At 53.4% G+C, this 69,785-nt stretch overlaps 3 protein-coding genes across 3 annotated transcripts; 1 reads left to right on the forward strand and 2 right to left on the reverse strand.

The window, feature by feature from the left end:
• The first annotated feature begins 5,991 nt into the window (after positions 1 to 5,991).
• Positions 5,992 to 14,844, forward strand: STX4 (syntaxin 4). The gene is made up of 11 exons (XM_073346549.1): positions 5,992 to 6,113; positions 8,675 to 8,785; positions 8,983 to 9,082; positions 9,921 to 9,995; positions 10,136 to 10,206; positions 10,294 to 10,402; positions 11,845 to 11,921; positions 12,017 to 12,154; positions 12,562 to 12,672; positions 12,962 to 13,099; positions 13,228 to 14,844. Exons 1-10 carry the CDS (start codon positions 6,084 to 6,086, stop codon positions 13,043 to 13,045), a joined length of 906 nt encoding a protein of 301 aa, XP_073202650.1. The 5' UTR covers positions 5,992 to 6,083; the 3' UTR covers positions 13,046 to 13,099; positions 13,228 to 14,844.
• Positions 14,845 to 18,698: 3,854 nt separating this feature from the next.
• On the reverse strand, positions 18,699 to 20,513 carry LOC140912233 (perforin-1-like). The gene is made up of 2 exons (XM_073346363.1): positions 19,987 to 20,513; positions 18,699 to 19,767 (listed from the first exon to the last, which is right to left on the reverse strand). Exons 1-2 carry the CDS (start codon positions 20,511 to 20,513, stop codon positions 18,699 to 18,701), a joined length of 1,596 nt encoding a protein of 531 aa, XP_073202464.1.
• Positions 20,514 to 65,497: 44,984 nt separating this feature from the next.
• On the reverse strand, positions 65,498 to 67,296 carry LOC140913713 (perforin-1-like). The gene is made up of 2 exons (XM_073350515.1): positions 66,770 to 67,296; positions 65,498 to 66,542 (listed from the first exon to the last, which is right to left on the reverse strand). The coding sequence occupies exons 1-2, from the start codon at positions 67,294 to 67,296 to the stop codon at positions 65,498 to 65,500; spliced, it is 1,572 nt and encodes a 523-aa protein (XP_073206616.1).
• Positions 67,297 to 69,785: the final 2,489 nt, after the last annotated feature.

The following is a 69,785-nucleotide window of genomic DNA, read 5'->3' on the forward strand; positions in this document are numbered from 1 at the left end:
TAGCACGGATTCCTCTCCCCAAACAGCGATCAGATCCCGTACCTCCTGTTCGGTCCATGCTGGAGCTCTTTTGCGATTCTGGGACTCCATCATGGTCACCTGTGCTGATGAGCTCTGCATGGTCACCTGCAGCTTGCCACGCTGGCCAAACAGGAAATGAGATTCAAAAGTTCGCGGTTCTTTTCCTGTCTACCTGGCCAGTGCATCTGAGTTGAGAGTGCTGTCCAGAGCGGTCATAATGGAGCACTCTGGGATAGCTCCCGGAGGCCAATACCATCGAATTGTGTCCACAGTACCCCAAATTCGAGCCGGCAAGGCCGATTTAAGCGCTAATCCACTTGTCAGGGGTGGAGTAAGGAAATCGATTTTAAGAGCCCTTTAAGTCGAAATAAAGGGCTTCATCGTGTGGACGGGTGCAGGTTTACATCGATTTAACGCTGCTAAATTCGACCTAACGTCCTAGCGTAGACCAGGGCTGTGCGTGTTGCAGTGTGTCCGTATCTCAATGGGTGTGTGTGTGCCTCAGAGCATTAGTGTGTCAGTGTGTCAGTGTTTGTGTCAGTGAATGTCTCAGAGGGTGTGTAATGTGTGTGTGTCTGTGAGTGTTGCAGTGTGAGTGAGTGTGAGTGAGTGACTGCCTCAGAGCCTAGGCATGTTGTTCCAGCAGTGGGCACTGGGGGGGGGGGGGGCGGCGGCGTGTGCCTTGCTCTGAAGCCGCTAGTGTGTGTTGTGTGCATCAGGAGACGAGAGGCGTTTTAGAGCGCGTGCAGCTGTGTGTGTGGGTGTGTATCAGTAAATGTGGAGTGTTAGAGTGAAGTTGTGAGGGGGTGGGTGTTATCAGCAGAGGAGAGGGTTTTTAGAGTGTGTGTGCATATCCGCAGATAAGGGATACTGGAGTGTGATTGTGAGGTTGTGTGTTTGTGTGTGTTTTTTATCAGGAGAGGAGGGGTGCTAAAGTATGTGTGTATCTGTCAGCAGATGAGGGGGGTTGAAGTGTAGTTGTGAAAGTGTGTGTGCATCGTCTGAAGTGTGTTTGCTTGTGACAGTGTTGAGTGTGGATTGTGGGTCTCTGTGCTGGGGTTTGTCTTGGAGAGTGTGTGCATGAAAGACTGGGAGAGAATGTTTGTATGTGTTGTGGTTGTGTAGGGGACTCACAGTTATGGCATTGTGTGTGAGTGTGAAGTGGCTGTGTAGGACACTCACTGTTGTGATATTAGAGGGTTGCGGGTCTGTGTTGTGGTTGTGTAGCTCACTCCCTGTTGTGGTGTCAGGAAGCTGGGTGTGTTTTGGTTGTGTAGGGCACACAGTGTTGTGGTGTCAGGGGCTCAGTGTTTTTATGCTGTGGTTGTGGAAGAACTCATTGCTGTGGTGTGAGGGAACTGTGTATGTTGTGGTTGTGTAGGGCACCTGGGATAAAACTACTTATTCCAGTATAGCTAGTCCAATACAGGAAGGGGAATAGGTTCTACCAGTATACGACTCCTTTATCCCAGTATAGCTGCCCCCACAATTGATGCTGGACCAGTATAATTGTATGATGAACAAATCATTCCCCTTGGAAGGGAATTTACGGTTAAGCCCAAATAGCCATTGTGTGCTACACCACACCCGGTCCTGTCTGCAATGGGCGTGTTCAACGAGTGGCCCTAGACTCCTTCGGCCGCCGCAGCTGGGGAATTAGATGTAAGTGTTCGAGATGTGAGGGGGACATTCAAAAGTATTGTTACCGTTTAGAACCACGGCACTGATTTTAAGAGAGCTAGAGGTGAAAGACAGAGCTATATGAAGGGCTTGGATGCATGGATGGAAGGAAGGAAGAAAGGAAGAAGGAAGGGTACAGCATGGATGGCTGTAAGGAGGGAGGAAGGAAGGAAAGGTAGAGGATAGGTGGATGGATAGAAGAAGAGATAGGTAGAGTTAGAGAAGAGATAGGTGGATGGAGGGAAGGAGGGACAGAGATTAGATGGCTCAATGTCTAGACCTTGGATGGAAGGAAGGATGGCTATAGCCAGGATGGGTAGAAGGAGGGATGGCTATAGCCGGGATGGATGGAAGGAGGGATGGATATAGCTGGGATGGGTGGCAGGAGGGATGGATATAGGTGGGATGAGTGGAAGGAGGGATGGGTATAGCCGGGATGGGAAAAAAGACAGATGGGTATAGCAGGGATGGGTAGAAGGAGGGATGGATATCACTGGGATGGGCGGAAGGAGGGATGGGTAGAGCTGGGATGGGTAGAAGGAGAGATGGGTATAGATGGGATAGGTGGAAGGAGGGATGGGTATAGCCGGGATGGGTGGAAGGAGGGATGGGTATAGCTGTAGTGGGTGGAAGAAAGGATGGCTATAGCAGGGATGGGTGGAAGGAGGGATGGGTATAGCCGGGAGGTGTGGAAGGAGGGATGGGTGTAGCTGGGTTGGGTAGAAGGAAGGATGGGTTTTGCCGGGATGGGTGGAAGGGGGGATGGGTGTAGTTGGGATGGGTGGAAGGAGGGATGGGTATAGCCGGGATGATGGGAGGATGGATGTCTACAGCTTATCAAGATGGATGGATGGACAGAATGATGGGCTGATGGATGGATGGATGGATGACTAGGACTTGAAAGGATGGATTGGTGCCCTTGTGGAAAGATATGCATGCTGTTTGTGATAATATACGAAGCCATGCTACACTTACAAGCTTTCCGCAACATAGCTGTTCTGATACAGCTGCGCCGCTGTAAGATCTCTCATGTAGCCGCTTCATGCCGACCGGAGAGCACTCTCCTTTCGATGTAATAAAACCACCTCAACGAGGGGCGGTGGTTATGCTGGCAGGAGGGCGTGTCCCATCGACATACCGTTTTGTACACAAGTGCTTATGCCGGCCAAATATGCTACTCCGTGGGGGTGTTTTTTTCACAGCCCTGAGCGACAACAGTTTGGCTGATCTAAGTTCTCGTGTAGACATGGCCCAAGACGGGGAAGTCTTGAGGGCAGGCTCTTTCTTTCACTCTGTGTCTGTAGAGCACCTGGCACCACAAGGACCCTGATCTCCCACAAAGTCAGTGGTGCCACCTTAGTGCACCTAATAGATAAGAATGAATAAATGGATGACTTTATCTGGTGGTTTTTCTCTACAGTCCTTTTTTACTGGAAGCAGTAGCTATGGCATGTGAGTCATGCTGGAGTGTGTCAGGTAATCAAGGCAGCTAGTTTATGGCCATGAATGTAAGGGGTGAGTCAGCATGGAAGAGGGCTGGGGCTCAGAAGGGGAGGAGCCAAATTAGGGCTGACTCACTTGGCATTCATCCTTAGGAAGTGGGGTTAAACCGATGATTTTGCGGGGAGTCAGAAATGACCATGGTGGGTTTGCAGCCAGGTTTAGTTGGGGCCTGTGGTTTGGGGCTGAGGGGCTTTGACAGTGCTGTGTGTGTATAAGACCGCAGGGCTGGGAAAGAAGGGGTCTGTGGGTCAGGATTTAGGGGCACCAGCAGTGCTGAGGTGAAGGAACCCAGGGCTGGGATAGCAGGGGGCTGCAGGGCAGGATGGAAAGGCACCCGCTGAGTGTGGGGCAGGAGGAGCCCAGGGCTGGGATAGCAGGGGCTGCAGGTTGGGACTGAGGACTGTCCCTTGCTCTGTCCCCTTGGCTTTGCTGCTTGGCCTTGGTGGGATGAATTAATTCATTCTGGTTCCCACCAGGATGATTTCCAGCCCTGACTCATTGTGCAGAGAGACAGGCAGGGAAAGTGCCAAGCAAGCAGCATGGGCGTTCAGTCACAGAGAAGAGAAAAGCAGCAGCCAGTGTCTTGCTGCCGAAAGCAATACCCTGGGATTTACCTGCCAATGTCAAAGGGGAAGTTGGGCTTATGGATTTGGCACTTGGCATGGATTCAGGACGATCCTCCAGCCAGCTGCCGTAAGGGAGGCATCATAGATCCTGTAATTAATGCACTGGACTTTGAGTCAGGACTCCTGGGTTTTATCCCCAGCTCTGCCACTGACTCCCTGTGTGACCCTTGGCAAATCACTGAGTCTCTATTAAATGCTACCATAATACACCTAATAATGTGCATCAACTCATTAGGTATGTGCAATATTGATAGGTGGGTTTTCCCAGACCAGCCCCACATTGTCTCACTCTAGGAGATCAGTGTCTTTATCTCCACTTTACAGAAGGGGAAACTGAGGCACAGGGAGAGGAAGTGACTTGCCCAAGATAATGCAGAAGGCCAGTGGTAGAGCTGGGAAAAGAACCCAGGTTTCCTGAGTCTAAGTCTAGTGCGCTCCCCACTAGGCCACTTCACAATTAGTGTGTCATCCTTGGTCGGGGGCCATGCTAATTGTCTCTGTATTTGTCCACTTTCAGTGTATGGGCCACTTTGACGGATGAGGGGAAAACAATGGATGTGTTATTCCTTGACTTTAGCAAAGCTTTTGATACCATCTCCCTCAGTATTCTTGCCAACAAGTTCAAGAAGTATGGGCTGGATGAATAGACTATAAGGTGGATAGAAAGCTGGCTAGATCATCGGGCTCAACGGGTAGTGATCAATGACTCCATGTCTAGTTGATGGCCGGTATCAAGCGGCGTGCCCCAAGGGTTGGTCCTGGGGCTGGTTTTGTTCAATATCTTCATTAATGATCTGGAGGATGATGTGGATTGAACCCTCAGCAAGTTTGCAGATGTCACTAAACTGGGAGGAGTGGTAGATACACTGGAGGGCAGGGATAGGATACAGAGGGCCCTAGACAAATTGGAGGATTGGGCCAAAAGAAATCTGATGAGGTTCAACAAGGACAAGTGCAGAGTCCTGCACTTAGGACGGAAGAACCCAATGCACAGCTACAGACTAGGGACCGAATGGCTCGGCAGCAGTTCTGCGGAAAAGGACCTAGGGGTGACAGTGGACGAGAAGCTGGATATGAGTCAGCAGTGTGCCCTTGTTGCCAAGAAGGCTAACGGCATTTTGGGATGTATAAGTAGGGGCATAGCGAGCAGACTGAGGGACGTGATCATTCCTCTCTATTCAGCATTGGTGAGGCCTCCTCTGGAGTACTGTGTCCAGTTTCGGGCCCCACACTACAAGAAGGATGTGGAAAAATTGGACAACGTCCAGCGAAGGGCAACAGAAATGATTAGGGGTCTGGAACACATGAGTTATGAGGAGAAGCTGAGGGAGCTGGGATTGTTTAGTCTGCAGAAATGAAGAATGAGGGGGGATTTGATAGCAGCTTTCAACTCCCTGGAAGGGGGTTCCCAAGAGGATGGCTCTAGACTGTTCTCAGTGGTGGAAGAGGACAGGACGAGGAGCAACGGTCTCAAGTTGCGGTGGGGGAGGTCTAGGTTGGATATGAGGAAACACTTTTTCACTAGGAGGGCGGGGAAGCCCCGGAATGGGCTCCCTAGGGAGGCGGTGGAATCTCCTTCCTTGGAGGTTTTTGAGGCCCAGCTTGACCAAGCCCTGGCTGGGATGACCGAGTCGGGGTTTGGTCCTGCTTCGAGCAGGGGGTGGGGCTAGACACCCCCCGAGGCCCCTGCCAACCCTGATCTTCCATGATTCGATGGAAGGCCCCGTACCCCATTCTCCCCGCCCCCGCCCTGCAGTTGACAAGGTGACTCTCTGGTCTCTCTTGACTTGGCCGACTCTATGGTTGGTCTCTCCGGGGCTGCGCCTCTCCCGAGGCGGGGGGGTGGCCCGCTACCGTCCCTGGGGCCAGATCAGCAGCGGGCTAGGCGCGATCTGGCGGGGTGACGTGTTTCTGCGCCGGGAGGGCAACTTCCGGTCAGGGCAGAGCAACTTCCGGGACGGAGACTCCTGGGCATGGGGCGATAGCCTGTCGGGGCGACCCCACTTCCGGTCGCGGCCCTTGCCTCCTTGGGGTCATCGACTTCCGGCCCTCCCGCGGCTCCTGCATTGCCGGGGCCAGACACGCTTCGGGGCAACTTCCTCTCGGGGCGGAGTTACTTCCGGCGTGGGGTTCCTACTCTTCCGGTGGCGCTCGCTGGGGGCGCCCTGCGCATGGGCAGAGCGAGGCGGGAGAGTTCCATATCGGGCGGGCTGAAGGGGTGGGGGGGGGGAGCCCCTACGGCTGGGAGAGACCATGAGGGATCGAACGCAGGAACTCAGAGAGGTGAGAGTCCCCCCCACTCCCGTGGCTGTTCCCTACAGGGAATCCCCTCCCTCCGGGGCTGTTCCCCCCCAGGGAGCCCCCTCCCCCCTCTGCTCCTCCCACTCTCCCCCGGGCTGTTCCCCCCCCAGACGTCGCTCCCCCCTTTGCTCCCCCCATTCACCTTCGGGCTCTTCTCCCCTCCTCCCCCCCAGGCTGTTCCCCTCTCTGGCTCCCTCCCCCCCCCTTGGGCTGTTCCCCCTAGGGAACTCCCTCCCCCTCTGTCCCCTGGGCTGTTCCCCCCGCCCCCCGTGAGCCCCCTCCCCCCCTCTGCTCCTCCCCATTCACCCTCGGGCTCTTCCCCCCCTCCCCCAGGCTGTTCCCCTCTCTGGCTCCCTCCCCCCGGGATGTTCCCCCCCCCACTGCTCCCCCCCATTCCCCCCCCGGGCTCTTCCCCCCCCTCCCTCCAGGCTGTTCCCCTCTCCCGTCTCCTCCCCCATGGCTGTTCTCCCCCCTCTGATTCCCTCCCCCCTGGGCTGTTGTGCCCAGGGAGGTCCCTCCCACCTCCGCTCTTTCCCCAGCCTCATCTCCCTCTGTCCTTGCCCCTCACCCTGGTATCCGGCCTTCTGCGCTGCCTGTCTTTGGGAGAGATGTGACCCCCCTGACATGCAGCAGGCGAAGGGTTAATGTCTCTCCATGGGGTCAGTGTCCAGGTGGAGCTCCCTCCCCAGGCCCCACAAAGCCTTGGAGATGCCCTGTGGCGCCGGGCGCTGCACAGACCCCCCCTCTCCTCCAACTGAACTCAGGGCCTCCGTCGCGCCAGGCGCTGCGTAGACATGGGGAGAATCATAGAATCATAGAAGATCAGGGTTGGAAGGGACCTCAGGAGGTCATCTAGCCCAACCCCCTGCTCAAAAGCAGGACCAATTCCCAGTTAAATCATCCCAGCCAGGGCTTTGTCAAGCCTGACCTTAAAAACTTCTAAGGAAGGAGATTCCACCACCTCCCTAGGGAGCCCATTCCAGGGCTTCACCACCCTCCTAGTGAAAAAGTTTTTCCTAATATCCAACCTAAACCTCCCCCACTGCAACTTGAGACCATTACTCCTCGTTCTGTCATCTGCTACCACTGAGAATAGTCTAGATCCATCCTCTCTGGAACCACCTCTCAGGTAGTTGAAAGCCGCTATCAAATCCCCCCTCATTCTTCTCTTCCGCAGACTAAACAATCCCAGCTCCCTCAGCCTCTCCTCATAAGTCATGTGTTCCAGTCCCCGAATCATTTTTGTTGCCCTTCGCTGGACTCTTTCCAATTTATCCGCATCCTTCTTGTAGTGTGGGACCCAAAACTGGACACATTACTCCAGATGAGGCCTCACCAATGTCAAATAGAGGGGGACGATCACGTCCCTCGATCTGCTCGCTATGCCCCCACTTATACATCCCAAAATGCCATTGGCCTTCTTGGTAACAAGGGCACACTGCTGACTCATATCCAGCTTCTCGTCCACTGTCACCCCTAGGTCCTTTTCCGCAGAACTGCTGCTGAGCCATTCAGTCCCTAGTCTCTAGCTGTGCATAGGATTCTTCCGTCCTAAGTGCAGGACTCTGCATTTGTCCTTGTTGAACCTCATCAGATTTCTTTTGGCCCAATCCTCCAATTTGTCTAGGGCCCTCTGTATCCTATCCCTGCCCTCCAGCGTATCTACCACTCCTCCCAGTTTAGTGTCATCTGCAAACTTGCTGAGGGTGCAATCCACACCATCCTCCAGATCATTAATGAAGATATTGAACAAAACCGGCCCCAGGACCGACCCCTGGGGCACTCCACTTGACACCGGCTGCCAACTAGACATGGAGCCATTGATCACTACCCGTTGAGCCCGACAATCTAGCCAACTTTCTACCCACCGGGTAGTCCCCACCCTGACAAACTCATGGTCTGAGCAGACAAAGGCAGGATCATTCTCCCCATTTTACACATGGGGAAACTGAGGCCCAGAGATGCAGTCCCTTGTGCAATCGCACAGAGCATCTGCGGCAGAGCTGGGGAGCCAGCGCCGATTGCAATGGGAGAGCACCCCTTACTGAGCTCCCCAGCTGCTGCGTTAATGGATTTAGCGTAGCTGGGGTTAGATGGGGTGGGGTGGGGGATGGTGACAGGCTGGGCTCAGTGGGGCCAGGACAAGGACCTGGAGCCAATGAATTGATGGCATGAGGATTGGTGTGGGGGCGAGGGAATGGGGGGACCAGAAAGAAGGTTGGGGAAAGGGCACAGATATGGGGCCGGGAGATCAGGGCCGAAGCATGCCCAGGGAAGCGGGGCAGAGTGGGTGGCGGGGACTGGAGTGGGGTGCGTATAGTGGGGGAGGGTGGAAAGTGTTAGGCATCGGGTTGCGGGGGTGGGTGGAAGGGCAGGGGTCGGGGTGGGGCGTGGATGGGGCTGGGGCAGGAAGAAGGAGATAGGGGGCGGGGGAGCAGCCTGGGCGGGGAGGGGGAGCAGAGGGGGATGGGTGAGGTGTGAAGGGTGGAGCTGGCTGCAGAGCGGGGCTCCATGTCCGGTGCCTGACCTCCCCCTCCCCGCAGGATGACGGGAGCTCAGACGATGAGGGGGCTGAGCGGATGGTCCTGGTCGTGAAGCCAGGATCGGCCAAGTTCCAGGAGGAAGAGGAGCCACTGGACGAGTTTTTCCAGACGGTAACACAGCCTCTGCCCTCCAGAGGGCGCCAACTCCAGTCCCAGAGTGGGGGCGTGGCTGGCCCAGAGTGGTGGGGAACGGGACACGGGGTCTTTCCCCTCTAGGGGGCGCTGGCTCTGATCCAGCCCCAGGGCTGGGGACTGCCTGCTCCGGGTTGCAGGGTGGTCTCATCTCTGTCTGTTTTCCGCTTCCACAGGCCCAGGGGATCCGCGAGGCGCTGAAGACCCTGGAGGGGAAGGTGAAGGATCTGGAAAAGCATCAGACTACGATTCTGGCCACCCCGCTGCCGGAGGACAGTAAGCTGGGGGGGGGGGTGCAGGGCTGGGGGGCAGGAATCCTTCCAGCACTGGCACAATGCGCCCCCCTGTCCCCATGTGGCTTGTAACGTGGCATCATGTATGGCCTGTGCCAAATTCTGGGTCCCCGTGGCAGGGTTGGGTTGTGGGGGGGAGGGGCATGGTTTGTGGGTCCCCTGCAGGGTGTGGGTGGTCTGGGTTGGGGCAGGGGGTTTATGTGTATGGAGGCTGGAGGGTTGCCAGGGAGGAGTATGGGGTAGTGTTGGGAAGGGAGGGCTTTCAGGAGGAAGTGTGGGGTAGGGTTAGGAAGCTGGAGGTGAGGTGGGGTATTGTGGGGGTCTGGGAGAGTGGAGGGGGAAGAGGCAGGGGGATGAGGGGAACTGGAAGGGTGGGTTGGGGAGGATGGGAAAGGGGGTTCGGGGAAATTTGTAAGAGGGGAACACAAAGGGAGATGTGGAGGGGCATGTGACCAGGCTTATGGGGCGATCTGCAGGCATGGGGAATCTGGGGTGGGAACATGAGGCAATGCAAGGGAAGGTCTGGAAAGGGTATAGTTGGCGTGTGGGGTGGTGTGCGGCGAGCAGTTTGGTGGGTGGAATATGTGGGGTGGTCGGGGGGGGAATATGTGGGGCAGGCGAAGAGGGGCTCTTTGGGTAGTATTGGGGAGTGGAGGGCTTTGCCTAGATCAGTCCTGGGGAGGGGGGCTCTTGAACTTCCCCACAGGAGTGGATGGATCTAGGCTTATCTTTGGGACCCCTTAAAGGTCTGGGGTTGGGATTGTCCCTGGAAGGGTGTGGGGCTCGGCTGACATCTGACACCACCCCCTAATCTGCCTCAGACATGAAGCGAGATCTGCAGAGACTGCGTGAGGAGATCAAGGACCTGGCCAAAGACATTCGGCGCCGCCTGAAAAGTGAGTCTGAAATTGGGGGGCTGGGAGCCCGGACTCCTGGGTTCTGTCCCCAACTCTGGGAGGGGGGTGGAGGTGGGGTGGGGGCAGGGCTGGAAACCCGGATTCCTGGGTTCTCTCCATCAACTCCAGTCTCTCTCCAGCCATTGAGCCCAAGAAGGGCGAGGAGGACGAGAACAGAAATGCCATCAACAACCGGATGAAGAGAACCCAGGTGAGGGGTCTGTGAAGAGGGTGCTGGTGGGGGGCGGGGTCTGGGCCTAGGAGCTGCGATTAACCCCCCTCTCCTCCCCGTTCCCAGCACGGCATCCTGTCCCAGCAGTTCCTGGAGCTGATCAACAAGTGCAACACCATCCAGTCGCAATACCGGGACCGCAACGTGGAGCGAATCCACCGCCAGCTGCAGATCAGTAAGTGCTGGCCTCTGGGCCTAGCCTGGGGCCTTTCCCTCCATCCCCCCCAGATCCTGCCCCTATGATTTCTAGAGCCGTGGATCATGCCTCACCGTCAGTCCAGAACATCAACCTGGACTCTGGGTTGGCTAAGGGGTCCTGCCCCTTTGATGGTCCTTGTCCTTGGCTGGGGTTCTGGATTGGTCAAGGGGTCCTGCCCTTCTGACAGTGCAGAGCCATGGGTCCTGCCCCTCTGATGGAGCAGATCCCCGACTGGGATTCTACACTGGCCAGACGGTCCTGCCCCCAGTCCCTAGGGAGGGCCCTGGGATGTAACTTGTCGAGTGAACGTGCCCCTTTAGTGGCTCATCGATATGGGCTAATTGCCTGTTGCTAAAGGAGCACCTCCTTTAGGTCTGCAGTGAGGATAACAACCAGCCACTGCTACTAGCCAATGGCATTCCCCCTTCAGCTGTGTACAGAGGCTGTAAAGCTGCTACCTGTTAAGGCAGGTGACCCCTGGAGCTAGAGCAGCAGGGGTCTGTGCTGCGGGGCTGGAATTCATGGGTCAAATCCATGCAGGGGAATCGGTGGATGATAAACCTGTTCCAATGACCTTGGGGAGGCCAGGGTTCGAGCAGGGGGGCTGGGAGCCAGGATTGCTGGGTTCTATCCCCGGATTCTAGAGGGCAGTGGGGTCTGGTGGGCGAGAGCAGGGGAAGTGGGGGAGGGAGGCTGGGAGTCGGGACTCCTGGGTTCTCTCCCCGGCCCTGGGAGGGGAGTGGGGTCTGTTGACAGAGGTCTCCCATCCAGCCATTGACCCGGCCAGGACCTTGCTCCGCGCGGATCTTTTCAAACAAGCGTCCTTTTCAAACCCCAACGACCCTACGCTGCGCCCTGCTCGGGGTGGGGTCGTGTTCGTCGGGCCCTGCCGTGTGGGAGTTCAACATGCTGAGAGCTGAGGATGGTGCCTCTTCTGGCTGGGTGTGTTTGGGGGAAATCTCGGAAGTGTCCGGGCTGATTTTTCAGCTCCGTTTGCCCTAAGATCGCCAGATACGCTCACGTTTCCACGTGTAATTTGTTTGGGGCTTAACTTCCAAGGATCTGAGCTTCCAAGGGCAGCTTAACAAGGAGAAGAACAAGGAGATCACAAGCCGTCGGTGTCTTTATCCATTCTGTCAATGGCACAAGAGCACTACAGTACTGTCCCAAGGTGAAAGGGCACCGATTTTGACCAAATATCTCGATATTGGGCTTACGGGTAGGGTTGTATCACTAGACCCGGGTCGGGACTCCTGGGTTCGATCCCTGGTTCTGGGAGGGCAGTGAAGTCTAGTGGGTTAGGATGGGTGTGGCAGGCTGGGAGTCAGGACTCCTGGGTTCTATCCATTGCTGTGAGGGGGGAGTGGGGTCCAGTGGGTAAGGAAGGGAGCAGACCCAGTCCCTTACTCTCCCGGCAGCCGGTGGCGGCGTGGTGTCGGACGAAGAGCTGGAGCAGATGCTGGAGAGCGGCCAGACGGAGGTGTTTGTCTCTAACGTGAGTGCCAGGGACGGGTGTGTGTGTGGGGGGGGAATGACGGGGGGGCAGGGTCTGGCCAGGCCAGGCTATTGACCCCCTCCCTCCCCTCCCAGATCATGAAGGACACGCGTGTGACCAAGCAGGCGCTGAACGAGATAGAGACCCGGCATGACGAGATCCTCAAGCTGGAGCGCAGCATCCAGGAGCTGCATGACATGTTCACCTACCTCGCCATCGAGGTGGAGCTGCAGGTATGGGGGGGCCCAGAACCCCCCCCCCCCCCCGGGGGCACAGCTTTGCTCTCCTGGGCAGCTGGCTCCTTCCCACGGGCCCGCCCTCTCCCGCCAGCCACCACTTTCACTTGCCCGCTCTAGCCAATATCCGCTTCCTGTTTTAGGCAGGGCCGCTTCCTGTTTTAGGCAGGGCCGCTTCCTGTGTGCCCTGCCCATTCCCGCCCCCCACTGCCAGTGGCCACTTCCTGTGTGCCCTGCCCGTGCCCATTCCCGCCCCTCACTGCCAATGGCCACTTCCTGTCCATCTCCCCTCCGTTTCAGCTCTCCCGCCTCATAGTCCCCCGTCTCTCACCCTTGTTCCCTGTTCCCCGAATCCTGGACCGGCTGAGGGTATCGCAACCACCTCCTTCTCCCTTGGGCTGTAGGGGGAGATGATCAACCGGATTGAGAAGAACATCCTGGACTCGGAGAACTACGTCCACAAGGGACACCTCCATCTCAACTCTGCCAGGGAGAGCCAGCAGAAAGCCCGCAAGGTGGGTCCCCTGATGTTCCCTTCCCACCCCACTGAGCAAACCAGTCTTACCCCCCCGGACCCCAGCTTAGCAATCGGATCAGAACCAACGCCGCTCGAGGAGAAAGGACCCGCATCCCGCTTTCTGTACACCTCACTGTTGATTGGGAGTCAGGACTTCTGGGTCCTATCCCCAGCTCTGGGAGGGGAGTGGGGTCTAGTGGGTTAAGTAGCAGAAGGTGGGGAGCCAGGAGTCCTGGGTTCAGTCCCGCGCCCGCTAACACTTTCCCCTTCTGTGCGGGGCTTGGTAGAAGAAGTTCATGATCATCATCTGCCTCTTGGTCACCGTGGTCATCGTTGTGGTTATCATTGGAGTGGCCATTGCCACCGGCTAGACCTGCGTCCGGTTTCCGCCCCCTCTCCCCTTGCTGTGGGGCTGGGGCTTGCTGGTAAGTACCATGGGGCGTAATCACCCCGCAGCACACACCACTGCTGTAGATGGGGGGGGGGGGGGGGTGCTGGGGCTGGGTGGGCCCATATTGAGTTTCTAACCCCAGCTATATTCTCTGCCTTTCAGGATTCGTGAGCGCGGCCCCGTCTTCCAGCGGAACCACTGCCCCCTGCTGGGAGGTTTATGCACTGATGGCCGGAGCGAACGCTGGGTTCAAATCCTGATCTTCAAGCACAAGCCAGCTCCCTCCCGTCCAGAATGGTTTCTATGGACTCCTCGTATCTCTTGCCTTCGGAGTAGGGGTGAGATCCACCCTGAAGAGCCTCTGATTTTCCGAGGTCTGTGAATTTGTGGCATTTTGGTCTGACGGTTCGTCCTCCTTGTCCCTTCCTGTGGCTCTGTCCCTCCCCTTTGAGCCTCTTCCTGTTTTGGGCAGTGCCACTTTGTGTGGCAAAGCCCCTCACACTAGCATTAACTTCATGCACTAAGCAAGTCAACTTCTTCTAAGCCCACCTCTACCCGGCCAAGCCCACTTCTTGTCTCTTCGCCCCTCCTGCCAGTACCTACTTCCTGTTTTGGGAAAATCGGCTTCCTGCGGGCCCTGCCTCTTGCTCTCAGTCTCTACTTCCTGTTATGGTAACGAGAACTTCTTTTTCGTGCTCCGGCCCCTCCGCTCTGGTGTCAGCGTCCTGTCTCGGGCGGGCCTGCTCTCTGTGGTATGGTCCACGCCCCGCCCCCCTCTCCAGGTGTGCCCACTTCCTGGGTACCTGCTGCTCTCCCCAACTCCCCTCCTTAGGGAGGGGGACTCCATGCCCCAGTGAGGGTATTGGGGCATCCTAGGCCCATAGGTTGCTGTTTGCCAGGGGGGTGGGGTGTGCCCCATCACTGCCTTAACGGGAGGTTCCCTCTATGGCGCAGGGTGGGGCCGGTATCTCTTCACACTGCCAGTGAGGTAAGTGCCAATGCAGCATGGTGGCTTTTCTGGGGTGGGCATCCTGTCCCCCCCAGCGAGTCAGGACTCCTGGGTTCTATCCCCAGCTCTGAGGGGAGGCCACCCTCCCCATGTCTCTTGTGCCTTAACCCACTGGGGCTCAGTATTTAATCATGATCCCATTCAAACCCGCTCCCGCCTCAGTTGACCCTCTCCATCCCCCAGCTGACTGGCAGGAGGGGGGCCATTCCACATGGCCCACTGCCTGGCACCTTTGCCCTGCACCCCCCTGCCCATGCTTTCCCCCCACTCCCATCAGTGCCTGCTCTATAGCTCTCCTTGGCTCCTCTCCTCCATCACAGTCTCCATCAGCCCCCAGCCTTAACACGGCCTTTGACACTGCCTGCGGCATACCAAGTGGGGGCCCTCACCCCCAGGCCTTGGCTGCCCCCTCTCTTCCCTGGCCCACCCCACCTCTTCATACACCACCCCCTGATCCCTGTAGATGGGGTGGGGGTGTCAACTGACCTAACCCCCCACGGCAAGCCGGAGAAGGTTCTCTGACCTCCTTGCCCCTCCACTTGCCCCCCTGCCAAGCTGGGTCTGACTGACTGAGGCATGAGCCAGATTTTAGCTCTCCCCATTAACCAGGCAGAGGATCAGGACGACCGGGTTCTTGCCCTAGGTCTTTGTTTTAATTCTTAACCTCTCAGCTGCAATATGGAGTGACCTTTCCCTGTTGCCTTGGTGACTGAATGTAACGTGGCCTGACTTGTATTTTGTAATAAAAATGATAAATCATGTTAAAAACGTCCCGTGGGTGGCAAAAAGTTTGATTCTCATGCGATCGGCGCAAGTGCCTGACGGTGTGCAGAGATTGTTCCCCTGCTGCCCTGCCCCAGAAGCGGCTGCATCTCAGGGCCCGGCGAGCCCTCCTGGCGCGACGTCACCCTGCGCCTGTTCCCCAGCTGCCCCTCCCCAGAGGTGGAAGCATCTCCGTGCCTGGTGAGTACTCCGGGGTCGCTGAAGTAACCTGAAACATCCACTCAACGTGCAGCAGCAGTCAAACAAGCGAAGAGAATGCTGGGAATCATTAAGAAAGGGATCGATAATAGGACATAAAATGACAGGTTTCAGAGTAGCAGCCGTGTTAGTCTGTATTCGCAAAAAGAAAAGGAGTACTTGTGGCACCTTAGAGACTAACCAATTTATTTGAGCATAAACTTTCGTGAACTACAGCTCACTTCATCGGATGCATACTGTGAGGGTGGGGAGAAAACCTGGATTTGTGCTGGAAATGGCCCACCTTGATTATTATACACATTGTAAGGAGAGTGATCACTTTAGATAAGCTATTATCAGCGGGAGAGTGGGTTGGGGGGAGAGAAAACCTTTTGTAGTGATAAACACCCATTTTTTCATGGTTTGTGTGTATAAAAACATCTTCTGTATTTTCCACAGTATGCATCCGATGAAGCGAGCTGTAGCTCACGAAAGCTTATGCTCAAATAAATTGGTTAGTCTCTAAGGTGCCACAAGGACAGAAAACATCATCTTGCCTCTGTATAAATCAGTGGTACGCCCACATCTTGAATACTGCATGCGGCTGTGGTTGCCCCATCTCAAAAAAGAGACATTGGAATTGGAAAAGGTTTGGAAAAAGGCAACAAAACGGATTGGGGTATGGAATGACTTCCGTAGGAGGAGAGATTAATAAGACTGGGCCGTTTTAGCTTGGAAAAGAGACGGCTAAGGGGAGATATGATTGAGGTCTATAAAATCATGACTGGTGTGGAGAAAGTAGATTAGGAAGTGTTGTTTACTCCTTCTCATAATTTCATTTGGTGACCCCGAGTTCTTATGTTAACAGGCAGCAGGTTTAAAACAAAAGGAAGTATTTCTTCACACAACACACAGCAACCTGTGGAACTCCTTGCCGGAGGATGTTGTGAACTCCAAGACCATAACGGTTCAAAAAAGAACTAGATAAATTCATGGAGAATAGGTCCACCCATGGTTATTGGCAGGGATGGTGTCCCTAGCCTCTATTTGCCAGCAGCTGGGAATGGGCGACAGGGGATGGATCACCTGATGATTCCCTGTTCTGTTCATTCCCTCTGAGGCACCTGGCACTGGCCACTGTCGGAGGACAGGATCATGGGCTACATGGACCTTTGGGCTGAGCCAGTAGGGTCGTTCTTATATCCTTAAAGTGCCTGCTGTAATACAGTGTCCACCAGGAGGGGGCGATGCTTCTCCATGTGTCTCCAGTCCCCCTGAGCGGCTCCTTTCACAACAGTCCCTTCTGGATGTGCAGTCGGCTGGCTCAGGGTAGGAGTCTAGGGCAGTGGTTCTCACAACACACATTTTTGGTGGCCTCAAAGTGCCGACACCGTTTGCTGGGGGCCGCTCTGGCCCCCCCTTTTTTGTGTATAATTGTTAATTAATTGTAGGAAAAACATAAGTGAGCACAGATACACGTCCGAATCATTGTCATTTATTTATGTAGGGTCTTTTTTGCAGACTCAATAATAAAAATAACGTACAGCTGTATTTTGGTGCCCTTGGCCCTTGCTGCCTCCCTCATGCATCGCCCTGGGCCTGATGCTTCCCCCCCGCACTGGCCGTGAGCTCCCTTCTGTGCCCTTGCACCCCAGGATCACCTTGACCAGGGCACCCAGTAAGGTTGGCTCTGCTGAAACCCAGAGCCCTATGGCTGGATCCGGGGGGAGGGGGCGAAGCCCAGAGCCCCATAGCTGGGGGGAGGCAGGGGCTGAAGCATGGAGCCCAAGGAGGAGGGTTAAGACCACCCCTGGAACCGCGCAGCTGTGGGGGGATTGATGCCCGCCGGCGGAGACTGGCTGGATCAGGAGAGGGGGGCTGAAGCCCACCCCTGGAGTCCCCCGGCTGAAGCCAGACAGGGAGGGCTGAACCCCGCCCCCGCAGCCCTTGGGTGCGGCAGGGAGGGGGTGCTGCTTTGCCCCCCTCCCCCGTATCTGCCCAGGCATCTCTCGGGGCTGCAGCGCCGCCTGGCTCGGAGATCCAGCATCCCCCAGGAGAGTGGGAACGAATGGACCGAAAGCGGCGGGTCGGAACCGATCCTGATTGGTGGACAAAAGCGGGAGGGGAGGGGTATTCCGGCCACCGCCCCCTTTCGGGGAGCACGGGGGGTGGGGATGAAGGGAGCCGGGTGGACAGAGGGGAGCCAGTGGCCCCATCTCCGGGCTCCATCACGACGTCCTTGGGCCTTCGTTGTCTTGGGTCTAGGAGCTGAGCTGGGATCAGGCCAGATGGAGGGACCCAGGCGATGTTGCCACCCGTGCTGGCTCCGGTTCAATCCCAAATCAGAGCCCTTGGCAGGGTGGGGTGGGGGGCAATGGGGGGCACTCAGAACCCTAGCCTAGGGGGAGGGAGAATGGGGGTCACACAGAGCCCCGGGCATGTAGGGGAACTGGGAGGGGTTGCAAGGAGGGGTCTAGAGGGCGCTGGTGCAATGAGCTGCAAGACCCAAGGCTGCGACCCCTAGTTTGATGCTTTACGAGGGCTAAGCCTGGGCGGGAGCTTCCCAGCCCCCCAGGGCGGCAGCGGTGAGCAGCGGCCCCAGAAGGCCAGGGGAGGGCGTTCCCCAGAGGCGGCAGCAGGGGGTGCCAGAGGCGGGCAAGTCCACCTATCACAGGGGTTCTCAAACCGGGGGTCGGGACCCCTCAGAGGGGCGTGAGTTTATTACAGGGGGGGGTCACGAGCTGTCAGCCTCCACCCCAAACCTCACTTCGCCTCCAGCCTTTATAATAGCGTTCAACCTAAAGAAAGTGTTTTTAATGTATGGGGGTGGTCGCACTCAGAGGCTAGCTGTGTGAAAGGGGTCACCAGGACAAAAGTTTGAGAACCCCTGCCCTATAATAAGTGGAATTGGTCTTTTTTTTTTTTTAAAGGTTGCTTAAATTTTTTGAGAGCGAGGGCCTGTGGTGGTGGGCAGAGGAGTTCGGGGCTTGTTTTATTTGGAGGTAGCTTCTTTCGTTCGTGTACGAAGAGTCTTCGGCACAAAGCGTAGGGTGACCCGAGAGCAAATGCGAAAAATCGGGATGGAGCCGGGGGGTTCCTTTGTAAGACAGAGCCCCGACTCTTGGGCCTGTCCCTATGAAAGCGGGACGTCTGCTCACCCGACCAAAGTCGCGCCATAAAACCGGTGGTCGGCGCGGTTTCGGTGACTCATGCCCGTCATCAGAATTTGAGGAGCTCCCGCTCAGTGAAGAAAATCCCGCCCCCTCGCTGCATCCCGCGCCGGAAGATGCTTCAACGGTTCCACGCGGGAACGTCCCACCACGAGGCACCGGAGCCCGCGGCGGGTGGCGAGCGAGAGGGTGACCTCTTTCCTTAACAAGGGAAGTCCGTGAGCGCTTATTATTTTTAATGTGTAACTTCCTGTTTTGGCAGCAAAGAACTGGAACTACTGAAAAAAAGAGAATGGAATTTGTATAACACCCCCCCCACACACACACACAAATACACACACAACTCATTCCTCTGAGATGGGTTGGGCTTGTTTCAGGCCCTTTTTTTTTTTCTCGTGAGACTTGGAGCTGGGGCCCCTGGTTTCGGATCCCAGCTCTGGGAGGGGAGTGGGGGCTGGAGGGTTAGAACAGTGGGGGCTGGGAGCCAGGACTCCTCAGTTCTCGCCTCTCACAGGCACGTATTCATGGCAGTTGTTGCCCCCCAGGTTGGGCCCGCACTCCAGTGTGTAGGAAAACTTGAAGTGGCCGTGTTCAAGGTTGCAGGTGAGCTTGACATTCTTGCCGACCTTGAGGTAGGTGTAACACCTGCCCAGGAGGTCGTCCTCCAGTAGGTCCTCGTCCCACACCTCCATTTCCAGTTTGGGCAGCTCTGGCAGCGTCACTGGCCCGAAGTCCAGGTCTTCTCTCCAGATGGGGTGGTTATCTTCCTTAACTTGGCCCGTCTGCAGCTGCTGGCCTTGGAACGAGAACTTGACGTAGGCGTCGGTGTCGGTCACGGTGTCTCCCCACAGGTCTGTGCCCCACAGCACATGGACCTTCAGCCGGGCCATGCCCCGCTTAAGTGAACAGCACATGGAGTTGGTGAGGGGGTTGCCGGAACAGTAGCATTTGCAGGGGTCCAAGGCGTCGGCCTGGCCCCATTTTGGGCAGCTACGAGGGCAACTCTTCCTGTGCCCCCGCTCAGCCACGTACTCCTTCACTGCCTGCCTCAGCGCCTCCCGCCTGGGGTCGTCCGGTCTCACCAGGGCATGGATGGGCATCAGAGAGTAGGAGACCAGGTCAGGGCTGGCTCTGAGGCTCTCCATCCAGGTCGAGAAGGAGCTGGCATTTTGCTCAGTGGAGAAGAGCTGGTTGGAGTAGCTGTGGCCACCCGTCACCTTGATGCGCTTCTCCATGTAGGGCACCTGGGAGCTCCCCCAGCCCTGGTTGCTCTCGTTGCTGGACTGGGCGCTGGAGGAGAGTGGGCTCAAGCCCAGATCTTGCAAGAACTGGGAGCCCAGGCGCGCCTTGATTTCGGTGGCTGTCAGCCCATCCAGCACTGCCCGGCAGGTCTGGACAGCCGTCAGCTGCCGCACCTGCCCCCCCAGGTCTGCCTGCCTCACATAGTGGGTACCATACTTGGCCAGGAAGGGCCAGTATATGGATGAGTTGTAGCCGGGTGGGAGACTTCTCAGGGTCCAGAAGAACTGGGGCATCAGTGGGGGGTCTTGAGCGAGACTCAGCCTGCCCAGAAGGGAAAGAGAGAGGAGTTAGGAGCCAACCAGAGACCCCCTGCATCTTCCCCCTGAACAAACTGGCCCCACTTCCCCAGTGCTCACTCCGTGGCTTCCCTGGCAGCTGGGGGGCAGTGGGAGACGCTCTCCTCTTGCAGTCAGTGCTACCCCATTGCAGCAGTAGGGGGCGCTGGGCTGCAGGGAGCAGGGCGGGGTGGGGGATTCTCACCTGTAATACACGCAGGGTATCTCTTGGCGCACGAACATGTACTTGTCCTGCAGCTCCTTCTGGTAAGCGTAGCTGGTGAGCTGGGATTTGGACCCCCCCAAGGCCAGGCCATGGGACTCGTCTAGCAGCTCCAGCTCTGACATCCAGTCATTGTTCACATCCAACGCCAGTGCCCGGCCCACTGCTGCGGCTGACTCTTCCACTGAGCTGCTGAGCTCCCGGTTGCACGAGATGTGGACCCTCCAGTCCACCACGGCCAGCGGCAGCCTCTGGTGCTGTCTCCCCTGCAGCCGGTTCTCGCACAGGGTGCAGGTGCCATTTGGGCGACGCCACAGGCTGGTGTCCACCAGATTGGCCCCCGTCCACTCCAGCGTGGTCACGTCGATGCCCTCCCCCACCAAGCTGTGCGCGGGCACGAAGGTCATGGGCTCATCACACTCCTCAGCTGTGCCCGTGTAGCAGTCGGGGGAGACTCCAGGGAGCAGGAAGAGCAGCAGCAGAGGGATGAAGGCACCGGATCTCGCCATGGCTGGTGCGATGGTGCCTGTCACCTGGGAGCGGCTTTTGGACTCTGAGCCTCCCTGGAGGCAGAAAAACAGAGAGAGGATTCATTAACGACAATCTAGTGGCAGGCAGTTCCACAGGCACAACACATCCTAGCAGCATCCCAGAAGCCTGCAAGCTGCTACGACCCTCCCTGAATCTGAAAGAAGAGCTCTCCACCAACCTGTGCTATAGCCTGCCTACCCCATTGCTGGCCGATTCTGCTGGAGAGTTGCTGCTGGGTGTGAACAGTACAGGGACTAGGACACATACAATCTGGCAGTTCTGATTCTGTCCACCAGGGTGCAGTTGGTTTAGTTGTCTGTAGTAGGGGACCTGAGACACATGGGTGAATAGTTCTCATTCCATGTAATAGACAGCTGCGCAGATATACACCTGTGCCCACCCCTGCTTCCCACCCCACCCCCAAGATGAATCTCCCCTCATTGTGCCGGGAACTGAATCCCCCACGTGAGCTACAGGAAGTAGGGTGACTCTTGCTGAAATATGCACAGCCCCATTCCCTCCTGCAGGAAGAGAAACGCACCCACACGAGTGTCCTCAATTCCCTTCATGTCTTACCTCCTAAATCGCTGTATGTGCCAGGCTCCTTCACCTGGCACTGAGATGCAGCCAGCTCTGGGGCAGGGCAGCAGGGGAACAGCCACCCAGAGAGCTCTGGGGAGCATTGGTGTGGCTACTGGGGTATGGTGATGTCCCCACAGCTACCCCGATTGCTGCTTCCCAGCACCTCCCCCAGACTCCCCTGCCCCATGGATTTCCTGTCTGCAGCAAAGCGCAGGGCTCCCGTGTGGGGATCACGGCAGCTGGGCTGGAGCAGTGGCATTTCCAGGGGCCACCCTGATGCAGATGTCAGCTGGATCATAGTGCAGGAAGCTGAGCTCTCCTGAGCTCTCTGGGTTTGTCAACTGGGAGGCGGAACAGGCAGAAAGAGGGAGCCCCGCCTACAGCAAAATCCCCCCCCCCCGAACGAATCCAGGAGGATCGGGGGAGAAAGGAAAGTGTGGGGGGACTGTCTGGGGGGAAGGGCCAGATCCTGACATCAGTGATCCAATTGTAAATTTGGAGTGGGGTCAGTCAGGCTAGAGAGGGGAGCCAGGAAGCCAGGACTCCTGGATTCTATCCCTGGCTCAGGGAAGGGAGCGGGGTCTAGTGGTTAGAGCAGGGGGGCTGGGAGCCAGGACTCCTGGGTTCTCTCTCTCTCTGGGAGGGGAGTGGGTTCTGAGTCTGGACATTTGGGTGCTTTCCCTGGGAGTGGAGCAGGATCTAGTGGTTAGAGCAGGGGATGCTGGTGGGAGCTGGGAGCCTGGACTCCTGGGTTCTTTCCTTTGCTCTGGCAGGGGAATTGGGTCTAGTGGTTAGATCGGGGGGGGGGGGGGCACGGGCTGGGAGCCAGGACGCCTGGATTCTATCCCTGGCTCAGAGAGGGGAGTGGGATCTAGGGGTCAGAAGGGGGGTGGGGGACACAGGGCCAAGAGGGGTTAAACACTAGCAGACTAACTAGCCCATATTCAACCTTTAGAGACATATTAGGAGATAATTGTGTTTTGTGTGTGTTTCCATATATGCTGTTATAGGTTGACAATGTAACCAAACGGTTCCTGCCTGCCCTATATTCTGTAAATTCAGAGATCCAAAGGAGATGTTAACTGTAAATGTAGGAACATCGCTGTCTTCACTCTCTTTTAGGCATGCAGTTAATTACTTGTAAATGACGGGAGGTGGGCAGTTACATAATGTTAATCCATGCAGCTAATTACTGGTGGTCCTTTGGAAAGAGAAGGTTTTACTTCATAGATTCATAGATTCATAGATATTTAGGTCAGAAGGGACCATTATGATCATCTAGTCTGACCTCCTGCACAATGCAGGCCACAGAATTTCACCCACCCACTCCTACAAAAAAACCCTCACACCTATATCTGTGCTATTGAAGTCCTCAAATCATAGTTTAAAGACTTCAAGGAGCAGAGAATCCTCCAGCAAGTGACCCATGCTACAGAGGAAGGCCACAAACTATAAAAGAACTCTTGGGCCCTGATCCTGCCATCTCAGATCTGCTTAAGCTTCATGGGGGAAGTTTGAGTTGCAAGACTGAGGTCTCCAGCTCCCGTCTGGATCACGCTGATATTGGCCATTGGCTGTCTTGGGATTATAACCTGATGAACCGATTGGGAAAAGGACTCTTTGCCGTTCTGCAGCTCACCATCTTTACTATGAAACTGACCTAAGAACTCTATTGCTAGCTGTATGGATAATGATCTTTTAACCAATACTCTCTCTTTTCTTTTGTAATAATGTTTAGTTTAGTTGACAAGAGTTGGTTGTAAGCGTGCATTTGGGTAAGAGCTGAAATAGTCACTGACCGGGTGGGGAATTTCGCCAGTATTTTTATATGATGAGTAAGATTTTCAGTAATCCTTATCATATTTGACTTGGCTGTCTGGACTAGAGCCCAAGGCTTGTTTTTTTTAAGGGCACTCTTTTGGCTTCTGAGTAAGCAGTCAGTTCTTGCGGAAGCTGTTTTGTTGCTGGCTTGGTGACTCTAAATATTAGAAAAATCACCAGTTTTGGGGATCGTCTGCTCCATCCTTTGCAGTTTGCCCTGATTGAGCAATCTCGGGTTCTCCCCCCGCTGCCGTGAGACACCAGTCACAGGGCCTGGAAGCCAAGACTCTTGGGTTCTTCTGAAAGCTGAGGACTTGCTGGGGAGCCAGCGTTGGTGGGTGCTGGGTCCCCTCTGGAGATGTGTGTTGCCTCCTGCCCCTCTCTGCTCTCAGGACAGGGTGTGGGGAGGGGCGGGACACTGGGAAAGGAGACAAGGGGGCAGGGCGAGTGGCAGGGTTTAGTCACGGGGTGGGTCTGAGCCCCTCCCTCGCCTCCTCTGGACAGGCCAAGATCTGTGGGCGACCTGAGCCCCACTCTTAATTTGGTTTGGTGACCCCTAGTTCTTGTGTGATGAGAAGTTGTAAACAACACTTCCTTATCTACTTTCTCTACACCCGTCATGATGGTGTAGATCTCAAGCACATCTCCCCTTCGCCGTCTCTTTTCAAGCTGAAAAGTCCCAGTCTCGTTAATCTCTCCTCCTACGGAAGCCATTCCATACCCCTAATCCTTTTTGTTGCCCTTTTCCGAACCTTTTCCAATTCCAATATCTCTTTTTTGAGATGGGGCAACCACAGCTGCACGCAGTATTCAAGATGTGGGTGTACCATGGATTTATACAGAGGCAAGGTGATATTTTCTGTCCTGTTATCGATCCCTTTATTAATGATTCCTCGCATTCTCTTCACTTTTTTCACTGCCGCTGCACAGTGAGTGGATGATTTCAGGGAACTGTCCACAATGACTCCAAGATCTCTTTCGTGAGTGGTAACAGTGTCCATACCCTCTCCCTGCCGCCAGGCTTGTGCTGGGATCTGGGGGTCAGGAAGGAATTATTCATTGGGCAGAGTGAGGGAAGCTGGGGGGCAAGAAGGAGTTGTGGTGGAAATGGGAGAGGGGCACTTGGGGTAGAACGGGGGTCAAGGAGGTTATCAGGGGCTAGCGCGGTGGCTGAGGGACTTCCTTTACCCTCCTCAGCCCCTCTGCACCCGGACACCAGCTCGAGGAGTGGGGTCAGATCCTGGAGGAGGATCTCCCCGCTCGCCCCCTCAAGATCTCAGGGTTTCTCTTCTACATTTTCAAATGTTTTGCAATAACAAAACAGGACTTACCTTGTCTGTGCCAGAAGCTGGAGTACTCCCAGCTCCTAAAGAGGACTCTGATCACCTGGGTTTGCCTTATGACATATAAATCCAGTCATAGGCGCTGGCTTCTAGTTTTCCCCGGGGGTGCTCCTCCCCCTTCCCTGAGGCCCCACCCCCTGCACCCCCTCTCCTTAGGCCCCCTTTCCTGCCTCTTCCAGTCTGGGCAAAGGCATACCCTGACCTCACACCTCTCCCACCACCCCCAGGTGAGCCCCCTGCCCCCCCAGTGGCTGGGCAGACCCCCGATGCGCACCGTTCCTGGGGACTAAGTCCCCACCCTTCCCGTCTCTCCTCTGATGCCGGGACTAGGGGAAGTCCAATCCACTCCCCTGCCCACCCCGCTGATCCCAGGGCTGGGGGAAGCCCGCTGCCCACCCAGGCTGGCACAGAGCTCTGCAGACCCCAGCTGTCATGGTTTCCTAGGCCGTGTGGGGTCCAAGCACTGGGTGAGGAGGTGGGGCAGGGATGCTACAGTGACCACCAGCAGCCACCCCCTCCTTTGCCCTACTCCCCCAGTCCCTGCCCTCATATAATCTCTTCCCACCCCCACTCCGCCCCCTCCCCAAGGCCTGCACACATGCCCCTCACCACTCTCCACCCTCCACCAAGGCCCCTGCCCACGAGGGCAGCCTGCCTTACATAGTGGGTGCCCTACGTGGCCTGGAAGGGCTGGTACACAGATGAGTGGTAGCTGTGTGTCAGGAGATGCAGGGCCTGGGTGAAGTGGGGTGGCAGCAGGGGGCTTTGGGGTCCCTTAACCTTCCCAAAGGGAAAAGAAAGAGGAATTAGGAGCCAAACAGAGACCTCCCCTGGATTCCCTGGGGCAGGGGCTCTGTGGTGGGTGCTCTCTCCTTGTGGTCCCTCCTGGCCCCATAGCCCTAGTGCAGCACTAGGGGGTGCTGTTCGCCAGAGAGAAGGGTTGGGGGATCGGTAGAGGATGCTGTGCTGCAGGGGGCCAGCAGGGGGAGGAGGAGGAGAAGGCTTGGGGGCAGGTGATATCAGATGCCCAGCTGCAAAGCTCAGGGTCTCTGGACTGGGGAGAGGGAGCAGGCAGAGCCCACCCGGATGTAGGAGGGACTGAGATGTGCTGGGCTGAGGGAGGGCAGGCCTGAGGGCCCTGAGAGTTCCTATGCTCAATAAACCCTCCTGTTTTACGCTGGCTGAGAGTCGCTCCAGGTTAGAGAACAGGGTGGCATTAGTCCCTCTGGGTTTGGAGGTCTCATCTGAGTGGACTTCCTGAGGGGGCCCATGTTGAGAGACAGGCATGCTAAAGGCTCAGAGAGCTGCGGTTCCAGGGACCGCACGGGGCCAAGACTGGGCACGACCTATGGGTCCATGACACCTGCAAGGTACTCTGGGATGGACTCCCAATGGTCAGTGCGGGCAACTGGGACCGGCAGGAGTTGCCTCTCAGTCTGGCTGAGTTCTCAGAGGTCCTCCCTCTCACGCCCACTGATCAATCTCCAGGCATGGATGGGCTGACCGTGGAAGTCTACCACATGTTCTGGGATGTCCTTGGTCTGGACCTTGCCATTGTCTGGGCCGAGTCCGTAGGGAGCACAGTGCTACCCCTATTGTGCAGGCGAGCCATGCCCACCTTTGAAGGGGGACCTCTGCAACACAACCTTTGGAATTTGTGTCCCATCTCACTCCTCAGCATAGCCTACATGGCCATAGCGTGGGGGGCCCCGTGCTTCCGGGGGATGTGTTATGCTTATAAGAAGCACACAGGATCTTTTTCAGGGGATTAGGCAGTACGCCGTGTTTATTAAGAATACAATAGCTAGCGTATGCTCACTTAAACACACACACACTCAGACACCCACGCACTGTCCCACCAGTCAATGTTATAGTTACCAGTCTGTAGCTTGGACTAATCTAATGGCCAGTTAGATTCACACTTATCTTCTAAGATACACATCCCTCATAAAACAGGACTGATTTGCACAGAAACAGTATGAACATTTAAGCAGGAACATCAGGTTACAATTTAAAGAAACCAATCATCACACTCTTCTATTTCTTTCACAATGCTAACTTTAAATCTATAACAAAGTGGTGACCATAAGGGTCTGTTCCTGCCTTGAAATCTACTGTAGACACAAGATTCTGACAGATGCATCTTTACCAATGGCACACTAGGCCATTCCTTCCTGCTTTTAGAAAGGGTGGCTGGCAGGGTACATCAAATTATAATTACAGAATACATCAATACATTTAATAAATACTACATTATTTATTATTGTTCATTCTAACTAATTCATACCTAAACTAAAATAGGATTTTTCTACTACAGATGTGAGGTCCAGGGTGGCCTGTGGGGCTAGCAGGAGCCCTGGTGCTGGCAGCAGCAAGCGACCTAGCCCCAGCTCACCCCACTCTGCTGGCTCCCTGTGTCACTCAGGGGAGGGGGTGGAAGCTGGAAAGAGGCAGGGTGGGGGCTTGGGGTAAGGGGTGGATTGGGGACGGGGTGGGGCGGAGCAGGGTTGGGAAGAGGCAGAGTGTGTGTTTGAGGGAAGGGGTGGAGTGAGGGCAGAGCAGCTGTGAGGAGAGGCGGGGTGGGGGCTTGGAAGAAGGGTGGAGTGGGGGTGGGGGCCTGGAGTGGAAGAGGGGTTGTTGTGGGCCCTGTTCCTCCCGTAGGGATGGCTCTGGCGACTTGGGTCCACATTGGTGTGCTCTGGGACCTCCTTGAGTTCGTGTGTAGGGATGGTCTGTCATTCGCAGGAGAATGCATTTGACAGGGTGGACTATGGGTATCTCCTGGGCACTCTGCAGGCGTTCGAGTTTGGGCCACTGTTTGTGGGTTTCCTCCAGGTGCTGTACAACTCCATGGAGTGCTTGGTCAGGCTCAGCTTGACCCTGATTGAACCGGTCATCTGTCAGGCGAGCCGCACACTCAGGCGAGCTGCACACATTGAGCCCTTCCTCCATCTGCTCCGGACGATGAGCCGGAGTTCTGGGTGGTCCTGTCAGCATATGCCACCAACGTTCTTCTTGTGGTGCAGGATCCAGGCACCCTGGTGTGGGTGGAGGTCTGACTGGCTATCTACTCAGCAGCCTCCTCCTCCGGGTCAGCTGAGTCAAGAGCTCTGACCTGGTGGTCAGGGACAGGTGGCAGCTGAGCTCCCTCCCACCCATGCTTCAGGCCATCCAGTAGAGCATGGGTCTGCTACTCTGTCTGAGCATTCACCTTTCCTCCACCCATCCCCCTCCATCAGAGAACAGGCAGGATTTGGAGGGCAGGGTGGCTGAGTGGCTGTGGACTGGACTGGTCCAGTGCCTCTTCCTGTGGGGTAAAGCACTGATGCTCAACCAGCTAGTCCCGTCCATGCTCTGGCACCGGCTCAACACCCTGAGCCTGGCCCTGGATTTCCCGGCCCAGCTCCAGAAGGTAGCTCTGGAGTTTTTCTGGCCAGGACTGCACTGGATCTCTGTGGGGGTTCTCAGTCTCCCCCAGAGGAGGAAGGACAGGGCCTGGTCTGCCTCTGCATGCAAGTCCAAGTCTTCCACCTCCAGGCCCTTTGTTGGTGCACAACTTCCTCTGCCTCCCCCAAGGGCTCCGATACGCCCAGAAGCTCTTTTTTCTCCATCCGAGGGGTCTGCAACCTGGTGCACTTGAGGTAAACATGTGGCAAAGTCTCCCTTATGCTACAAAAGGGCTAGTGCCTGGGATAGGTGTGAAATGTCCAAGTACCTTCCTGGAGCCATCAGCTGATATTCCTGGTGAGCCACAGAACCCAGGTGGCATAAAGGCTGGCTCACCAGGGTTCCTCACTGTCAATACGTAGAGTTGCTACGTCAATAACAAGGTCGAGAGGGCGGGGGTGAGGGGAGGGTGAGGAGCACCCTCTCATGGAACCTACTCAAGGAAAGCCACAGAGGGAGGTGGTAAGGCTGCCCTCACCTCCGGGAGTACATGCCAGGAGGCCTGAGGGGTGGAGAGCCCCATGAAACGACCAAGTGCCAGGGGATCCACCCAATCTCTTCCTTTCCCCTACTCGTAGTGCAGGAGGTCTCAGATCCTGGTGCTTCCTGCCAGGACCAGCCTCCAGTGCACTGAGGGGGACCCCGCGACTCCTACATCGAGTTGGAGATTGTGCAGCACGAGCTCCGCAAAGAGATCTACCCCCGCAGTGGCTGCCGCAGTCCTAGACGTGGGCACCAGTCTGAGCCGTCCTGTCCATAGGATGGTTTGGGGCAACCGCGCTGGGCCCCGTGCTTTGGGGGGCATGTGGGACCCATGGCGGCCCAGAGGGTTAGTGTATGTGGGGGTTGGCCTGGCCCTGGCAGCAGGGGTCGGGCTGCATCCACATCAGTATCACTTGCAGGAGGGGACTTGGGGGAAGGGCTGGAGTGGGTCAGAGCAGGGGTGGGGGTTTAGGGGAAGGAGGTGGAGCAGGGATGGGAAGGGGCAAGAAAAGGGCCTGTGTGGGGGGGTTGTCCCAGGCCTTGTACTCCCCTAGGGATGGCCATGAGAGGCATGGCCCTGTAACCTCCTGTTCCTGTTTGATCATAAGTTTCCCCCTGAATTTAGTTGAACCTGGGGCTTTGTTAGTGGTTTCTCCCCATGAGCTGGTGTCGGAGACTTCAGTTGTGGGTGGGCTAGCACCCTCCCACCTTCCCGGGACTTTGATAGGTGGGTTTGCTTTGTATGATGGAGAAAAAGAGCCAATAGGAAACTGGAAGTAAAACTCTTTCAGGGTCACTGGCTTCCAGCCTTTACTTTGCATTTACCAGAAATCACACAGAGCACAAAGTCCAGAAAAGGTCAACAGCCTTCCTCTCCTAACCCGGGACCCCTAGTCACGGCCGGACAGCAGTGGGAAAATGTGTTTGCTACTAGGGTGGCATCCTAAAGGTGGGCCATTCACAGCTCTGTGTAACAGTCCAGTTGGGTGAGACTTGCTTGTCTGGACACTCTCTGGAAGTGATGGCCATTGGTATGAGAAAGTCAGATCCCTCAGGGGCGGATCAGCACCACGGAATATGAGCCCAAACCGGGGCTGGCTTTGAGGCTCTCCAGCCAGACCAAGAAGGCTCCAGCCCATGCCAGGGGCTCCATGTGCCCCCATTCCCCTTCCCCACATACCAGGGGCTCTGTGTGCCCCATCCCCCTCCCCCCATGCCAGCGGCTCTGTGTTTCCCCCCTTCTCATGTTGTTTCTCCGTGAGTCAGGGCATTGACATTTTAAATGCCATAGGAACTCGGAGGAAGAGATGGCTGGGTCCTTCTGAGATGCTGGCAGGGGTTAATCTTCCCCAGGATGGGGCACTGACTGAGTCAGAGGGATGGGGAATGGGGTCTTTCCCCTCTAAGGGGTGCCGGCACCTATCTTAACCCAAGAGCCACGTGCCATTCCGCACCCAAGGGGTGTGTGAGATGCAGCTGCCTCTGGGGTGGAGCGGTGGGGACCTGTCAGGGCATGGCCGTTTCCTTCCCATTTCAAAGGGGACCTCGCAATCCACATCAAAGCCCCCAGCCATGCGTGGGGCCAGGAGTGGGCTGCAGACGCAGTGAGGCTGGTGTGGCCACCAGGAGTCACGGGCTGCCGGTAAGCATGTGAGCAGAGGTGGCACCAGGATGTGGCCAGAAGCACGCTCAGCAGACAGCTCTCCGTAGCTCCCACCCCTCCCAATGGAGAGTACGAGAATCGAGACCACAGATGTCAATGCAGCTTTGGGGGCAGAGTCCCATCAGAGCGGGCCTGCTGAGCCCTGTGCAAAGAGAAACAATCATCAGCTGGAATGTTTTACAGGTGGGGAAACTGAGGCAGGGAGATGGCGGGCCTAGGTCACAGTCAGGGAGCCCATGATAGAACCCAGGAGTCCTGGCTGCCTGCCCCGCCTTCCCAAACCACCAGCCCCCACTCCCCTCCCAGAGCCCTTTGTGGCCTTGTGTGACAGACACAGAAGAAGGAAGAACACTGGGAGCCTTTGAAATGGAAACTAAGCCGTGGAGACCTTGACTGTACCAATCGGCTAAACTCCCTTTCCTGTCCGGCCCCAGAGCTGAGGGGCTGGATGGAAAGGGACATAGGGCCTTTCCCCTCTAGGGATGCCAGCTTCACTCCATCCCGAGGGAAGGGGGCTGGCAGCCTCAGGTGAGTGAGAATGGGACTTGGGGCCTTTCCCCTGTAGGGGGCAACAGACCCCGGTCTCCCCCACCACAGCCAGCCCCTGCCCAGGTGTCCCCCACACAGTCAGCTTCCACCTTGGCCCCCTGCTGGCTGGCTCAGGCAAGTGTGTTATGGGATTTGGGGCCTTTCCCATCAAGGGAACGCTTCTCTGACCCAGCCCCGGGTGGGTGGGGGGGTTTACCTTGTATTTTGGTAAGGGACCCCCTGTCTGACAGACTGCTGTTTTTCTAGCTGGAACAAGCTGTCCTCTGCGGGGCAAGGAGCCGTGGGTGGACCTGCTGGGGAGGTTGCTGCCATTGGAAAATGCCGATCCTGTCTCCCAGAAGACCCAACAAGGTTAATACACATGAAAGGGGACGGAAATGACCAGAAGGGAGAGGAAAATTCAGCTGCTGACTCACTCTTGTAGCCTCATAGCTGGAGAAACAAGGCCCCAGAGCCCGCCCTGACCAGCAACTTCAAGGCCTGGCAAACGGTACAGCTGGCTGCCATTAGGGTGAAACTTGTTCCCATCTGTCCACCTGGCCTCTTCATCACCACCCCAAAGTTTTCTCCAAAAGGGGGCAGTGGCCAAGCTAGTCCCTCCCCTCCTAGTTTTCTCCACCAATCAGGCCTCCAATTTTATTATCTGCTAGGGACTTCCACCATTAAGATAATTTTTGATCCCTGCAGCATGCTCTGTGGATATATAGCAGGAGTTGGGGGCGGGAGTCGCTTGTCACATGTTACCTACCAGCTCTGTGTTTTTGGGAAACCAGGGCACAGTATACAGCCTGTCTGCCTCACAAAGGACCTTCCCCCGCCGCAACCTCTGCTCCAATCAAAACTGCTCAGTTTGCTACAAAAAGCAATGAAATTGCTACAATTGCTACAAAAAGCAATGAAATGGCAGAGAGAGACACACCGAAGCCCCTCCGGACAAGGGTGACAGGATTAAGGCAACTCCCCTAGCCTCATTTGCATCAAAGATGGGACAGGGAGGCATCTCCATTAGCATACAGCATGGAGAACAGAAATTCCAAGGCAAGGACCGCACTGGACTCTGGGACCAGAAAAACAGGGAAGCACTGCATGATGGGAAATCTCTGCTCCAGATGTTAATGAACCCACGCCTGCACACCCCCAACTCAGTAGTTATCAGACCAATTCTACTAATAAATCCACTGTTGGTATCCAAAATACTGAAGCTGCCTAATTGCATTGTGAGCTCCCTCGACGGAACACCACCCATAGGCAGCAATGATCAGTTCTCATCGTCTAGCCTGAATAAAACATCTTTGATATACTCCCTTAAATCATCAGTTTTGCCACCAAGAAATCTAGTGTTCTCCCTTGAACCATTGTTCTTTTTCTACAAAAACCCCTATACATGCTCAAGTAAGTCTTCTGATGCCTGAATCCAAACTCTGCATCAGTTGCACCGGGACTTCTCCTGACTAATGGTGCCGGGAGCTCTGCTTGTCTCCAGCACTCCGGATCCTCAGCTACCAGCACCACCTGGGACCCCCGATCGATTCAAGCTTCACAGAGAGGTGAGAACCCTCCCTCCCTCTCTTGTGGGTGTTTTTTGCTTCCCCATTCACTCTGCAGCAACTCTCTTTGTACCTAAGCTAAAGACCCCTGTGTGATGGGTCTGGTCACAGAAACCTCCTTGGGACTGCCATCTGATGTGCTGAGATTACCTCTAAGCCCATTTCCCCTGCAGCTTGGGACTTTGGTACCCTGTCTCATTGAGCCAGGCATGCTAGCCTGCTGCAAACACAGACCCAGGTCTGAACCATGTCCCCCAAAACTTCAGGCTTAACTGAAAACAGCTCCTGTCTCTGGCACCCAGACACCCAGCTACTAATGGAATCCAAACCCCAAATAAATCCATTTTACTCTCTATAAAGCTTATACAGGGTAAACTCATAAATTGTCTGCCCTCTATAACACTGATAGAGAGATATGCACAGCTGTCTGCGCCTCCAGGGATTAATTACTTACTCTGGGTTAATTAATAAGTAAAAGTGATTTTATTAAATATAAAAAGTACAATTTAAGTGGTTCCAAGTAATAGACAGAACAAAGTAAGTTACCAAGCAAAATTAAACAAAACACACAAGTCTAAGGCTAATACATTAAGAAATTGATTACAAATAAAATCTCACCCTCAAAGATGTTCAAATAAGCTTCTTTCATAGACTAGACTCCTTTCTAGTCTGGGCCCAATCCTTTCCCCAGTACACTTCTTATTCCAGCTCAGGTGGTAGCTAGTGGATTTCTCATGACTGTAGCTCCTTTGTTCTGTTCCAGCCCCGTACATAGGTTTGGTACAAGGCGGGAATCTTTTGTCTCTCTGGGTCCCCACCGCTCCTTCTAAATGGAAAAGCACCAGGTTTAAGATGGATTTCAGTACCAGGTGACATGGTCACACGCTCTGTGAGAGCCCAAGCCTTCATTCTTCCCTGGCCTGACTCATGGGAAGGCTTGCAAGTAAACAGAGCCATCTACAGTCAATTATCCTAGTTGATGGGAGCCATCAAGATTCCAAATCACCATTAATGGCCCACACTTTGCAAAATTACAATAGGACCTCAGAGTTATATGTCATATTCCCAGTTTCAGATACAAGAATGATACAGTCAGACAGATAGGATGACCACACTCAGTAGATTATAAGCTTTGTAATGGTACCTTACAAGAGACCTTTTGCATGAAGCACATTCCAGTTACCTTGTATTCAAACTTCTTACCATGTTTTCATGAAATCATATGGAGTGCAACGTCACGTCCTGCAGTGCCCAAAAATCCTGTGGGGTTTGCTCATCAAGTGGGTTACGACCAAGAACGACTGCAATGTGGAAGTGGGGATAGGGACGTGCTGAACCCGGGGCATAGGAGGGTGGCAGCTTGGAGGTGCTGCTCGACCCGGCCTGCTGAGTCCAGGGACATATAAGGGGTCAGCTTGGGAGTGCTGATTAATCCAGTCCTCATGGACACGCTCTGTTAATGTGTGTGTGTGTGTGTGTGTGTGTGTGTGTGTTCAGACTGGGTTTCTGTCTCCGTGAGGGAGACATCAGGGCAGCGCTGCACAGGGGACAGGTTTGTCAATCCTTATCGGGCCCTGCTGGGCATACAGGGAGAAGACAGGGCCTTCCCGGGTGACAGCCAGGTAGAAATGCAGGGAAGGGGCGTTTTCTGTGCTGAGCCCAGATTTTCGTGCTATCTAATCTAAATCTCTCTGGCTGCAGATTAAACTGGCTGCTTCTTGCCCTGCTTTCTGTGGCCAAAGAGAACAATTGATCGCCGTCCTCTTTATAGTCAGCCATGACCATATTTAAAGACTGTTCCCAAGTCCCCCTTGTTTTCTCAAGACTAAACATGGCCAGATTTTTAACCTTTCCTCACAGGTCAGGTTTTCTGAACCTTTCTCATTTTGGTGGCTCTCCTCTGGACTCTCTGCAGGGTGTCCACATCTTTCCTAAAGTGCGGCTCCCAGAGCTGGGCGCAGTTCTCCAGCAAAGGCCTCACCAGTTCCGAGTAGAGCAGGGACAATTACCTCCACATCTTATGTACGACGGTCTTCTTTGTGCACACCAGAAAATTCACTTTTTTCTCACCCGCATCGCGCTCTTGACTCATATTCAATTTGCGATTCTCTGTAGCCTCCAGGTCCTTCCTGACACTGCGTCCTCCTCAAACTGAATGATTGGAGTGATGTGAAAACCTGTTTTTCACGCTGTTGGCTGGCTGTGCCAAACACTCACAGGGGGAAAATTTTAGTTTTGGGTGAACCTGAAAAGAAAGAAAAATCAGTTGTTTGTTTGGCAAAGTGAGAACACAGGAACATAATCATCATGGGTCAAATGAAATGCTTCGAGGTGGAGGGATTTTTTTAAAAAAGAAGATTTTGACTGGAATTGAAAGATCAAAATGTTTCAAAATTTTGGACCATTTTAGGGACGCGGATGGAAACAATTTGCTGAAATTGACACAAATTCGCAAAATTTCTCTGTCAACTTGAATCTGCATCTAAAATAAAAAATTTTTGAAAGTTTTTGCCCAGTTCAGGCCAGGAGCCTGAGCTCCCCAAGCCCTGGCCCACCCAGGTTCTATCCCAGCTCTGGGAGGGGAGTGGGGCCAAGTGGGTTAGAGCAGGGGTGGGGGGATTGGAGCCAGGACTCCTGGGTTCTATCCCCAGCTCTGGGAGGGCATAATCATAAAGCCTCCCTAGATGCCTACACTGAGTCAGACGACTGCACAAACAGAAGGAACTGATGTTAAAGGAGCAGTTCCCGGGGACTGTAGATGCACGGAGAAGCATCGCCACCTATTGGTGCATATTAAAATTTTTATCAACGCTAACGTTTAAAGTCAAATTTACACAAGTTAAGGAAGAAGGTACTGTACATCTGGGGTCAGGCTCGAGTTATGAGAGATTAGAAATATCAGTTACAAGGTTCACAAGGTACATACATAGTACATAATCAGTATCGACCCAGATTGGGGAGCATACTACAGCAGGCCTAACAGGAGACACATTCAAGTTGTCAGTGATGAATGACCCTGCAGTATTCACCCAGCACTGAGATGCAGCCACCTCTGGGGAGAGGCAGCTGGGGAATAGCCACAAAGTGATGGCTCACCAGGAGGGCTGCCTGGTGACGAAATGTAGCCACCTCTGGGGACCAGCACTTTGGGAACAGCGACGTGATGACATCACACCAGGAGAGCTCACCCAGTGCTCAGATGCAGCCACCTCTGGGGCAGAGCATCTGGGGAACAATCTTTACACACGGGGAGCCACATGTGCCAATCACACGAGAATCAAACCTTTTGTAACATGGGACCTTTTAAAAAGTGCTTTATTTAGCATTTATTATTACAAAATGCAAGTCAGGCCAGGTTTCATTCAATCACCAAAGCAACTGGAAAAGTCACTCCACATTGCAGCATAGAGGTTAAGAATTAGAACTCCCGGGTCTATTCCCACCTCCAGGATGGGAGGGGAGCTGTTTGGAGCAGGGGGGGCTGGGACTGATGAAACTTGGGTTCTATCCCTGGCTCTGGGAGGTTCAGTTGGGTTTACAGGGTAGAGAAGGGAGCTGACCCAGTCCCTTACTCTCTCGGCAGCCGAGAGCAGTGTGGTGTTGGACAAAGAACAGGAGCAGACGCTGGAAAGGGGTCAGACAGAGGTGTTTGTCTCCACTGTGAATGCAGGGGGCGGGAGAACAATGGGGGGCAGAGTATGTCCAGGAATTAAAGGTTAATCTTTCACTAAATATTCTATCATGTGATGAAACCTCCAGGAATATGGCCCACCAGAATCAGCAACCCTACCTGGTGGAGTCCAGGAGACGGTACAGGTGGCTGCCCTGACGGTGAAACTTGCTCCCATCTGTCCACCCGGCCTCTTCATAGCCACCCCAAATTTCTCTCCAAAAGGGGGCAGTGGCAAAAATAACCCCGCTCCTGATTTTGTCCACCAATCCGGCCTCATTTCCAACCCCTCAGATTTGATCCATTCATTCCCAGTTCCATTCTCCTTCTGAATCAGACATATCTGAGCCAGGAGGTGCTGCCAGGACCATCGGAAGGAGACTAGGCATGGCTCGCTCAGCCGCGGTCCCAGCACCTGGCCCATTTTGGATCCAGCGAAATTCTATTCCAGCATTATCTGCTAGGGACACCCACCAGTAAGATAACATTTGAGCCCTACAGGTGGCTCTTGGGAGCGCTGGTCAACCTAAGGGTGACAGAACCGCTGAAGTGAGCTCTGAGCTCCTTGCATTAGACTGGGATTCTGTCTCTGTAAGAGAGATCAGGGCAGAGCTGTGCGAGGGGCTGGCTCATAAATCCTCATCAGACCTTGCTGGGTGTATGGGGAGAAGACAAGGCCCGACATGATGACTGTTGGGTAGAAATGTAGGGAAGGGGCCTTTTCTGTACTGATCAAAGTTTTTTCTAACCTAAATCTCCCTTCCTGCTGATTAACCCCGTTACTTCTTGTCCTACCTGAACAGTTGATCCCCGGCCTCTTTATACCAGCCCTGAACATATTTAAAGACTGTTCTTGAGTCCCCCTTGGTTTCTCAAGACTAAATATGTCCAGTTTTTTAACCTTTCCTCACAGGTTTTCTGAATCATTTCTCATTTTAGTTGCTCTCCTCTGGACTCTCTTTAGTGTGTCCACATCTTTCCTAAAGCCTTTTTTGCAACTTCATCCTGGTCTTGACTCATTCAATTTGTGATCCACTGTAGCCCCTCGGTCCTTCCCTACACCAAATCCTCCTTACGTGATGCCAAAAACTCGGGATCGGGGGGAGATTTCATCTTGGCTTACCCTGAAAAAAAATTCATTTTTTTGGCAAAGTGAAAGCCCATAAAAAATATCATGTTCGGTCAAATAAAATGCTTTGAGGGTTTTAAAAAATCAAATGGGAGATTTTGATTGGAATTGAAATATCAAAATGTCTCAATTTTTTGACCATTTTGGGGGAGTGAGGAACAATATTCTGAAGTTGACGCAAATTTGCTAAATTTCTTCTGTCAGCTTGAATCTGTACTTTTTGATGAAATTTTTTGCCCAGTTCTAGCTTGGACTCCAAGGTCCCCAGCTTTGGCCCCCTCCTGGCTTCTGTCCCAGCTCAGGGTGGAGAGTGGGGTTTGGTTGGTCAGAGGGGTGGGTCTCGTGGGTCAGAGTTTCTGACCCATGGCAGCATGAGCCAGATTTTGGCTCTCCCCATTATCCAGCAGGGGGTCAGGACTCCTGGGTTCTCTCCCCAGCACTGGGAGGGGATAATCATAAAGCCCCCCTAAACTCCTACCCTGAGTCAGACCACTGCACATACAGAAGGAACGGACACGAAATGAGCCTCTCATGGGGATTGGAAATGCATGGAGAAGCACTGCCCCCTACTGGTGGATACTGTACTACAACAGGCCTAACAGGAGACACATTCAGGTTACTTCAGTGACCGAGGACCCCAAAGTCCTCACCCAGCACTGAGATGAAGCCACCTCTGGGGAGGGGCAGCTGGGGAACAGGTGCAGGGTGACGTCACAGTAGGAGGGCCATGTTTCGTTCCATTGCCAAGGCAACTGGGAAATGTCACTCCACATTGCAGCTTAAAGGTTGAGAATTAAAATAAAGCGCTCGGGGTAGGACCCAGGTGTCCTGGCTCCCAGCTCCCCTGCTCTAACCCACCGGAACTTGCTGCCCTCCCAGAGCTGGGGAGAGAACCCAGAAGTCCTGACCCCCTGCCGGGTTAATGGGGAGAGCCAAAATCTGGCTCATGCTGCCATGGGTCAGACACAGCTTGGACCGGGAGTGGAGAGACAAGGACGTCAGAGACTCCTCTCTGGCTTGTTGTGGGGGGTTGGGCCAGCTGACATCCCTGTAAACACAAAGAACAGGGGGTGCGGTGGGCCAGGAAAGAGAGGGGTCAGCCAAGGCCTGGGGGTGAGGGCCCCCACTTGGCACAACACAGGCAGCGTGAAGGCCGTGCTAAGACTGAGAGCTGGTGGGGAGGGTGACGGAGGGGAGGGGCCAAGGCGAGCAGTAGATCAGGGGCTGATGGGAATGGGGGGAAGCAGAGGCTGGGGGTGCAGAGCAAAGGTGCCAGGCACCAGTAAGGAGACAGCCATCCCCCCCAGTCCGCTGCCTTCTGAGATGCTGCCTCCTTTTCCCAGCTGCCCCTCCCCAGAGGTGGCTGCATCTCAGTGCTGGGTGAGTACTTCAGGGTCATTCATCACTGAAGTAACCTAAACGTGTCTCCTCTTAGCCCTGGTCTACACTAGGACTTTAGGTCGAATTTAGCAGCATTAAATCGATGTAGACCTGCACCCGTCCACACAATGAAGCCCTTTATTTCGACTTAAAGGGCTCTTAAAATCGATTTTCTTACTCCACCCCTGACAAGTGGATTAGCGCTTAAATTGACGTTGCCGGCTCGAATTTGGGGTACTGTGGACACAATTCGATGGTATTGGCCTCCGGGAGCTATCCCAGAGTGCTCCATTATGACCGCTCTGGACAGCACTCTCAACTCAGATGCACTGGCCAGGTAGACAGGAAAAGAACCGCGAACTTTTGAATCTCATTTCCTGTTTGGCCAGCGTGGCAAGCTGCAGGTGACCATGCAGAGCTCATCAGCACAGATGACCATGATGGAGTCCCAGAATCGCAAAAGAGCTCCAGCATGGACCGAACGGGAGGTACGGGATCTGATCGCTGTTTGGGGAGAGGAATCCGTGCTATCAGAACTCCGTTCCAGTTTTCGAAATGCCAAAACCTTTGTCAAAATCTCCCAGGGCATGAAGGACAGAGGCCATAACAGGGACCCGAAGCAGTGCCGCGTGAAACTGAAGGAGCTGAGGCAAGCCTACAAGAAAACCAGAGAGGCGAACAGCCGCTCTGGGTCAGAGCCCCAAACATGCCGCTTCTATGATGAGCTGCATGCCATTTTAGGGGGTTCAGCCACCACTACCCCAGCCGTGTTATTTGACTCCTTCAATGGAGATGGAGGCAATACGGAAGCAGGTTTTGGGGACGAAGAAGATGATGATGATGAGGAGGTTGTAGATAGCTCACAGCAAGCAAGCGGAGAAACTGGTTTTCCCGACAGCCAGGAACTGTTTCTCACCCTAGACCTGGAGCCAGTACCCCCCGAACCCACCCAAGGCTGCCTCCTGGACCCAGCAGGTGGAGAAGGGACCTCTGGTGATGCTTTCAGAGAAATCTGTGTCCATGTCCTGATCACTCACGTGACCGCGCTGACGTCGCCTCCTCGCCCGGTATCGCTTTGCCAGGTTCTGGTGCTGCATATACTGCTGGATAATGCGTGTGGTGTTTAATGTGCTCCTAATTGCCAAAGGGAGCTGAGCGGCCTCCATGCTTGCCTTGGTATGGTGTCCGCATGGAAAAAAGGCGCGGAACGATTGTCTGCCGTTGCTCTGACGGAGGGAGGGGTGACTGACGACACGGCTTACAGGGTTGGCTTCAGGGAGCTAAAATCAACAAAGGGGGTGGCTTTACATCAAGGAGTATTTCAGGCAGGACTTCACGGAGGGTTCCAATAAGAAATGGTGCACCTAAGTTATCGTTCTTATTTGAACAAGGAGTTTAGCCTGGCCTCTGATTGATACATGGCTAGATTTACCTCGCTGCACCTTCTCTGTGAGTGACTGCAGTGTGACCTAGAGGAATGAGTCCCCTAGACAGGGGAGGAGGCAAATGAGTACAAAACAAATCTGGTCTATTTCTTGTTTTGACCCACTCCATCTATCTTTTACATCTTTGGCTGGCAGCAGACTGTGCAGAAGGACTGCATGCCATCCTCATCTCATGGCTGCTCGGCAGAAGATGGTACAGTACGACTGCTAGCCATCCTCATCTCTTGCCTGCCTGGCAGAAGATGGTACAATACGACTGCTAGCAATCCTCATCTCTTGCCTGCCTGGCAGAAGATGGTACAGTACGACTGCTAGCAGTCCGTATCGCCTGCCCGCTCACCATAAGACGGTTCAATAGGACTGACTGCAGGACTAAAGAGAATGACCTGGTCAAGTCACTCCAAATTTAGTCCCTGCGCCCATGTCTGCCCAGGCGCTCCCAGCCGACGTGGCCAGGAGCACCTCGGACACGACGATGACGGCTACCAGTCGTACTGCACCGTCTGCTGCCACAAGGCAAGGGGTTGCTGCTACTGTGTAGCAATGCCGTACCGCGTCTGCCAGCACCCAGGAGACATAGGGTGACGGTTACCTGAGCGGGCTCCATGCTTGCAGTGGTATGGCGTCTGCACAGGTAACTCAGGAAAAAAGGCGCGAAATGATTGTCTGCCCTTGCTTTCACGGAGGGAGGGAGGGAACGGGGGCCTGACGATATGTACCCAGAACCACCCGCGACAATGTTTTAGCCCCATCAGGCATTGGGATCTCAACCCAGAATTCCAATGGGCAGCGGAGACTGCGGGAACTGTGGGATAGCTACCCACAGTGCAACGCTCCGGAAGTTGACTCTAGCCTCGGTACTGTGGAAGCGCTCCGCCAAGTTAATGCACTTAATGCACTTAGAGCATTTTCTGTGGGGACACACACACTCGAATATATAAAACCGATTTCTAAAAAACCGACTTCTATAAATTCGACCTTATTCCGTAGTGTAGACATACCCCTAGGCTTGCTGTAGGAGAGTATCCTCCAGTAGGCGGCGATGCTTCGCCATGCATCTTCAGTCCCCGGGAGACCTCCAGCAAGGAACACAGTCAGGGAAATAACCCATTTCCTTCCCTGACAGACTGTATCCGTCTATAGAAGATCCACCAGACACTGACGAACCAAGGGACAAACTCCACCCTTGTCCATATCTTGTCAGCTTTATAACCAAGACTTTTCATTTCTCATAATCCAAGCCTGACCCCCAGATGTACAGTGCCTTTCCTTTAAACCCGTGTAACGTAAACTTGATTCCAAACATTAGCTTTAATAAAAAATTTGGTATTCACCAGTAGGCGGTGATGCTTCTCTGTGCATCTCCAGTCCCCAGGAGCTGCTCCTTTACCCTCAGTTCCTTCTGTATATGCAGTACTCAGACTCTAGGGAGTCTTTATGATGATCCCCTCCCAAAGCCAGCCATAGAACCCAGGAGTCCTGGCCCCAGCCCCCCCTGCTCTAACTCACTTGACCCCACTCCTTTCTCAGAGGCAGGACTAGGTCCTAGGTGAGCCACAGCTGGGGAGCTCAGATTCCCGGCCTGAACTCAGCAAAAATTTTCAATTTTTTTTTTTAAAAAATGCAGATTCGAGTGGACAGAAAGTTTGTGAATTTGTGTCAATTTCAACAAATTGTTTCCGTCCCTGTCCCCCACATGGTCCAAAATCTTGACAAAATTTGGTATTTCAATTGCAGTCAAAATATTCTATTTTATTTTTAAAGTTCCTGATGTTAGAGAGAGGAGCAGGGGGACCCAGAAGCGGATTGAGTCAATGGGCTTCTTTTTTGCATAACTCGTTCCCCTCGACAGCACCGTCAAGTGAGCACCAGGTTAATCTCATCACATTTCTTTATCTAAGTTAATATGTAAATGCACAAATTTGCTACAATACCCCCAAACCCCTTATTTAGTAATATAAGAATTTAAGAATGGCCAGACTGGGTCAGACCAAAGGTCTGTCTAGCCCAGTGTCCTGTCTTCTGACAGTGGCCAATGCCAGGTGCCCGAGAGGGATTGAACAGAACAGGGAATCATCCAGTGATCCATCCCCTGTGGCCCATTCCCAGCTGCTGGCAAACAGAGGCTAGGGACATAATCCCTGACCATGCTGGCTAATAGCCATTGATGGACCTATCTATGAATTTATCTAGTTCTTTTTTGAACCCTGTTATGGTCTTGGCCTTCACAACATCCTCTGTCAAGGAGTTCCACAGGTTGACTGTGCGTTGTGTGAAGAAATACCATGGATTTATATAGAGGCAATATGATATTTTCTGTCCTATAATCTACCCTCTCTTAATTATTCCCAGCACTCTGTTTGCTTTTTTGACTGCTGCTGCACATTGAGTGGATGTTTTCTGAGAACTATCGACGATTCCGAGATCTCTTTCTGGAGTGTTAACAGTTAATTTAGACCCCATCATTGTATCTGTCTAGTTGGGATTATGCTTTTTAATGTGCATTACTTTGCATTCATCAACATTAGATTTCACCTGCCATTTTGTTGCCCAGTCACCCAGTTTTGAGAGATCCTTTTGTAGCTTTTCGCAGTCTGCCTGGGTCTTAACTATCTTTAGTAATTTTGTATCATCTGCAAATTTTGCCACCTCACTGTTTACCCCCTTTTCCAGATCATTTATGAATATTTTGAGTAGGACTGGTCCTAGAACAGACCCCTGGGGAACACCACTATTTACATCTCTCCATTCTGAAAACTGACCTTTTATACCTACCCTTTTAACCAGTTACCAATCCATGAGAGCACCTTCCCTCTTATTCCGTGGCAGCTTACTTTGCTTAAGAGCCTTTGGTGAGGGACCTTGTCAAAGGCTTTCTCAAAATCTAAGTACACTATGTCCACTGGATCCCCTCTGTCCCCATGCTTGTTGACCCCTCAAAGAATTCTAGTAGATTGGTGAGGCATGATTTCCCTTTACTAAAACCATGTTGACTCTTTCTTAACAAATTATGTTCATCTATATGTCTGACAATATTGTTCTTTATTATAGTTTCAATCAGTTTGCCCGGAACAGAAATCAGGCTGACAGGCCTATAATTGCCTGGATCACTTCTGGAGTCCTTTTTAAAAATTGGCGTCACAATAGCTATCCTGCAGTCATTGGCTACAGAAGCTGATTTAAATGATAAGTTACAGACTAGAGTTAGTAGTTCTCCAATTTCACATTTGTGTTCCTTCAGAATTCTTGGGTGAATCCCATCTGGTCCTGGTGACGTATTGCTGTTTAATTTATCAATTTGTTCCAAAACCTCCTCTAATGACACCTCAGTCTGGGACAGTTCCTCAGATCTGTCACCTAAAAAGAATGGCTCAGGTTTGGGAATCTCCCTCACATCCTGAGCCGTGAAGACCGATGCAAAGAATTCATTTAATTTTTCCGCAATGGCCTTATCGTCCCTGAGTGCTCCTTTAACACCTCGATCGTCCAGTGCCCCACTGGTTGTGTAGCCGGCTTCCTGCCTCTGATGTACTTAAAAATTTTTTTGCTATTGCTTTTTGAGCCATTGGCTAACTGTTCCTCAAATTCTTTTTTGGCCTTCCTAATTGTATTTTTATACTTCATTTGCCAGTGTTTATGCTCCTTTCTATTTTCCTCACTAGGATTTAACTTCCACTTTTTAAAGGATGCCTTTTTGCCTCTCACTGCTTCTTTTATTTTGTTGTTTAGCCACGGTGGCTCTTTTTTGGTTCTCTTACTCTGTTTTTTAATTTGGGGTATCCATTGAAATTGAGCCTCTATTATGGTGTCTTTTTAAAAAAGTTTCCATGCAGCTTACAGGGATTTCACTTTTGGCGCGGTACCCTTTAATTTCTGTTTAACTAATCTCCTCATTTTTGAGTTGTTCCCCTTTTGAAATGAAAGGCTACAGTGTTGGGCTTCTTTGGTGTTTTCCCCACCACAGGGATGTTAAATTTAATTATGTTATGGTCACTACTACCAAGCGGTCCAGCTAGATTCACCTCTTGGACCAGATCCTGTGCTCCACTTAGGACTAAATCAAGAATTGCCTCTCCTTTGGTGGGTTCCAGGACCAGCTGCTCCAAGAAGCAGTCATTTAAGGTGTTAAGAAACTTTACCTCTGCATCCCATCCTGAGGTGACATCTATCGAGTCAATATGGGGATAATTGAAATCCCGCATATAGAACTCAGGAGTCCTGGCTCCAGACCCCCTGCCCTAACTCATGTGACTCCACCCTCCATATGTTGAATATTAATAGCCATACACTGAATATGATTATACCCGCCCCTGTTTACTGTTTACAGCATTAAGCATATTACGCATGCACTTTTACCTTCAATATACATTTCTTTGCAGTAATTGTAGCCACAGATTCCCTTAATCAGCAATTTTCAGGGGCGGGAGGAAGGAGCCACGACCCCGAGCTCGTTTATGTAGCTGGGAAAAAGGGAGAGGAGAGATAACAGTACTTTACACAAGGGGTACTCTTTAGACAACCGCATTTCTGATGCAGCTGCAACGCTTATCTATCCTTAACAAGCAAAAAGGAAGGAGAAGGGTAGCAAACTTTATCTATCAAGAAATACTGCTTGCCTAGGCCATACTGCCTATTACCATGGTCACCCAGGTCTTTATTTAACCCTTACATACCCCAACACCCCCAAACCGAAACATTTCATTTGACCCAACAAGATTTTACCCCTGTGTTTTCACTTTGCCAAACATCTGGTTTTTTCTTTCTTTTCTGGTTCAGCCAAGACGAAAATTTCCCCCCTGTGAGTGTTTGGCACAGCCAGCCAACCGCGTGAAAAGCAGGTTTTCACATCACTCCAATTATTCAGTTTGAGGAGGATTTAGTGTCGGGAAGGACCTGGAGGCTACAGAGAATTGCAAATTGAATATGAGTCAAGAGCGTGATGCGGGTGGGAAAAAAGTGAATTTTCTGGTGTGCACACACAGGAGTGTCGTACGTAAGATGTGGGAGGTAATTGTCCTGCTCTACAGGGAACTGGTGAGGCCTTTGCTGAAGAACTGTGCCCAATTCCTGGAGCTGCACTTTAGGTAAGATATGGACACCCTGAAGAGAGTCCAGAGGAGAGCCACCAAAATGAGAAAGGTTTAGAAAACCTGACCTGCGAGGAAAGGTTAAAAATCTGGCCATGTTTAGTCTTGAGGAAAGAAGGGGGGACTCTGGAATAGTCTTTAAATATGTTTACGGCTGGTATAAAGAGGACGGGGATCAATTGTTCTCCCTGGCCACAGAAGCAGGGCAAGAAGCAAGAGTTTAAATCTGCAGCCAGAGAGAGTTAGGTTAGATAGCGTGAAAAACTGAGATCAGCACAGAAAACGCCCCTTCCCTGCATTTCTACCTGGCTGTCGCCCTGTAGGGCCCTGTCTTCTCCCCCTATACCCAGCAGGGTCTGATAAGGATTGACAAACCTGTCCCTTGTGCAGCGCTGCCCTGATCTCTCTCTCACGGAGACAGAAACCCAGTCTGAAGCAAGGAGCTCGTAGCTCGTTCCACAGGCCCCATCGCCTCTAGGGTGTGTTACCAGATTTGCCTGTTACTTTGGGTTACGCTCATTTTTGAGGGTTACTCTTTGTGTGTGTGTGTGTGGGGGGTGTGGGGTGTGTGTTCTGTAATTCTATCAGTGCTTGTGTCACTTGTGTTCTCATACAGAGGTCTACTTCTCCCTGCTGCACCTTCCCTCCCATAGAGCTGTCCTGCAGGACCTAGGTTCCCCAGAGCTGGGTTCTTCCAGCCCCCGAATCAGATGAACACACACACATTAACAAAGCATGTCTATGAGGACCGGGTTAATCAGCACTCCAAAGCCGACCCCTTATATGTCCCTGGACTTAGTAAGCTGGGTTGATCAGCACTTCCAAGCTGCCAGCCACCCTCATATGCCATGGGCACCGCACTGGAATAGAGCACGCCTGAGCGGCCGGGTCGAACAGCCCTTTCAAGCTTCCACCCTCATAGGCTCTAGGTTCAGCACATCCCTAACCCCACTTTCACGGTACAATTATTCTGGTAGTAACCCACTTGATGAGCAAACCCCACAGGGTTTTTGGGCGCTGCAGAGGTCTTTAGCTTAGGTATGAGGAGTGTTGCTGCAGAGCGAATGGGGAAGCCAAAAACACTCACGAGAGGGGTGGTTTGAATTGAATTTTGAATCGATCGGGGGTCCCAGGTCGTGGTGGTAGCTGAGGGTCTGGAGTGCTGGAGACAAGCAGGGCCCCCAGCACCCTCAATCAGGAGAAGAAGAAGTCCCAATGTAACTGATGCAGATTTTAGATCCAGGCATCAGAACGCTTACTTGAGCATTTATAGGGGTCTTTGTCGAAAAAGAACAATGGTTCAAGGGAGAACACTAGATTTCTTGGTGGGTAAACTGATGATTTAAGGGAGTATATCACAGTTGTTTTGTTCAGGCTAAACAGTAAGAACTGATCATTCCTGGCTATGGGTGGTGTTCCTTTGAGGGAGCTCATAATGCAATTCGGCAGCTTCAGTATTTTGGATACCAAGCGCCCCCTCCCAACTCCTGCTATATATCCACAGAGCACGCTGCAGGGATCAAACATTATCTTAATGATGGAAGTCCCTAGCAGATAATAATTTTGGAGGACTGATTGGTGGACGAAATCAGGAGGGAAGGGACTAGTTTGGCCACTGCCCCCTTTTGGAGAGAAGTTTGGGGTGGTGATGAAGAGGCCAGGTGGACAGATGGGAGCAAGGTTCACAATCAGGGCAGCCACCTGTATCGTCTCCTGGTCTTTACCAGGTAGGGTTACCGATTCTGGCTGGCCATATTCCTGGAGGTTTCATCACAAGACAGAATTTTTAATGAAAGATGAATCTTTTGTTCCTGGAGGTTCTAGGAGGGTCCTGGAGGGTTGGCGACCCAACCGCCATGACATCATTGGAGCTTCATTGTCCTGGGCCTTGGAGCTGAGCTGGGATCAGGCCAGACAGACGGGTGATGTTGCCACCCCCGCTGGCCTTGGCTAAATCCCAAACCCGGCCGGGGAGGTGAGACGTGGACGTCCTGCTCCCTCCCCCTCCCTCATGCTCGTCTTTTCCTTCCCCCTCTTCTTTCTTCTCTTGTCTCTTTCTCTAGCTCTTTTCGCCTCTCTCTGATTAGAGTCTGGTGCCGCTGGCCCAGGCCACATCTTTTGCAGAGATTATGTCATGTGATGGACCCTCCAGGAATACATCCTATCAAAATTGGCTACCAAAATGGCCCATTGCTGGGACAAGTTTGCCAGGCCTTGAAGTGGCTGGTCAGGGCAGGGTCTGCGGCCTTTTTTTTCCAGCTATGAGGCTACAACAGTGAGTCAGCACCTGAATTTTGCTCTTTCTGCTGGTCTTTTCTGTCCCCTTTCATGTGTGTTCATCTTGTTGGGTCTTCTGGGAGACAGGATCGGCCTTTTCCAGCAGCAGCAACATCCCCAGCAGGTCCACCCATGGCTCCTTTCCCCCCCAGAGGACAGTTTGTTCCAGCAAGAAAAAAAGCAGTCTGTCAGACAGGGGGTCCCTTATCAAAAAAAGAGTCGGGCCCCAGGAGCCCACACCATCTTGCCTGCGTCTGTGGCCCAGTCCTGGCCCCATGCAAGGCTGGGGGCTTTGATGTGGACTGCGAGGCCCCTTTTGAAATGGGAAGGAAATGGCCACGTCCTGGCAGGTCCCCACCACTCCACCCCAGAGGCAGCTGCATCTCGCACATCCCTAGATGGGGAATGGCGTGTGGCTCTTGGCTTAAGATAGGAGCCGACACCCCTTAGAGGGGAAAGACCTGCATCAGATTAACCTCTGCCAGCATCTCAGAAGGACCCAGTCATCTCTTCCTCTGTGTTCCTCTGGCATTTAAAATGTCAGTCTGTCAGGAGAAAAGACATGAGAAGGCGGAAACAAAGAGTCACTAGCTTGGGGGGAGGGGGAATGGGGCACACAGAGCCCCTGGCATGGAGATGGTGAGTGGGGGGCACACAAAGCCCCTGGCATGGGAGGAGTGGGAATGGGGGCACATGGAGCCCCTGGCATGGGCTGGAGCCTACTTGGCCTGGCTGGAGAGCCTCAAAGCCACCCCCAGACTGGGCTCATACTCCCTGGTGCTGATCCACCCCTGAGGGATCTCTCTTTCTCATACCCATGGCCATCACTTCCAGAGCGTGTCCAGCCGAGCAATTCTCACCCAACTGGACTGTTACACAGAGTTGTGAATGGCCCACCTTTAGGATGCCACCCGAGTAGCAAACACGCTTCCCCACTGCTGTCCGGCCGTGACTAGGGGGCCCGGGTTAGGAGAGGAAGGCTATTGACCTTTTCTGGGCTTTATGCTCTGTGTGATTTCTGGTAAATGCAAAGTAAAGGCTTGGAGCCGGCGACCCTGAAAAAGTTTTTCTTTCAGTTTCCTGTTGGCTCTTTTCCTCCATCATACAAGCAAACCCACCTATCAAAGTCCCGGGAAGGTGGGAGGGTGCTAGCCTACCCACAACACGCTGGGCAAGGGGCAGCCCCACCCCTCACTGCCAGTAAGGCTACAATGAGGGGCAGCTGCAGGGGAGGTGAGGAGGTTTCCTGGACCGGAGAGGGGCCCGAGAGGGACAGTGGTGTGAGGTGAGTGTGCTGCTGGGGAGTCCTCCTCTCGGGCCCCAGCCCCAGGGCAGCCTGCCTGCACCCCAAACTCCTCATCCCCAGCCCCACCCCACCCCAGAGTCTCCACCCCCAGCCAGAGCCCTCACCCCCCCCACACCGTAACCCTCTGCCCCAACCCTGAGCCCCTTCCTGCATTCTGAACCCCTCATCCCCGTCCCCACCCCACAGCCCTCACCCCTGCCCCTCAACCCTCTGCTGAATTGCTCCCACACCCCAAACCCCTCATCCCCACCCCCACCCCAGAGCCCTCACCCCTGCCCCTCAACCCTCTGCTGAACTGCTCCCACACCCCAACCCCCTCATCCCCAGCCCCACCCCAGAGCCCTCACCCCTGCCCCTCAACCCTCTGCTGAACTGCTCCCACACCCCAACCCCCTCATCCCCAGCCCCACCCCAGAGCCCTCACCCCTGCCCCTCAACCCTCTGCTGAACTGCTCCCACACCCCAACCCCCTCATCCCCAGCCCCACCCCAGAGCCCTCACCCCTGCCCCTCAACCCTCTGCTGAACTGCTCCCACACCCCAAACCCCTCATCCCCACCCCCACCCCAGAGCCCTCACCCCTGCCCCTCAACCCTCTGCTGAACTGCTCCCACACCCCAACCCCCTCATCCCCAGCCCCACCCCAGAGCCCTCACCCCTGCCCCTCAACCCTCTGCTGAACTGCTCCCACACCCCAAACCCCTCATCCCCACCCCCACCCCAGAGCCCTCACCCCTGCCCCTCAACCCTCTGCTGAACTGCTCCCACACCCCAAACCCCTCATCCCCAGCCCCACCCCAGAGCCCTCACATTTTAACATTATTTTAAAAAATATATATTGGTTTACAAGGCAGGTGTGGGGGGACGGGACTTGGACCTTTTCTGGGCACCACCAAAAATTATTTCAAAACCTGCTACCCTGAGAACTGAAGGCTCCTGTGCCAGCTCAGGGGGAGAAACCACTAATTAAGCCCAAGGTTCAACTAAATTCAGGGGACGACAAATGATCAAACAGGAACAGGAAGTTACAGGGCCATGCGTCTCACGGACATCCCTAGAGGGGTGCAAGGCCCGGGACAACCCCGTCCTCCTCTGCCGTAAGCCCTGCCCCTTCCCCTTCCGATCCCTGCTCCACCCCTTCCCCTAAACCCTCACCCCTGCTCCGCCCCACCCCGCTTCTTCCCACCCCTACTCTGCCCCCACTCCAGCCCTTCCCCCAGTTCCCCTCCTGCGAGTGATACTAATGTGGATGCAGCCCGACCCCAGCTGCCAGGGCCAGGCCACCCCTCAACACTAACCCGCTGGGCCGCCCTGGGCCCCACATGCCCCCGAAAGCATGGGGCAGTTGCCCCAAACCATCCTATGGATGGGATGGCTCTGACAGGTGCTGACATCTAGGTCTGCAGCAGCCACTGCGGGGGTAGATCTCTTTGCGGAGCTCTTGCTGCGCACTCCCCACCTAGGTGTAGGGGTCACGGGGTCCCCCTCAGTGCTCAGGAGGCTGATCCTGGCAGGGAGCACGAGGGTCAGAGACTTCCTGCACTATGAATGGCGACCGGACTGGGTGGGTCCCCTGGCACTTGGTTGTTTGATGGGGCTCTCCACCCCTCATACATCCTGGCATGTACTCCTGGAGATGAGGGCAGCCTTACTGCCCACCCCTGTAGCTTTTCTTTAGTAGGTTCTGTGAGAGGGTGCTCCCCACCCACCCCTCACCCCTGCCTCTCGAACTTGTTATCAGGCCCCTGCCCTGTAAGACCCCCATGACCCACTCCCTCTCACAACTTGAGAAGGCTACATAATCTGCAGCCAGTTCATTTCCGAATCACACAAAGGAAACCTCTGTACACACTCATGCTCCTCACCTTTCATTTGCTCACCCTCATCTCCTGCCCCAATATGAAGAAGTGCCACCTTGTGCCATCTATTGAGGATGAGGAACCCCAGTGATCCAGCCTTTATTCCACCTGGATTCTGCTGTCTGCTAGGAATATTAGCTGATGGCTCCTTCATGGAGCTCTGAACAGGGGCGTGTACTTGCATGGTTCACTCCTGTCCCAGGCACGTGCTCTTTTGTGGCATGAGGGAGACTCTGGTGCATGTTTACCTCCTGTGCACCAGGTTGCAGACCCCTCGGATGGAGGCAAAAAGAGCTGCCGGGCAGAGGCAGAGGAAGGCGTGTGCCAACACACTTCATGCACCTTAAAGGAGTCTATTCAGGGCCTGGAGGTGGAAGACTTGGACTTGCATGCCGAGGCAGACCAGGCCCTGTCCTTCCTCCTCTGGGGGAGACTGGGGAGAACCCCCACAGAGACCCAGTGCAGTCCTGGCCAGAAAAACCCCAGAGCAACCTTCTGGAGCTGGGCCGGGAAATCCAGGGCCAGGCTCAGGGTGTTGAGCCGGTGCCAGAGCATGGACAGAACTAGCTGGTTGAGCACCAGTGCTTACCCCACAGGAAGATGCACTGGAACAGTCTGGTCCACCTCCACAGCCGCTCAGCCACCCTGCCCTCCAAATCCTGCCTGTTCTCCGATGGAGAGGGATGGGTGGAGGAAAAGTGAATAGAGTAGCAGACCCATGCTCTACTGGATGGCCTGAAGCGTGGGTGGGAGGGAGCTTCCCTGCCACCCGTCCCTGGCCACCAGGTCAGAGCTCTTGACTCAGTTGACCCGGAGGAGGAGGCTGCGGAGCCGATTGCCTGGCAGGCCTCCACATGCACCAGGGCACCTGGGTCCTGGACCACGAGAGGCACGTCATTGGCATATGCTGACAGGACCATTCACAACTCTGGCTCCCAGAGCACCAACCCCATCACCCTCCTCCAGAGGAGTTGGAAGAAGGGCTCAACGGCCAGAGTGTGCAGCTGGCCTGACAGCTGACCGGTTCGGTCAGGATCCAGATGAGCCTGACCAAGCACTCCGCAGAGGTGCACAGCACCTGCAGGAAACCCACAAACAGTGACACAAACTCGAACGCCCGCAGAGTACTCAGGAGATACCTATAGTCCACCGTGTTGAACGCCTTCTTCTGCTCAGGGACAGGAGGGTGAACGACAGACCATCCCTACCCATGGTCTCAAGGAGGTCCCTGAGCCAGCCAGTGTGGACCCCAGTCACCAGGGTGATCCCTGGAGGGGTACAGGGCCCAAGACCCCCTCCACTCCAGGCCTCACCCCCACTGCACCCCATCTTCCAAGGCCCCACCCCATCTCTTCCTGCTCCTGCTCCACCCCAACTCCATCCCTTCCCCCAAGCCCATCCCCGCCTCTTCCCTTCCCTGCTTCGCCCTGCCTCACCCTCACTCCACCCCTTCTCTGAAGCCTCCAGCCTGCCTCTTTCTGGCTTCCACCCCTTCTGGTGAGTGACACTGGGAGCCAGTGGAGTGGGGTGGGCTAAGGCAAGGTTGCTTGCTGCTGCCAGCATCAGGGCCCCTGCTAGCACTCTAGGTCTCCCGGGACCCCGCATCTGTAGTGGAAAAGTCTTATTTAGTTTAGGTCTGAGTTAGTTAGAATGAAGGATACTAAACAATGTAGAATGTATTAATGAATTTTGTAATTATAATTTGATGTACCCTGCCAGCCACCCTTTCTGAAAGCAGAAAGGAATGGCAGGTGTCAAGGTTCCTTCCCCACTCTGAACTCTAGGGTACAGGTGTGGGGACCTGCATGAAAACCTCCTAAGCTTACTTTTACCAGCTTAGGTTAAAACTTCCCCAAGGTACAAATTAATTTTACCCTTTGCCCTTGGAATTTCCACTGCCACCACCAAACTTTAACTGGGTTTACTGGGAAAACGTAGTTTGGACACGTCTTTCCCCCCAAAATCCTCCCAACCCTTGCACCCCACTTCCTGGGGAAGCTTTGGTAAAAATCCTCACCAATTTGCATAGGTGACCACAGACCCAAACCCTTGCATCTTAGAACAATGAAAAAGCATTCAGTTTTCTTACAAGAAGACTTTTAATAGAAGTAAAGGAATCACCTCTGTAAAATCAGGATGGTAGATACCTTACAGGGTAATTAGATTCAAAACATAGAGAATCCCTCTAGGCAAAACCTTAAGTTACAAAAAGGACACACAGACAGGGATAGTCATTCTATTCAGCACAGTTCTTTTCTCAGCCATTTAAAGAAATCATAATCTAACACATACCTAGCTAGATTACTTACTAAAAGTTCTAAGACTCCATTCCTGTTCTGCCCCTGGCAAAAGCATCATACAGACAGACCCAGACCCTTTGTTTCTCTCCCTCCTCCCAGCTTTAGAAAGTATCTTGTCTCCTCATTGGTCATTTTGGTCAGGTGCCAGCGAGGTTACCTTTAGCTTCTTAACCCTTTACAGGTGAGAGGATTTTTCCTCTGGCCAGGAGGGATTTTAAAGGGATTTACCCTTCCCTTTATATTTATGACAGCAGGTGTGCCACTGGTAAAGATGCATCAGCCAGAATCTTGTGTCTGAAGCTGATTTCAAGGCAGGAATAGACCCTTACGGTCACCACTTTGTTATAAGTTTAAAGTAGCATTGTGAAATAAGTAGAAGAGTGTGATGATTGTTTTCTTTAAATTGTAACCTGATATTCCTGCTTAAATGTTCGTACTCTTCCTATGTTAATAAATCCTGTTTTATGTGTGAATGCGGGATGTGTGTGTTAGAAGATAAGTGTGAAGGCCATCACCGGACCAGATGTTCTGGGAAGGAACCGAAGACAGATATAAAGGTGCCAGGAGATTGCTGTATAGCCCTAATAACATTTTGAGGAGGAGGGCAGATTAACCACTCCAAAAGATGAGGCAATCACCTATCAGTCAGGAGAAGAGAGCTGTAACCAAAACCAGTCTGGGGCAATTCCCTGAGGAATGGATGGAAGGATGAGAAGAACAACTTAAGAAAACAAGTAGTCGACAAGCACTCATCAAACGGTGATTGATTACAGCTTGACGGTGCGAAACTCACTGATCCCAATACAAGAAAATTACTCTAAAAGCAGGGTGCTTTGCCTTGGGACCTTTGGTTCACCTTGGCACAACTTGGGAGCATCAGATCACGACTGACAGGACCCCACTCCCCACTCGTGACCAATCTAACTGGCCGTTAGAGTAGTCCGAGCTACAGACTGGTAACTATAACATCGATTGGTGGGACAATCAAGTTGCAGTGGGGGAGGTTTCGATTGGATATTAGGAAAAACTTTTTCACTAAGAGGGTGGTGAAACACTGGAATGAGTTACCTAGGGAGGTGGTAGAATCTCCTTCCTTAGAGGTTTTTAAGGTCAGGCTTGACAAAGCCCTGGCTGGGATGATTTAACTGGGAATTGGTCCTGCTTTGAGCAGGGGGTTGGACTAGATGACCTTCTGGGGTCCCTTCCAACCCTGATATTCTATGATTCTATGATTCTATGACAGTGAATGTGTGTGTGTGTGTTTATGTGAGCATACGCTAGCTGGTTTACTATTGTATTCTTAATAAACGCGGCGTACTGCCTTATCCCCTGGAAAAGATCCTGTGTGCTTCTTATAAGCATAACACACACCCCTGAAGCGCGGGACCCCCCAAAGCATGAGCCCCGGGGCAACTGCCAATCCCAGCCACATGGCCTTTGCTATGACCATGTAGGCTATGCTGAGGAGTGAGACGGGACACCAATTCTAAAGGTTGTGTTGCAGAGGTCCCCCTTCAAGGTGGGCATGGCTCGCCTGCATGACAGCGGTAGCACTGTGCTCCCTACAGACTGGGTCCAGACAATAGCAAGGGCCAGGCCAAGGACATCCCAGAACTCAACGGTCAGTCTGTCCATGCCTGGAGATTGATCAGTGAGCAGGAGACGGAGGGCTTCTGAGAACTCAGCCAGAGTGAGAGGCAACTTCTGCCATTCCTGGTGGCCCATTCTGACCATTGAGAGTCCATCCCAGAGCACCACACAGATGTCACGGACTCATAGGTCTTGCCCACTCTTGGTCTGGTGTGGTCCCTGGGGTCCAGAGACCCTGAGCTTTGCAGCTGAGCCTCTGATATCACCTGCCCCCAAGCCCCACCCCGTCCTTTGTTTTCTGTCCAGGTAAACAGGGTTGCCTGGGTCTCCTCTCCTTTCAGCCTCTCCTCTCATCTGTCCTTTGTTCCTCTAGGTCTTGAACCACCTGGTCAGGTCACTGGGGTCCTGTCTCTGCAGCCCATTGTCCTCCTGCTGGCCAGAACCGGCTGTGGCATCCGAGCTGTGTCTCCCGATCACCAGGTAACCAGTCGCTGGGGTATCCATTCTCCAGGCGATTTTCCGGGGTCCCAAGTTCCATCGCCGGTCCCTGTAACAACAACCTCACTCTACCTTAAACCAGTAACACACAGGGAAACTGAGTCCCACCACCTCTGCATGCACACCATTGAAAAACCCAGAAAATCCCCCACTTCATCACAGCAGGAATTGGGCTGCCTGTAACTGGATTCTCCTTCATTAAGGTTCTCTCTGTTTCTCTTCTTTTAGGGAGGATAAGAGACCAAACAGCCCCTCTCTGGTGAGAGACCCCATCACACCGGCCATGCTCAGATCTGGTGCTTCATCCTTTTCCTCCTCCTCCTCCTTCTCCTGGGGGGTCTCCCCCGAATGCTACACCAGCAAGGCTGAGGGTTGCGATGAGAACCTGGCCTCTCTGCCTGCGTACAACCTGGCAGGGGAGGCCATCGACCTGACCATGCTGGGTGGATCCCAGCCTGTGGTGCGGCCTGAACAGTCCCTGCAGCCTGTGCCAGAACCTGCTGCAGGGAGGCCAGCAGCAGAGGCTGCCGCTGGCCATGGTGGACTGGAGGGCCCACAGCTGGTGCAACGGGACCTCAGCAGCTCGGTGGAAGACTCAGCCATGGACCCGGCCCAGGCAATGGGGTCGGATGTGAACAATGACTGGAAGTTGGAGCTGGATCTGTCAGATACGTTCTCATTCCTGGCCCTGGGCGTTCCTGATCCTGGCTCACCAGCTATGCTTACCTGAAGGAGCACAGGCCAAGTTCATATTTGTGCACCACGAGGTGTCCTGTGTGTATGACAGGTGAGACTCCCCTGCAGTGCCCCCTGCTGGCCCCCTGCAGCATGGCATCCTCTACCAAGCCCCCTGCCTTTCTTTCTGGAGAATAGCACCCCCTAGTGCTGCACTAGGGCAATGGGGCCAGGACTGACCACAAAGAGAGGTCGCCCACCACAGAGCCCCTGCCCCAGGGAATCCAGGGGAGGTCTCTGTTTGGCTCCTAATTCCTCTCTCTTTTCCCTCTGGGAAGGTTAAGGGATCCTAAAGCCCCCCACTGCCACCCCACTTCACCCAGGCCCTGCATCTCCTGCCACCCAGCTACCACTCATCCGTGTACCGGCCCTTCCAGGCCATGTAGGGCACCCACTATGTAAACCAGGCTGCGCTGTGGAGCTTGGCCCTTGGGGCAGAGTGGGGGCATGAAGAGATGATATGAGGGTAGGGATTGAGGGAGGGAGGCAGAGGAGGGGGTGGCTGCTGCCACTTCACCTGCTTGGCATGAGGATGGCAGTCCTAGTGATGACTGTAGTGTGTTCTTATGTATTACTTTTAACAAGTTCAAGGGATTTCCCAAAAGATTGGATACATTATATATTTTTACAGTCCTTGGTAATATCAACACATTAGTTACAAAAATCACCATTAGCAATAACAACAAATTTATTGCAAGTGTCCATTTACAATTATTTGTGTCATGCCACACCTCTGGCCCAATATCTTTGGGGTTTTGGCATTTACGGTTACCCTGTGGCTTCCTTTTGCAAAAGAAAGTTCTCTTTTTTCCTCCTTTTCCTGAAGGATCAAGTGCAAATTTCTCTTGCTTAACAGAATTCACTGGCGGATTGGGTGTGCTCTCTTTGCTAGCAACTATTAGCAAGTCTTTCTTCTCCCTGTCAGCCCGGTAATTTGCATCAACACAGACAGGAGCCTGTTCACCAGTTTTCAGATCCTTAACTGCTACGAATTCCAAGGCTGGACTCTGTCTTAAAGAGATACCACACAAATTCAAAGAGTCTGAGGGTGAGAGTTTGCTTGCTCTCCTATGCATCCTTAAGCATTCAGCCATACAACTGTTGTGCTCTGAAACACCAGTAACCAAATCTGTCCTCAGACCCTGAAGCACAGACTGCTCACTTAAAGAATTAGCGTGGAGACATTCCTGTTCCAACACCATTGTCTTCCCAACAAGCTGGCCAAACACAGCCACTTGGTCATAGGGCTGTTTAAATTCCCTGACAATTTTCATTTCTTCTGAGACCTTCTCTAAGCGATCCACACTGTATCTTTCAAAAGGAAAGTCAGTGGATCCATTCACAACAGAAACTTTCTGGCTGTTAGGAACTGAAACTTTCTTGATTAAATTACATCCACACCCTTCAGTTGCAGCAAACTGCTTGCAAAGACTACCCCGAAAATTTTATTCTTTAGGAATCTTTCTAAGCACCAATTCACCTTTACCTTGCTCCACAGAAGCATTGCTCTGCTAAGCCACTACCAACTCCTGAGTTTCACTTACATCCAGAATCACCTTTGGCTCATTAGGCAAATTCCTACACAATCCCCTTTCAGGCAAGATTTCATAGTCAAAAGGTTAGAAGCATTCTTCTTCCCTTTGCCACACACAAGCTTAGGAATTTTTTTCTTCTGGCTATGAGTTTCCAAACTGTCAGTAGGCAACACAATCAAATTACCTTTATGCTTTCCTTGTGCCCCAGCTAGGGCATCACCCTGATCAGACAGAGTTGCTACACCCTTTCCCAGCAACACATTAGCAACAGGCAAAATACAAACACCAGAATTGTCTGGTCTCTGGGATTTTGCTAAGACACTAATTGGATGCACCCTAGTTCCAGTGCCATTCTCCCTAGCAGACACAAGTTAGGATCATTCCCTTCCTGGACTTTAGTTGAATCCAGAACCAACTCTGAGACAACGGCACTATTCTCAACTATCACAGGCTGAAAGGCACCTTCTGTCTGCTCTACCAACAAAGAAGAGCTGGAGAAACCTTCCCTTTTTATAGTCACACAGCTTGGGATTTCATTTCCCTTATCCCAACACACAGGGCTGTTCACAGACAACTGCTTCAAGATTGGGGTAGCTCCCTCCCTAGGCAAGTCAATACCCCTAACAGATACAGGTACATTTCCTTCACTGTCACAATTCTCCACCCAGGTAACAGGTAAGGTACAGGGACACTCATCTTCCATTATCCTTGCCTTCCCAAACTGCTGACTAGATTAAGCCATCAGCTCACAAGGCTGCCTAGGCTGCTCCAAAATTTCCTTGTCCTCTCCCATCAAAAACCTACCCTTTCCTTCCTCAGTTAGGGCTTTAACCTGACCATCCACTTTAATTTGCTCCTGAGAAACATTTTCCTGACCAATGAGTGCTTTCTGTGCTTGATCTAATTCCAGATTCACTTCTGAGACATTAGACAGACATTCAGAAACTTCATTCACAGACAGACTACTCTTTTCTCAGACAAACATTTGGAGAAACCTTCCCCAGCAAATCACTGCCCATAATAGACACAGATTTAAGATCATTCCTTTCCTGTGACTGGTTACCTGGACTGAACAAAGCTTTAATATCTTCCCCAATCAAAAAATCCTTAGGCAATAACTTCCTTACACTAGCTATAACTTCATGCTTAGTACCATTCCATTCAAGGTGGATTCTGGCTAAAGGCACACTTACAGTAAACTCACAGAGGACTACAACATTCAATCTCTGATTTGGTAAGTAATCTTCCTTTTTGACAAGATCTGCTTTAACAAGAGTGATGTTAGAAGCTGGACAGATTCTGTGCCCATCTTTGCTGTTGAGAGAAACTGGCTTTCCAGGATGATATAGTTCCTGTTGTTCCTTTATTTTCTTGAGTTGGAGCTTAAGTCTTTCCACTTTTGCCTTAGCTTCTAGTTTCTGCAATCGAATTTCTGCCAGTCTTTGTTCATGTTCAAACTGCAGCTTGATTTCTTCTGCTGATGCTTTCTGGCTCATGATCACTGATCTTTACCCAGCAAAACTCTCAATACAAAAATTCCAATTTGGATAGCGTGGGGTTCTGATCCAAAGCTTAATTGACCTGGTTCTGTGGATCCTGCCGACTACGCCACTGTAATGATGCTGCCCTTGGTGGGACACTTGGTGCTCTGGGAGGGCAGTGGGGGCTAGTGGGTCAGAGCAGGGGGGTCTGGGAGCCAGGACTCCTGGGTTCTACCCCAAGCACTTTATTTTAATTCTTAACCTCAAAGCTGCAATGTAGAGTGACATTTCCAAGTTGCATTAGTGACTGAACGAAACATGGCCCTCCCGTTGAGACGTCACCCTGCACCTGTTCCCCAGCTGTCCCTCCCCAGAGATGGCTTCATCTCAGTGCTGGGTGAGGACTTTGGGGTCGTGGGTCACTGAACTAACCTGAATGTGTCTCCTGTTAGGCCTGTTGAATTACAGTATCCACCGGTAGGGGGCAGTGCTTCTCCATGCATCTCCAGTCCCCATGAGTGGCTCATTTCCTTTTGTATGTGTAGTGCTCTGACTCAGGGTAGGAGTCTAGGGAGGCTTTATGATTATCTCCTCCCAGAGCTGGGGATAGAACCCAGGAGTCCTGGCTCCCAGCCCCACCAGTCTGACCCACCAGACCCACCCCTCTGACCAACCAAACCCCCTTCTCCACCCTGAGCCAGGATAGAACCCAGGAGGGGGCCAAAACTAGAACTGGGCTACAACTGGGCAAAAATTTTCATAAAAAAATACAGATTCAAGTTGATAGAAGAAATTTAACAAATTTGCGTCAACTTCAGAAATTTTTTCTCTCTCCCCCAAAATGGTGAAAAAAATTGAGACATTTTGATATTTCAATTCCAATCAAAATCTCCCATTTGATTTTAAAAACCCTCAAAGCATTTTATTTGACCGAACATGATATTTTTTATGTGCTTTCACTTTGCCAAAAAATTGAATTTTTTTTCGGGTTAAGCCAAAATGAAATTCCCACCCCCCCCCAACCCCGAGTTTTTGGCATCACTCCAAGTCATTCAGTTTGAGGAGGATTTGGTGTAGGGAAGGACCGAGGGGCTACAGTGGATCATAAATTGAATGAGTCAAGACCGTGATGCAGTTGCAAAAAAGGCTTTAGGAAAGATGTGGACACACTAATGAGAGTGCAGAGGAGAGCAACAAAAATGAGAAAAGATTCAGAAAACCTGACCTGTGAGAAAAGGCTAAAAAACTGGACATATTTAGTCTTGAGAAACCAAGGGGGACTCGAGAACAGTCTTTAAATATGTTCAGGGCTGGTATAAAGAGGCCAGCAATCAGGTAGGACAAGAAGTAATGGGGTTAATTGGGAGGAAGGGAGATTTAGGTTAGAAAAAACTTTGATCAGTACAGAAAACGCCCCTTCCCTACATTTCTACTGATCTGTCGCCTTGTAGGGCCTTGTCTTCTCCCCGTATGCCCAGCAAGCTCCGATTAGGATTTATGAACCCACCCCTTGCACAGCTCTGCCCTGATCTCTCTTACAGAGACAGAATCCCAGGCTAATGTAAGGAGCTCAGAGCTCGCTTCAGTGGTTCTGTTGCCCTTAGGTTGACCAGCGCTCCCAAGAGCCACCTGTGGGGCTCAAACGCTATCTTGCTGGTGGGTGTCCCTAGCAGATAATGCTGGAAACATAGGCGCCGACTTCTCCTCTTTCCCATGGGTGCTCGATCCCCCGGTCTTCCCCTGGCCCCACTTGCACTCCACCCCTTCCATGAGGCCCTGCCCCCTGCCCCACCTTTTCTCACCCCTTCCCCAAATTCCAACCCTTCCCCAAATCCCCACCCCAGCCCCGCCTCTTCCCTGCCTCCTCCCCTGAGCACATCACATTCCCTCTCCTCCCCCGCTCCCAGAGTGTGCTAATGCATTGAAACAGCTGTTTGGTGGTGGCCTGTCGGGAAATGCTGGGAGGGAGGCATAAGAGCGGGGACACGGCACACCCGGGGGGGGCAGGGCGGGAGGAGGAGGTGGGGGGGAGGGAAGCTTGGCTGATGGTAGGTCCACTAATTTTTCGCCGTGGGTGCTCCAGCCCCAGAGCACCCATACAGTCGGCGCCTATGGCTGGAATAGAATTTAGCTGGATCCAAAGTGGTCAAGGCGCTGGGACCAGCTGCCCCCCAGCAGACACCCCCATTGGTCCTCCATCAGCTGCAGCCGCGGTAGGGTTTAGCAGTAAATCGCGAGGGCAGATAGCAAGCTTTTCACCCGTGGAACCTCGACACGCGTCCTGATCCCCTGCTTTTTGCCTAGCTTCCGTAAGGGCAGCCGCGGCTGAGCGAGCCCTGCCCCGTCTCCTTCCGATGGTCCTGGCGGCACCTCCTGGCTCGGATATGTGTGATTCAGAAGGAGAATGGAACGGGGAATGAACGGATCAAATCTGGGGGGCTGGAAATGAGGCCGGCTTGGTGGACAAACTCAGGAGCGGGGTTATTTTGGCAACTGCCCCCTTTTGGAGAGAACTTTGGGGTGGCGATGAAGAGGCCGGGTGGACAGATGGGAGAAAGTTTCACCCTCAGGGCAGCCACACTGGGTCAGCTCCCTTCTCTACCCTCTAAGCCCAACTAAATCGCCAAATGAAACCATGTCATTTCACCCAACATGATTTCTTCCCTGTGCTCTCACTTTGCCAAACAAACATCTGATTTTTCTTTCTTTTCAGGTTCACGCCCCCCTCCAAATTCCCTCCCCTGGTTTTTGGCACAGCCAGCCAACTGTGTGAAAAGCAGGTTTTCACATCACTTCAATCATTCAGTTTGAGGAGGACGCAGTGTCGGGAAGGACCTGGAGGCTACAGAGAATCGCAAATTGAATATGAGTCAAGAGCGTGATGCAGGTGAGAAAAAAGTGAATTTTCTGGTGTGCACAAACAGGAGTGTCGTACGTAAGATGTGGGAGGTAATTGTCCCGCTCTACTCGGAACTGGCGAAGCCTTTGCTGGAGAACTGTGCCCAGCTCTGGGAGCCGCACTTTAGGAAAGATGTGGATACCCTGCAGAGAGTCCAGAGGAGAGCCACCAAATGAGAAAGGTTTAGAAAACCTGACCTGTGAGGAAAGGTTAAAAATCTGGCCCTCTTTAGTCTTGAGAAAAGAAAGGGGGACTTGGGAACAGTCTTTAAATATGTTTACGGCTGGTATAAAGAGGCTGGGGATCAATTGTTGTCATTGGCCACAGAAAGCAGGGCAAGAAGCAAGAGTTTAAATTTGTAGCCAGAGAGATTTAGGTTAGATAGCGTGAAAAACTGGGCTCAGCACAGAAAACGCCCCTTCCCTGCATTTCTACCTGGCTGTCGCCCAGTAAGGCCCTGTCTTCTCCCCATATGCCCAGCGGGGTCCGATAAGGATTGACAAACCTGTCCCTTGCGGAGCGCTGCCCTGATCTCTCTCTCACGGAGACAGAAACCCCAGTGAGCTCAGAGCTCGTTCCACCGGCTCCGTCGTGTCTAGAGTGACAAGCGCCCCCCTCTCAACTCCTGCTGTCTGGCCGCAGAGCACCCTGCAGGGATCAAACATGATCTAACTGGGGAGCATCCTTAGGAGATAACTCTGGTATAGCATTTAGCTGGGCCAGACTCTGGGAGCAGCCCCCCAGCAGACACCCCCATTGCTTATCCATCAGCTGCAGCCGTGGCGGGGTGAAGCTGTAAATTGCTATGGCAGATCTTACGCTTTTCACCCACCGAACCTCAACATATGTCCTGATCCCTTGTTTTTTGCCTTGTTCCCGTAAGGGCGACTGCGCATGAGCGAGCAGTGCCTAGTCTCCTTCTGATGGTCCTGGCGGTGCCGCCTGGCTCGGAGATCCACCATTAAAGAGAATGGGAACGAATGGACCCAAATCGGCGGGTCGGAAATGAGGCCTGATTGGTGGACAAAAGCAAGAGAGGAGGGGCTATTGGGGCCAGCGCCCCTTTTCCAGGATGGAGAGAGAGCCAGGTAGGGTGACCAGATGTCCTGATTTTATAGGGACAGTCCCGATATTTGGGGCTTTTTTTTATATGGGATCCTATTACACTCCACACTCTGTCCTAATTTTTCTGGTCACCGTAGAGCCAGATGGACAGATGGGAACCACCGGCACCATCTCCTGGGCTCCACCATGATGTCGTTGGTCCTTCAGTGTCCTGGGTCTAGGAGCTGAGCTGGGGTCAGGTGAGACAGAGGGACCCAAGGTGATGTTGCCACCTCCACTGTCTCCGGCTGAATCCCAAACACGGCCCGGGTGGTAAGACATGGACTTCCTGCTCCCACCCTCTCCCCCATGCTCTTCTTTTCCTTCCCCCCTTCTTTTTTCCACCTTTCCCTGAGAAGAGTCAGACTTAGCTGGTCAAGGCAGCATCTTTGGTTGCCAACCCTTCAGGACTGGCCTGACATTTCCAGGAACCGAAGGTTAAACTTCAATGAAAGATTATTTTGTGACGAAACCTCCAGGAATACGTCCGACCAAAACTGCCGACCCGTCGCTGGGACCAGTTTGCCACTTTTCGGCATGGCCCATGGGAGCCAGGCCTGGGCTTGTGTTTCTCCAGCCGGGAGGCTATGAGGGAGAGTCAGTGGTTGCTGCGTTTTTCTCTCTTTTCTGTGCTTTTCTTGCCCCTGTCGTGCATGTTCGTCTTGTTGGGTCTTCTGGGAGACAGGGTATGTAGGAACCCCAGAAGCTCTGGCCTATCTCGACCCACTTGCACTGGAGGGTTCCTTATGAAAACACAAGGTCAAGTCCTCCCCACCTGGGGCTGGATCAGAAGCACCCCCTCCACGGGAAAGGCCCCAAATCCCATCACCCATCTGCCCAAGCCAGCCAGAAGAGGTGACTGTGTTGGGGAGGCCTGTGTAGTTGGTAGCTGTGGTGGGGAAGGATGTCTGGTGCCCCCTAGAGAGGAAAGGCCCTGTGTCCCGTTCCCAGCGAGCCCCCCTGCTCTGGGGCCAGCTGGGAAAGGGGTATGGGCTACTGGTTCAGTAAAGGTCTCCATGGACTATTTTCCATTGCAAAGACTCCCAGTGTTCTTCCTTCTTCTGTGTCTCCTGTACGAGGCCCCAGAGATTTAACCCACTAGAGTTCCCTCCTCGGCTCTGGGAGGGGAGTGGGGTCTAGTGGGTTAGAGGAGGGTGGGGCTGGGTGTCAGGACTCCTGGGTTCTATTCCTGGTTCTGGGAGGGAAGTGGGGGCTAGTGAATTAGAGCAGAGGGCGATGGGGCTGGAACCCAGGACTTCCCAGCTCCCTGTCCTTGAGCAACCCCCACCCTCTCCCTGCCTCAATTTCTCCACCTGTAAAACAATCCAGCTGATGATTGTTTCTCTTTGCACAGGGCTCAGCAGGCCCTGCTCTGATGTGCCTCTGCCCCAAAGCTCTGTTGACCTCTGTGGTCTCAATTCTCCTACCCTTCCACTGTGGGGGAGGGACGGGAGCTGTGGAGGGCTGTGGAGGGTCTCCTGTGGGGGCTTCTGGCCACATCCTGGTGCTGCATCTGCTCATGCACTTACTGGCAGCCCGTGACTCATGTGGCCACAAAGAATCGATCCCCAGGAGCCCACAGCATCCTGCCTGCGTCTGCAGCCCAGCCCCAGCCCCACCTGCGGCTGGGGCTTTGATGTGGACTGCGAGGTCCCCTTTGAAATGGGAAGGAAATGGCCACACCCTGACAGGTCCCGTCTTCTCCACCCCAGAGATAGCTGCATCTCACACACCCCTCGGGTGGGCAATGGTGTGTGGTTGTTGGGTTGATAGGAACCGATGCCCCCTAGAGGGGAAAGACCCCATTCCCCACCCCCATGAGTCAGCCAGTGCTCCACCCTGGGGCTGGGTTGGAGCCAGCACCCCCGAGAGGGGAAAGGCCCCATGTCCCATTCTCCACAGCCCCCGAAGCCAGCCAGGCCCCTGCCCTGGGGCCAGATTTATCCCTTCCAGCATCTCAGAAGGGCCCAGTCATCTCTGCCCAGTGTGCATATGGCATTTAAAATGTCAACACCGTGAACCCTCAATGTCAACTCTTTGCCAGGGGATGTTGTGAAGGCCAAGACTATAACAGTGTTCAAAAGAGAGCTAGATAAGTTCATGGAGGATAGGTCCATCAATGGCTATTAGCGAGGATGGGCAGGGATGGTGTTCCTAGCCTCTGTTTGCCAGCAGCTGGGAATGGGCGACAGGGGATGGATCACTTGATGATTCCCTGTTCTGTTCATTCCCTCTGGGGCACCTGGCACTGGCCACTGTCAGATGACAGGAGACTGGGCTAGATGGAGCTTTGGTCAGACCCAGTCTGGCCTCTGTCATGTTCTTAACCCTGAGGTCTGTGATAGGCCAAAAAGACATGAGAAGAGGGGGCATGGGAGGGATTGTGGGGCAGAGAGCTCCTGGCATGTAGGAAGGGAGTGAATGGGAGGGGACAAACAGGGCCTCTAATATGCATGATAAACAGAGCCCCTGGAATGGGGGGAGAGGGAATGGGGGCCCTGAGAGCAGGGGAGGGTGTTCCCGAGAGGAGGCACCGGGGAGGGGGCGGAGGCAGGTTGTACCCGGCAGAACTGGGCTTGCTTTTTTCAAAAGTTGCTTTAATTCTTTCAGAGTCGGGGGCTGAGGGGGAGGCTGTTGTTTTGGGGGGAGGGGCTTGTTTTAGGGCATCTTTATACTAGGGGATTCAACACACTGTTCCAGTTGAAAAAGGGGTGGCAGAGCGGATTCGGTGATCGACTGGTGCCAATGTCGACGCCCATCAGAATTTGAGACGCCCCCAGGCCCGTTCAAGGGACAAAACAGCCCCAAATTTGGGAACTTTCTGACCTGCCCGTTCAATACATACTATGTGCCAATTTCTTGTCCTTCTCCTGGATATACTTCAACACAGGCATGTGCCATAGGGAGGCAACAGAGCCCATGGGTGTCTGGCGAGCGCGAGGAGAACCTTTATTAATAAAAACAAAATAATGCAAGGATACACACACATTTATTAGTTTCATGGTTTCAATGTGCAACTTCCGGTTGGAAGCATCAACACTAGAACTACGAAAAATAACAAAGGGATTTGTCAAAAGACACCCCTGAGCTCTCTCCGAGATGGGCTGGGTGAGCTTGGAAAGGTGTAACCACTTTGTTTTCTTGTGAGACTTGGTAACGCTTGGGAAAGGGAGTGGGGTTTAGTGGGTTAGAGCAGGGGGGGCTGGGAGCCAGGACTCCTGGGTTCTCTCCCTTCAGCCTCTCACAGGCACGTACTCATGGCAGTTGTTGCCCCCCAGGTTGGGCCCACACTCCAGCGTGTAGGAAAACTCCAAGTGGCCGTATACAAGGCTGCAGGTGAGCGTCTCGCTCTTGCCGACCTCAAGGTAAGTGTTGCAGTCACCCAGGTATTCGTCCCTCCATAGGTCCTTGTCCCACACCTCGATTTTCAATTCGGGCTTCACTGGCAGCATCACTGGCCCAAAGTCCAGGTCTTTTGACCATATGGGGTTGTTATTGTTACGAATGTGGCCCGTCTCCATGATCTGTCCTTGGAAGAGGACCCTGACATAGGCATCGGTGGCGGACGTGGTGTCTCCCCACAGGTCTGTGCCCTGCAGCACATGGACCTTCAGCCGGGCCGTGCCCCGCTTAAGTGAACAGCACATGGAGTTGGTGAGGGGGTTGCCAGAGCAGTAGCATTTGCAGGGGTCCGAGATGTCGGCCTCGCCCCCTTGTGGGCAGCTACGAGGGCAACTCTTCTTGTGCCCCCGCTCAGCCACGTACTCCTTTATTGCCTGCCTCAGCACCTCCCGTCGGCGGTCGCCCGGTCTCACCAGGGTGTGGATGGGCATCAGAGAGTAGGAGACCAGGTCGGGGCTGGCTTTGAGGCTCTCCATCCAGGTGGAGAAGGAGTTGGCGTCTTGCTTGGTGGAGAGGAGCTGCTTGGAGTAGCTGTGGCCACCCTTCACCTGGATGCGCTTCTCCATGTAGGGCACCTGGGAGCTCCCCTCGCCCGGGCTGCTCTGCTTGCTGGTCTGACTCAGGCCCAGGTCTTGCAAGAACTGTGAATCGAGGCGCGCCTTGATGTCAGCAGCTGTCAGCCCATCCAGCACTGCCTGGCAGGTCTGGATGGCTACCAGGCGCCGCATGTACCCCCCGAGGTCCGCCTGCCTCACGTAGTGGGTGCCGTACGTGGCCAGGAAGCGTCGGTATATCGCTGAGTCGTAGCTAGATGGGAGGCTGCTCAGGGCCTGGGAGAACTGGGGTGCCAATGGGGGGTGTTGAGTGAGCCTCAACCTGCCCAGAGGGGAAAGAGAGACGAGTTAGGAACCAACCAGAGACCCCCTGCATCTTCCCCCTGAACAAACTGGCCCCACTTCCCCAGTGCTCACTCCGTGGCTTCCCTGGCAGCTGGGGGGCAGTGGGAGACGCTCTCCTCTTGCAGTCAGTGCTACCCCATTACCCCACTGCAGCAGTAGGGGGCGCTGGGCTGCAGGGAGCAGGGCGGGGTGGGGGATTCTCACCTGTAATACACGCAGGGTATCTCTTGGCGCACGAACATGTACTTGTCCTGCAGCTCCTTCTGGTAAGCGTAGCTGGTGAGCTGGGATTTGGACCCCCCCAAGGCCAGGCCATGGGACTCGTCTAGCAGCTCCAGCTCTGACATCCAGTCATTGTTCACATCCAACGCCAGTACCCGGCCCACTGCTGCGGCTGACTCTTCCACTGAGCTGCTGAGGTCCCGGTTGCACAAGATTTGGACCCTCCAGTCCACCACGGCCAGCGGCAGCCTCTGGTGCTGTCTCCCCTGCAGCCGGTTCTCGCACAGGGTGCAGGTGCCATTTGGGCGACGCCACAGGCTGGTGTCCACCAGATTGGCCCCCGTCCACTCCAGCGTGGTCACGTCGATGCCCTCCCCCACCAAGCTGTGCGCGGGCACGAAGTCCATGGGCTCATCGCACTCCTCAGCTGTGCCCGTGTAGCAGTCGGGGGAGACTCCAGGGAGAAGGAAGAGCAGCAGCAGAGGGATGAAGGTACCAGATCTTGCCATGGCTGGTGCAATGGTGCCCCACACCTGGGAGCGGCTTTCGGACTCTGAGCCTCCCTGGAGGGAGAAAAACAGAGAGAGGATTCATTAACGACAATCTAGTGGCAGGCAGTTCCACAGGCACAACACATCCTAGCAGCATCCCAGAAGCCTGCAAGCTGCTACGACCCTCTCTGAATCTGAGAGAAGAGCTCTCCAACAACCTATGCTATAGCCTGCCTACCCCATTGCCTGCTGATTCTGAAGGAGAGTTGCTGCTGGATGTGAGCAGTACAGGGACTAGGACACATACAACCTGGCAGTTCTGAGTCTGACCAGTAGGGGGCAGTTGGTTTAGTTGTCTGTAGTAGGGGACCTGAGACACATGGGTGAATAGTTCTCATTCCATGTAATAGACAGCTGCGCAGATATGCACCTGTGCCCACCCCACCCCCAAGATGAATCTCCCCTCATTGGGCCGGGAACTGAATCCCCCACGTGAGCTACAGGAAGTAGGGTGACCTTGCTGAAATATGCACAGCCCCATTCCCTCCTGCAGGAAGAGCGAGAGAGAAGAGAGAGAGAGAGAGAGAAGATCGCAACCCACATGCCCCATGGGTACCTGTCTGCAGCAAAGCACAGGGCTTCCGTGTGGGGATCACGGCAGCTGGGCTGGAACGGCATCATTTCTAGGGGCCGCCCTGATGCAGATGTCAGCTGGATCAGAGTGCAGGGAGCTGAGCTCTCCTGAGCTCTCTGGGTTCATCAATTGGGAGGCGGGGCAGGAAGAAAGAGGGACCCCCACCTACAGCAAAATCCCCCCCCAACGAATCCAGGAGGATCAGGGGGAGAAGGGAGAGTGAGGGGGAACTGGCTGGGGGGAACGGCCAGATCCTGACATCAGTGATCCAATTGTAAATCTGGAGTGGGGTCGGGCAGGCTAGAGAGGGGATATAGAGATCCAGGGTGGCCCCCCCTGAGACCCCAGTCACAGGGAATGGGAGCCAGGACTCTTGGGTTCTACTGAAAGCTGAGAACTTGCTGGGGAGCCAGCGTTGGTGGGTGCTGGAAGAAAAGGAGGACTTGTGGCACCTTAGACACTAACCAATTTATTTGAGCATGAGCTTTCGTGAGCTACAGCTCACTTCATCGGATGTAGCTCACGAAAGCTTATGCTCAAAAAATTGGTTAGTCTCTAAGGTGCCACAAGTCCTCCTTTTCTTTTTGTGAATACAGACTAACACGGCTGCTACTCTGAAACCTGTGGGTGCTGGGTCGTCTCCGGGGATGTGTGTTGCCTCCTGCCCCTCTCTGCTCTCAGGACAGGGTGTGGGGAGGGGCGGGACATCTGGAAGGGAGACAAGGGGGCAGGGCGAGTGGCAGGGTTTAGGCACGGAGGGCGTCTGAGCCCCTCCCTCCCCTGCTCTGGCCATGCCAAAATCTGTGGATGACCTGAGCCCCCTACCTATGTTTGTTCCAGGATCTGGGGGTGCCCTAAGTCCCCATCTCTGCCCCCCTATTTGTGAGCCAGGATTCTGGAGCAGGAAACAAGGCCCTCTCACCCCCTACACTGTGTGTCCATAAGAACGGCCATACTGTGTCAGACCAAAGGTCCATCTAGCCCAGTGTCCTGTCTGCCGATCGTGGCCAATGCCAGGTGCCTCAGAGGGAATGAACAGAACAGGGAATCATCAGGTGATCCATCCCCTTTTGGTTATTCCCAGCTTTTGGCAAAGACAGCCTAGGGACACCATCCCTGCCGATTCTGGCTAATAACCATTGATGGACCTATCCTCCATGAATTTATCTAGTTCTTTTTTGAACCCTGTTATAGTCTTGGCCTTCACAATATCCTCTGGCAAGGAATTCCACAGATTGACTGTGTGTTGTGTGAAGAAATACTTCCTTTTGTTTCTTTTAAACCTGCTGCCTGTTAATTTCATTTGGTGACCCCTAGTTCTTGTGTTATGAGAAGTAGTAAACAACACTTCCTTGTCTACTTTCTCTACACCAGTCATGATTTTATCGACCTGAATCATATCTCCCCTTAGACGTCTCTTTTCCAAGCTCAAATGTCCCAGTCTTATTAATCTCTGCTCATATGGAAGCCGTTCCATACCTCTAATAGTTTTTGTTACCCTTTTCTGAAGCTTTTCCAATCTTTTTTGAGATGGGATGACCATATCTGAAAGCAATATTCAAGATGTGGGCGTACCATGGATTTATATAGAGACAATACTGCATTTTCTGTCCTATTATCTGTCCCTTTCTTAATTATTCCTGGCATTCTGTTCACCTTTTTGACGGCCACTCTTTTTTCAGAGAACTATCCAAAATAACTCGAAGATCTCTTTCGTGAGTGGTAACAGTGTCCATACCTTTTCCCTGCCCCCAGGCATTGTGCTTGGATCTGGGGGTCAGGAAGGAATTATTCATTGGGCAGAGTGAGGGGAGCTGGGGGGCAAGAAGGAGTGGGGGAAGAAATGGGGGAGGGACACTTGGGGTAGAATGGG

This window comes from Lepidochelys kempii, chromosome 6 (genome assembly GCF_965140265.1).
Source record: "Lepidochelys kempii isolate rLepKem1 chromosome 6, rLepKem1.hap2, whole genome shotgun sequence".
NCBI classification, from domain to species: Eukaryota; Metazoa; Chordata; order Testudines; family Cheloniidae; genus Lepidochelys; species Lepidochelys kempii.

Coding starts and splice junctions, on each gene's coding strand:
- STX4 (XM_073346549.1), top strand. CDS start 6,084: ATGAGGGATCGAACGCAGGAACTCAGAGAG. Junction 10,207..10,293: donor ACCGGATGAAGAGAACCCAG/GTGAGGGGTCTG, acceptor CCCCGTTCCCAG/CACGGCATCCTGTCCCAGCA. Junction 12,673..12,961: donor GCCAGCAGAAAGCCCGCAAG/GTGGGTCCCCTG, acceptor GGGGCTTGGTAG/AAGAAGTTCATGATCATCAT.
- LOC140912233 (XM_073346363.1), bottom strand. CDS start 20,513: ATGGCGAGATCCGGTGCCTTCATCCCTCTGCTGCTGCTCTTCCTGCTC. Junction 19,768..19,986: donor ATACCCTGCGTGTATTACAG/GTGAGAATCCCC, acceptor CCTTCTGGGCAG/GCTGAGTCTCGCTCAAGACC.
- LOC140913713 (XM_073350515.1), bottom strand. CDS start 67,296: ATGGCAAGATCTGGTACCTTCATCCCTCTGCTGCTGCTCTTCCTTCTC. Junction 66,543..66,769: donor ATACCCTGCGTGTATTACAG/GTGAGAATCCCC, acceptor CCCTCTGGGCAG/GTTGAGGCTCACTCAACACC.